The 53,108-nt window shown below is 46.6% G+C and overlaps 1 protein-coding gene across 1 annotated transcript; it reads right to left on the reverse strand.

The window, feature by feature from the left end:
• Nucleotides 1–324: 324 nt before the first annotated feature.
• PTGIR (prostaglandin I2 receptor) lies at nucleotides 325–29,191 on the reverse strand. Its single transcript, XM_061597576.1, has 2 exons — nucleotides 27,700–29,191; nucleotides 325–5,259 (listed from the first exon to the last, which is right to left on the reverse strand). Exons 1-2 carry the CDS (start codon nucleotides 28,561–28,563, stop codon nucleotides 5,008–5,010), a joined length of 1,116 nt encoding a protein of 371 aa, XP_061453560.1. The 5' UTR covers nucleotides 28,564–29,191; the 3' UTR covers nucleotides 325–5,007.
• Between the last annotated feature and the right edge of the window lie 23,917 nt (nucleotides 29,192–53,108).

Consider the following 53,108-nt stretch of genomic DNA (forward strand, 5'->3'; position numbering starts at 1 on the left):
AGATGTATCACTGAACACCAAAGTCAGGATCATTCAGACCATGGTATTCCCGATCTCTATGTATGGATGTGAAAGTTGGACAGTGAAAAAGGCGGATAAGAGAAAAATAAACTCATTTGAAATGTGGTGCTGGAGGAGAGCTTTGCACATACCATGGACAAAGAATTGGATGTTAGAACAAATTAAACCAGAACTGTCACTAGAAGCCAAAATGATGAAACTGAGGTTATCATACTTTGGACACATCATGAGAAGACATGAGTCACTAGAAAAGACAATAATGCTGGGAAAAACAGAAGGGAGTAGAAAAAGAGGAAGGCCAAACAAGAGATGGACTGATTCCATAAAGGAAGCCACAGACCTGAACTTACAAGCTCTGAACAGGGTGGTTCACGACAGATGCTCTTGGAGGTCACTGATTCATAGGGTCGCCATAAGTCGTAATCGACTTGAAGGCACATAACAATAACAACAACAAGTTACTGGCCATCACATTTGGGGATAGTGAATCCTGTATGTTAATTCCCCACCATTATCTGACAAAGGGTTTTCTTGCTGTTCAACATCATGAGGGGAACTCCAGTTCTGCTATTGTGAGGAAGGGGCCGGGTGGCTCATACGCGTCCCTCAAACCACTACAGTATATAGTGGGGATAGCTAACTTTTGGTCCTCCAGAGGTTGCTGAACTCCAGCTCCCCTTAGCTCCCTCAGCTGATAGCCAGGGATGATGGGAGTTGTACACCTGGAGGGCTACAGATCAGTCACCCCTGGTATACAGAGTTCCTGTCTGGGAAACAAATCACTTTCTGGGACAGCAGATCTCTGGTCACTGACCCATCTCATGTTTCAGGTGTCCATGTGAAGAAGCTATAAGCCAGGTGCAAAAGGAACCTTTGGCCCTCCAGATTATGCTGAACTACCACTATCCCTTATCATTGGCCGTGCTTGCTGGGGCTGATGGGAATTGTAGTTCACCAACATTTCGAGGGCCAAAGGTTCCTCACTCCAGTCATAAGCAAAGGCTGCCACAGAGCTGTGAAGAAACAACCAGCAAGTTGGACCACAGTCTCGCTGAATGAAAGGGAGCGAAGGCCTTTTCCCAGTTGACTGCCTGCCTGCCCGCTTCTACCTTCTCAGATACATATCATCAGCTGCTAGCCCCACTATGCCAGAGGCATAAAGCAAAACCCTTCTGTTGGTTTCCTTTTCTATGTTAACGTTTGTTTTGTTCATCATCAGAACCTTGTTGGAAAAGAAAGGCAGATAAAAAAAGTCAGTTTCTCTGTTGCCGTTAAAATATGTGTATAGTTTAGTACACATTAATAAAAGCACATGTTTTAAAACTGCACCATCACTTCCCTTTCCATAGTCTTCCGGTGGGCTTCTCTGGTACATAAAGAAATTAAACAATAACACTTTGCAGAAACCACAATAAAGCTTTAATGGCTGGCTGGCTGACTGGCTTTTGACAGTGTCATGTAATGATTAAGAGCTGGCTTTGTGCTTCCCTCCCCACTTTAAATGCTTCTACAGGAATTAAGTGCAAACTTATGTAGAATCATCTAGGATTTAATGTTTCCCCTCGCAAAAAGTTGCCACTGAGCATCCTTTGGAGTCTTGGGTTTTGGTCTTAGAGTTCTCTTTTTCTTTTCCAAGCTGTAGCTCATTGCAAGGAGTACAGACAGATGGAGGTCATGTGACAAATGAAGATGCCTCGTCTAGCCTTCTTGAAGGACATCTGGACTACCACCAGCACTGTCGCTACAATTGCCTAACAGCAGAAGAGCTGTGATGGATCAGATGAGGGTCCATCTAGCAGAGGACCCTGGGTAGCATTCAATTCTAGTCCTACTCACAGTAGACCCATAGAAGTGGAGACGACTAAGGCTGCAATCTGCTACATGTCTACTCAGAAGTAAGCTTCTTTGGGTTCCATGGGACTTACTCCCAGGTAAGCGTGTACTGGATTGCAGACTAACTTAGGTTCGTTCATTTCCGTGGGTCTGCTCTGAGTAGGACTTGGATATCTCTGACCCTGTTTCCAACAGTGATCAGTTGAATGCTTCCAGGAAGTCGCAAACAGCACGAAGACAGCAACCCTCCCCAATTATTTGTCCCAGCCTTTTATTTACAGAGATAGATTGTTGAGGGGGGGGGTCTTTGTGGTCCTCCAGAGATTGCTGGACTCCAACTCCCATCATCCCTGACTGCTGGCTGTGGTGGCTGGGGCTGATACAAGTTGGTGTCCACAGGTTCTCCATTCCTGCTCTAGAATGTCCACCTAAAGACCTTAAAAGTGAATCCTGGTTATTCAGCCCTTTCCTCCATGCAGCCATAGCCCCTTTTAAAAGCCATCTAAGCCACTGGCTGCCTCATCATTTTGTAGAAGCATCACCCTATGATTTCAGGGATTTCTGAAGCGTATGTTTTCTTCACCAACGAGAACTAGAACAAGAGGTGGCATGGACAGGCCACTTCCTGTGTTTTCTGGGGCAAAGCGCATGAAAAAATCCTGCTGCTGACATATACCTTTGGGTAACCCCTGCCTCTCCCCACCCACAGAGGCCATTTCTCCAGCCCACGTCTTATATCAGGCTGAAACAGGATGTGAACAAAACACAGCCATCCTTTGAAATGCACACTTCTCTGAATTTTCAGTGCAGTCTTCCAGCTGAGTAATGTGTACAGAAATGCATATATTAGGGTAAAGTGTGCATAAAATGTATATATTTGTGAAAGTGGCATACAAAAATGTATAATATTATGGGAAAATATGTTTTGCAAAAATGTGTGTATTAGGCAAAATTGCACACCATTATGTGTATAATAGGAGAGATCAACGCTAATGCTAATGAATTTTCAAGAGGACTTTAAAAAATGCAAACTGATGTGGAAATGTAGAAAACTAAATTTAAGGTTAGAAAAATAAGAAAGTGAAATTGACAGATTCACCCATCCAAACCCTTTGGGACCCCAGAAAACAAGGCTTATGGGGAAACTCCCTCGGTTGCGCTTTTGAACAAGGGGAGGGGCACTGATTTGCTGCCTTGATGGATGGACTTGCATTTTCCTCTCCTGCCAATATAGCTGCCCCCGAGGTGGTGGCAAAGAGCTCCCTTCTACCTGGCTATTTCAATGTGTGTGGGAAGAGAGATACAGAGGGGGGAATACTAATAGCCCATCCTGGGACTTTGGTTCCAAATATTTAGACAGGGAGGGATTATTCCTTGGCTGTGTGAGGGGTAAGAATGGACAGATCTAGAGGGATATGCAGGGGATTAGTGAGCAAAGGAAATATTTACTCTGGGCCTTGTCTTCCGGAGTTTCTGGTGAGTGTGTTGCAACTTGGAGCAGGGGCAGTGGAAGAGAGAAGCAACCTAGGCAGGACTTACCACTGTGACCTCATCTTGCCCTATATAGCAAGTCATATATTTTCAAGCTTATCCTTACTTACCTAAGGGCTAGAAACTTGATTTAAAAAAGAAAACAAAGTCAATGCCATAAACAGGACAGTAGTTCTCCAGTGAGTTGAGGTTGGTTTTGAAAAAAGGATTATGGCTTGTGGTGCACTTGTCCCACGTTCAGCCTTTGGTAAATCAATTTTGGCTGCAATCCTAACCCTGCTTAACCTGGGAATAACCCCACTGAATTCCATATAACTTACTTCTGAATAGGCACGGTTAGAATTGCACTGTTAATTGGCTTTTGTATTGTTTCAAGAGACAGCAGGACAAAATAAAGTTGTGTACACTGTTGAAACTTTACCCCAAACTGGTGCCTGCATATCTTTTGGACTACAGCTCACAACCACCCCATTCAGCATGGCCAATGGGGCTGGTTGGGGCTGATGGAAATTGTAGTCCAAAACATTTGCAGGGCACCAGGTTGGGGAAGGCTGAATGTACATCATGGGAAACAAAGCCTCCCTTGGACTACTTTGAACTTCATCCACACCAAACATATAAAGCACATGTCTTCCCCTAAAGAATCCTGGAAACTGTTTGTTAAGGGTGCTGGGGATTGTAGCTCTGTGAGGGGTAAACTACCGTTCCCAGGATTCTTTGAGGGAAGCCATGTGTTTTAAATGTATGGTGTGGATGTGGTCCTAGCACCTAACTACATCCTACAGCAAACACCAAATTCTACACATGTATGGAATGAGAGAAAAAGGCAGCAGAATGGGGGGAAAGTGTGAAAACACTTAGGAGTGGGAGTCTGTTTTAACATAGAGCCACACAGGCATGTTTGATAGAAACTCTCCATTCTTTAATTTCTGCGGCTTCAAAGATCCGCAGTAACACTTCACAGTGGAATCCTGTGTGCTAATTGACACCGAAAGCGTGAAAGTGCCTGAACGCCACTAATAGCCGTGACCTGCTGAAGTACCTTAGCAAATGAGGCCGTGCCAGGAGCGCAGGTAGCTCAACATGCAGGCAAACCCAATGTCATGCCTGTCTTCCCTCTCTCTTTCTCTGGCTTCTTACATCCTCTTTCTCTGTTTTAGCTCTTGGCGGTTAAATTACAGATCCCATTTATATTTGCTCTACTATCTCCTTTATCTGATGAGGAGACTCAAAGCAGAGCATCCCTGCAGAAAGGGGAAAGGCGGTAGCTCAGTGGTGGAGCACCTGTTTTGCATGCAGAAGGGCCCGGCTTCAAGGCTTGGCTTCTCAACATAAGGCTGGGACCCTCCCCTGCCTGACACGCTGGAGAGCTGCTGCCAGTCAGTGTAGACAATACTGAGCTAGAAGGACCAACAATCTGACTTGGTTTAAGGCGGCTTCCTAAGTTCTTAAAGGTTCCCTCTCCTCCCCTTCACGGGGCAGCTTGTGGTCAAGAAATGCTCATTGACCCCCTCCCAGCTCCTGGATCCTTGCTGAGATGCTTTGTGGCTGGGGTGGGAGTCGCATCTGCTTCTCCTCTTCTTCCTCAAAGTCTCCCTGGCCCTACTTGCCAAGTGCCGGGGAGCAGTCGCCGTGACCTTGTCTGTCGGGCAGCTTCTGCCCTCAACAGACTGAATAGTCTTGGAAAGGGATACCATCTTGCGTTCCAAGTGTGGTCGATTCCTTCTGTGTCCTCCACCAGCAGGGCCACCACAGCCGGAAGCAGAAGAAGTTCCTAAGGCTGCGGAAGACGGTATTGCGGAAAATGATAAACAGCCACGGATCCACAATGGGGTTGAGTGCACTGAGGCGAAAGGCGATCATGTCCTCGTTCTCTTTGTGGTCCGGGATGATGCCACCAACGTAGGCCCGGATCTGTGTGTGAGAGGGGCAGAGTATTAGCAACTTTCCACCCAGCGTCATGTGGGTGCTACAAAGAAACTCCTGGCTGTGTGCCGTTTTTTTCTGCCATCCCTGCAAATCGCTTAGTTGGATCACAGCTAACAAACGCACTAGCCGAGTTTGCCTTCTTCTGAAGCCACAGCTGAGTGGGTCGAGCAACTGCTTTGCATGCAGAAGGCCTCAGGTTCAGTCCCTGGCACCTGCAGTTGCACCTTGCGAAGCAGCCGGGAAGACCTTGGAAAGCCACGGTTGTTTTATTATTTATTACATTTGTCAGCCGATTTATACAAAAGGGAAAGCCTCAAAGTCGCTTAACAAAGTAAGATACAACAAATAAACACAATTGAAACTCAGAAAAATTTAAAACGATGAACAGTACATAAAATGTTCACCCAGCAGCATATTAATAAGGACGTCCTACCCACTTCACTAAAAGAGGAGCACCACTGTAGGAGGCAACTTATTTTTCCAAAGGCCTGAGTGAAATAAAAAGGTCTTAGTGTGGTGCCTGAAGACGGGCGATAATGGTACCCAGAGTTCCTGGGAAGAGGGATTGTCAAACCACTCTGGCAACTGTAGCTCTGTGAGGAGGGCATCTCCAAACAGCTCTCGGCACCCTGAACAAACTCACGTCCCCAGGATTCTTTGAGGGAAGCCATGACTGTTACAGTGATTAATATAATATAATGGTGCAGATGTGGCCTCAGCTTCTGCCAGACTAGGTTTAGGAGCTGCCAATTTGTACCTATGCGCTGTGGAGCTTCTACCCTGACTCCACCTCTTACTTTTCCAAGGGCCACCAGCTTCTCTTCTGACTTCTGCTCCCACCTGTGTGCAACAGGCTCAATCAGTGTTGACTGCAATTAAAAAATTGGCAACCCTCTTGGTGACCAAATGCTCAGGACTGCGCAATTGATCCGAGAGGGAAGTGTGACCGAAACGAAAGTTCCTCCATTCTCAGTGAAAGGAATGGAGCAATTTGTGTGTCTGAGTGATACTTCCTCATATGCTAAGAATCTTAGGCTGTGATTCACTGTAGCTTCAGAGCATGCAGGGTGTCCAAGGTATGTGTGTGTCCCCCCCAATGACTGCAGCACTTTTCCTTTCTCCCTGTGGAGGTTCATTGGAGAGAACAGATGGAGTTTCAGCCTAGTAGTAGGAATATAGGACTGCAGCCTTGAATTGCCTGAATCACTAGGTTCATCCACTCTAGCCATAGTTGCTTAATTGCTGAGGGAAGGTTTCAATCTATGGGTTAAGAGTACGATTTTTTAAAAAAACTTGTTTTGCTTCCTGAGCAGTTCTGGGGTCTTTTCCAGATGTTATTCAAGGGATAAATGTGTGTGTGTAGAGAGAGGGAAGCAACATCATTGTGGCAAGAGAGAGTGCTGGGAAAGATCACTTAACGGCTGAGAGAGGATTTGAATTTATATCCTTCATTATATATGAATGCACCTTGATCAAGATTTTTAAGAGATGCCATTTTATTTAAATGTGATTGACTGATTGTTCAGTAGGTTAAATATAGGTGATTAATGCACTAAGGGTAGAGAGACACTCCCTGTTCTGCCTGTTCCAGTGCGTCTCCACCTCTCTCTGCTCAAAACCCACCCCTTTTTACTGTAAAACCTGGTGAAATCAGCTTGAGTGCGTCTTTTTTAAAATTCAGCTTCAAAGAGATTTGGCAACTGGTTGGCAGATCAACCTGTTGCCCCTCCAGGTGTATGGAAATGCTTTGCTGTAGGTGACTAGTGTGCTCACAGCCCCCCCCCCTCTTTCACACACACACAATCAGTTGACAAGCAAATGGAAATGCATGGGGGTGCTTTAGTGTGGAGGTCTTGATAGGTTGCCAATTTTTCACCTTGCCACTGCAACTTTGCCTTTCCCTGCTGCTTGATGTGCAGACATTCTAAGTGATCCAGTTTATCTCCGCCCTATTAAAGGCTTCACCTGTTGATTTCTGCACATCAGGCTGTTGTTAGGCACAAGAGCAAGTCAGGTTATGTTATTTTCTGGTCGTTTGGCAACAACAGACCCAAAGAAGGATCTCATCTGGAAACAACTTTGTTGAACAACAGCTTGTTAAAGGTGCTAGGAATTGTAGCTCAATGAGAGCTGGGTAAACAACAGTTCCCAGGATTCCTTTGGGGAGGCCATGTATGCTGTATGCAACCAGGGAAGCTGTTCCGCATCCAGAAGACATGTAGATGTAGACAGATGTAGATGAAGACATGTAGATGAAGACAGAGAAACATAGGGTGCTTTCAGGCGGGTGTGTATCATGAGATGAGTGCTCCTAAATCATGCAAACTTTGCACAGCTCCCACATGAGGACTTTGGCATCAAAATGCTGGGCCCTATTTCTCCCCCATTTAATCTGGATTTACGAGAAAAATCCAGTAAGTTTTTCTTTTAAACCTGTTGCCAAAGACCTGCTGGCAATATCTGAATGACCCATTGACAGTATTAAACCCCTATCTAGAAGCACCCACCGTTGCTTTACTCCTTGGCTCTTTTCCTGCTGGGTGGGAGCCGGCGGAGGAGGACAGCTGAGGAGAACAGATCTCTTTGTGCTTCACTTCCAACCTTCCTGCGTATAATATAATAAGCTAAATCCAGATCCCACCGAGGTAGTTTAATGATTCTTCGCACCCTGGATGTTGTCACGCAGGAAACTCTGGGCCCTTCCGTTGGCATAATTGTAATCATACAAGAAATAATCCCACTGTGGTTTTATGACTAGAGGGCTAATGAGATTGCTCGGTAATGGCAAACAACGTAATCATTTGACAGCACGAATTAAGGTTGATGGCTCCCAGCGTCGGCAAAGCAGGGCTTGAATTGTCGCCTTTGAGGCAGATGCTCTAGAAATTGGCCTGGTATAGAGTCAAATGACGCTCAGATTCATTCAGTGATGTTTGAGTTGGGTCATGGATTTGTCAGGAGAGGAAGGGAAATAGATAGAAGTATTTGCAGCTGGAATCAGGGCTCCTTCCTCCTCTCCCTCCCCCCCCCTAAGTTTGCTGGCTCTCTAAGAAGAGCTCGTCAAAATTGTTTAACAAAACTTTCTCACATCAATCAAAACAGAAATTATTTTTGTTTATTCCAACCCACCCAATGTGTTTTCAATTTGGAAACACTGCCCTAAGGAGGATAGGCATGCATTGTTCTCCTTGGGTATGTCTACAGTCTACACTACACTACAAATTTAAACCAGTTTCAGACCCATTTAAACAGTGGCTGTGTACACACTCCCATTTACTCTGCATCCAGGGCATTCCCACCACTAGTTTAGGAAGCATTGTACACACATCAGGCACAATCCATATCTATCCTATCGTTTCTTATGGAATACTGCGCTTTGATGTGTTTCCCCCAAAACCAGCTTCAAACTGAATTTAGGAAAAAACACCTCCCAACTGTGTTAGGTACCCAGTAATATGTACACACAGCCAGCATGATTCTTCTCAGTTGAGGAACCTTTGAAACTGACGTCCTGTGAAGGAGCGACAGATCTCAAAGAGAATTTTCACAATACTTTAGCAAAATCATGGCTTTGTGTGTGTGTGTTGGGGGGGAGCCATGATAGTTTTCAACCTAATTTAAATTGGTTTGAAACTAATTTAAATTTACCAGGAGATGCACTCCCTTATTTGCTGGATAAGAAACACCCCACCCCCCCAAAAAAACACCATGCATTCAGACTGCATCTGGGCCTGATCCTAGGTATATGTTTCTAAAGGGGTTGTCAACAAAGATGCCTGGATATTTGCTAGCTGTATCTTCACGATCATGATATGGACTAGCCAGTTGAGCTGGGATTTTAATACATCCCAGTTCTCTATTAGATGTCAGTTTTCATGTGTTCTGTTGTCCATCTGAGAGAGAGATCACCAAAGTCAAACAATTCTCCTGATATATTCATTTTTTGACAAAAAGCGCATGGAGCCCACAAGCTGCCCACATTTTCAACCAAGTGTAACCACATACCTGGAACATGCTAGGCTCTGGTTTACATAACTTACTTGGATGTCCCATTAAATTTAATTCAACACTAGCCCCTCTTCTTCATTCTGTTATACCTTTGAAGGCAGATAGGATCTTTTAGCTAGCACAAGGAGCTTTTTAAAAGGGGCCTAAATGAGACCGGAACTGACAAGATCTGAACAGGGTGGTTCATGACAGATGCTCTTGGAGGTCGCTGATCATAGGGTCGCCATAAGTCATAATCGACTTGAAGGCACATAACAACAACAAACTGAGACACAGGTTGGGGATCTGCTGCTCAAGCAATTGAGCCTTGCAACGCAGGTGCTCTCAAAGGAAACTTTCAAAACGAGTAAGCATCTCTTCTTCCACATATGTTTTCAGAAGAAGAGACTGTTGCCCCAAGGTTTCCTGGCATTTTTGGGAAACAAATCTCTTCTTTTCCTCTGTGAAAGTTAATGGAGGGATTCCTCTCTCAACTTGCATTAACTATCTGCACAAGTGCACATGTACCTGAGTAAGGAAAAAAGTTACCTTTCAAGGACCATCCACTTCCCGCCTTGCATGAAAAAGAAAGATGATGTATAATACGTGACACGAGGCCCTCCCACTTTTGACTGTGCTTTGCAATGGCATCTAGCAAGGAATGGCATTATAAACTGGGGAGACGTGGTGTTCTGTTTCATACAGTGTGCCCTGTGAGCAGCAATTGCTTTTGCCAAAAAATGCCAGTACAGTGATGCCTTGCAGACAAAAGGGCTTTAGTTTGATGCACAGCACATAGTCAAGCTGTGGAATTCGCTCCCACAAGAGGTAGTGATGGCCACCAACTTGGATGGCTTTACAAGAAGATTAGACTGGATCAGGGGACTGGAAACCAAGCCCTATGAGGAGAGACTGAAAGAACTGGGCATGTTCAGCCTGGAGAAGAGAAGACTGAGGGAAGATATGATAGCAATCTGCAAGTACTTGAAAGGTTGCCACACAGAGGAGGGCCAGGATCTCTTCTCAATCATCCCAGAGTGCACGACACGGAATAATGGGCTCAAGTTGCAGGAAGCCAGATTTCGACAGGACATCAGGGAAAACCTCCTAACTGTTAGAGCCATACGACAATGGAAGCAATTACCTGGAGAGGTAGTGGGCTTTCCGACACTGGAGGCCTTCAAGAGGCAGCTGGACAGCCATCTGTCAACAATGCTTTGATTTGGATTCCTGCATTGAGCAGGGGGTTGGACTCGATGGCCTTAGAGGCCCCTTCCAACTCTACGATTCTATGAGACAAAGTTATGGAGGAAAAGGCTATTGATGGCTACTGGCTATGATGGCTATGTTCCGCCTCCACTCAGAGGCAGTATGGTTCTGAATACCAGTTGCTGGAAACTGCCGGAGGGGAGAGCGCTTGGGTGCTGCTTGCAGGCTTCCCATGGGCATCTGGTGGCAACTGTGATAACAGGTTGCTGGACTAGATGGGCCAATGGCCTGATCCAGCAGGTCTGCTCTTTTGTTATGCTCTGATGAGTGCACTAAAGTCTCTGAGAATGTTAAACCTGAGTGCCTCTTTCCTCACTACTGAGCAACCACATCACCAGTACAGTACACGTGAAACTGGGTAAAACTGTTTCCCAGTTCAAAAGAAAGTAAAAGAAAGAAAGGCAAACTCCCGGCTCTGGTATGTTTTGAGGATTTTATTTTTGAGAGGCAAAAGAGAGGCTGTTGTAGAAGATAAGCCCTAGCCTGTAGGAAAAGCTTGTATTGTGATTTCATGCTTTGTGACCTTTGCCCCATTTGGGGTCATTTTAAGGAAGGCAATGAATCACACAAGGTCAGGAGCTCAGGCTGGCATGCAACGCAAGAGATGGAGAAAGAGGAAAGACATTGCAAAAGGGATGTGAGAAACACAGACGGTGGCATCTAAACCACTGAGAGGGCACTTGCAGAGGGCTTAACTTCTCAAAAAAGGAAAAAAGAAAGAAAAGAAAGGTGCTGGGGCCAAGCTTATGCTCCAGCACGTTGTCCCTTAATTTATTTATTAGGGCACTTAGACAATTCTTCATGAAAGTAAGGCCTCAGCTGCACTATACATTTAAAATAGTAGTATACCACTTCAAACTGTCTTGGCTTCTCCCAAAGCATCCTGGGAGTTGTAGTTCATTAAGGGTACTGGGAATTGTTAGGAGACCCCTATTCCTCTCACAGCGTTACAATTCCCAGAGTGGTTTAGCAGTCAGTCCCTCTTCCCAGGGAACCTGGGAAACTATAGCTCTGTCTGTGAGAGGAACAGCCGCTCTCAGTACATGCCTTTGTGCTCAAACAATGTAAAGTAAATCTCTGATGTTACTCTTGCGTAAACACAGAGCCTAAAAGCAGCCTTAATCTGGTGCCCTCCAGATGTTTTGGATGATATCTCCTATCAGTCTTGGGAGTTGTCATCCAAAATATCTGAAGGACACCAGGTTGGTGAAGGCTGGCTGAAAGCATGGTTCTGTAGCTGATAGGCCCAGGGCAAGATCCACCCCCTTGCATCCACCCCCTTGCCAGTTATTCCATCCACACACCCCAAAAAAACCAAGACAGGTTGAAGAAGGGGGCAGCTAGAAAGTCCCATCCTCCTTTTGCCTCTCTGACCCATATCCTTTGGCTGGGAATGATAGATGGACAGAGGCAAGATACGCTTCCCTACCCCATCCTCCCTGAAACTTCTGGGGAAAGATGCTCCAATGATGCTGTCTGGGCCTTTTCCTGGTCTGTTAAATTCTACTTGCTGTCTAATTGGTTTTTTATTTTATCTTCCTTATTTTTCTTCTGTACAGTGCTTTGGGAATTTTTTTAATAGATTAACTGAATTTTAAAATTATGCACACATATATCTGTTTGAAACCCAAACACAGAGTCTGTCTGTCTGTCTGTCTGTCTGTCTGTCTGTCTCTCTCACACACACACACACACACCCACACACACACCCACACACACACACAGAGTGCTTTTTTTGTGCTGGTACTCAACAGTATGGAGGTAGCAGCACCTCATTTTCTGCTGCCCATAGTAACCATTTTGTGCTGGTACTCACAAGTACCCTAGACTCTAGGAAAGCCAATTTTAATTTAATAAACTCAGAACAATGGTAAGTACAGTGCCATGGCAAGCGACCCTAATAAGAAAAGGAGTCCAAGATGGCTGAGAATTTCTAAAAAAGGAAATTCTAAAGGCACAATGACAAACAATTCTGTCAAGGAAAAGGGGAAGACAGCAGAAGAAGCCAAAGTGACTTCACAAAAAGCTATTCAACATTTTTATTAATGACTTGGATGAAGAGGTGCAGGGAACGCTTATCACATTTGCAGATGATACAATATTGGAAGGGACAGCTAATACCCTGGAAGACAGAAACAAAATTCAGAGGGATCTTGATAGGCTGGAGCATTGGGCTGAAAACAACAGAATGAAATTTAACAGGGATAGGTACAAAGTTCTACACCTAGGAAAAAGAAATGAAATGCACAGTTATAAGATGGGGGATACTTGGCTCAGCAATACAACATGCAAGAAGGATCTTGGGATTGTTGTTGATCACAAGCTAAATATGAGCCAACAGTGCGATGTGGCTGCGAAAAAGGCAAATGCTGTTTTAGGCTGCATTAACAGATGTATCGTTTCCAAATCACATGAAGTTCTCCTCTATTTGGCACTACTTAGATCTCATCTTGAGTACTGCATCCAGTTCTGGACACCGCACTTTAAGAAGGATGCAGACAGCCTGGAACAGATTCAGAGGAGGGCAATGAGGATGATCAGGGGACTGGAAACCAAACCCTATGAGGAGAGTCTGAAATTGCTGGGCATGTTTAGCCTTGAGAAGAGAAGACTGAGAGGAGATATGATAGCACTCTTCAAGTACTTGAAAGGTTGCCAGACAGAGGAGGGCCAGGATCTCTTCTCCATCATCCCAGAGTGCAGGACATGGAATAATGAGCTCAAGTTGCAGGAAGTCAGATTTTGACTGAACAACAGGAAAAATTTCTTAACTATTAGAGTGGTACGACAGCGGTACCAATGACCTAGGGAGGTGGTGGGTTCTGCAACACTGGAGGCCTTCAAGAGGCAGCTGGACAGCCACCTGTCGGGGACGCTTTAATTTGAATTCCTGCATTCAGCAGGGAGTTGGACTCAATGGCCCCTTCCAACTCTTAATAATTCTATGATTCTAACACTTTTATCAAGGCATGAGTACTAGCACCTCATTTTCTACAAAAGAAAAAATTATATACACGCACACGCACATCACCCTCCCCAAGTGTTTGAGGGTGGTTTAAACAATCAAAAACATGAAAACAAATATATACCATCCGACATTTCAGATAGAGAAATAGGGACCATTTTCTTGTATATTTGGAAAAGACACAGCTTTTCACATTAAGACGCAGTCACCCCCACCACCCCAAAATACACTTAAGAACATAAGAAGAAGCTGGCTACTGGATCAGACCAAAAGGCCCATCTAGTCCAGCATCCTGTTCTCACAGTGGCCAACTAGATACCTATGGGAAGCCCACAAGGAGGTTACATGAGGGCCACAGCGCTCCCTCTTCCTGTGGATTCCAGCAACTGGTAATCAGAAGTGTACTGCCTCTGACAGTGGAGGTAGAACGTAGCCATCAGTGAACTCCCTCCCTCCCTCTCTCTGCTAAGAGCACATTGCCTACTGGATCCTCTACTAATGTGTTCTTCAATAGCTGGTCCTATGACAGCATTTCCAAATAAGACTCTCTGACTGCAGCATGTGCACAGCATGGAGCCTTAGTGATTACATCAGCATGCATGCGCACTAAGGTCAAAAAGCTCCCAGAGCCAGAGGGAGCCGCAACTCGACACTTTTCAACTCTAGTACACAAGAAAGCCTCTGAAAAGATTCTGTAAAAATGTCTCCCCCTCTCAACCAAGATAGGAACCAATTAGGGGCAAGTATCCAGAATGGGGACTGTTGGGATGTATTTTAGACATCCAGATATTTTTTTTAAAAAACCCACCAACATAGGAACATAGGAAGCTGCCTTATACCGAATCGGACCATCCACTTAGCTCAGTATTGTCTACACTGACTGGCAGCATCTCTCCAGGATTGCAGGCAGGGGTGTCTTCTAGCCCTACCTGGAGGTGCTGGGGGTTGAACTTGGGACCTTCTGCATGCAAGACATATGCTCTGCCACTGAACTACAGCCCTTCCCCAGTGAAAGCAGCCAAAACACCAATATAATTCAGAGCAGCAGCAAATTTAGCATTCAGATGCTGAACTGGGCTGGTTCTCCTTACCCTTATATGTTTTCCAAACTCCAGCTAGCAGGTACAGAGATCCTCTGGTAACTCTCTTTCCAATCCGCACCATATATTTAATGCACATTTAAAGCATATAACTTCCTTCAAAGAACCCTGGGACCTGTAGTTCACACCTCACAGAGCTATATACACTTCCCAGCAAAACAAACTACAGTTCCCAGGATTGTTTGGGGACGCCATGTACTTTTAACGTGTTTCTGAATGTGCTTTAAATGTATGGTGTGGATGTCACCCAACATGTGGAAAAACCCATACCTCTGATGACTAAATGTGTAAAAAGAAACGCCTTTTCCCAAGTTGTTACCTGAATCTAGAAAAGGAAAGTCCTTTGAACCCACACACCATCAACATCGCTTTCTCGCCTACTGAAACCACACTTATGTAGAATATGCAGAAATCAGCCGGTGCAAACCGAGCTCTGGCCTTGAGATGCAAGAGTTCACTTCTTGCTCCTGAGCTTGATGCTCTGCACCTTGGTCATCTCAGATTTGTGGCTGTGGCTGTTCAGTGGCAAGGGGGAATGCACTCTTTGTATATGCTTATACACCTTCTTGTCGTTGCCATCACTGGGCATGCTGAGTGTGGTGTCAAAACCAGGATGTGTGGTTCAGTTGCTGCTGAAACTAAGCATGCTGCACAAGATCCCCCTGCAAAGTGTCCTCAGGGAATAGGAGCCCCTGTAGGGACAGCCTGTGCTTTGCTAGGCTGATGCCCGAGAACAAGTTGGTCATCCCTACTGGCATCTGAAGCAGGCTCCTTATGCATGGCTCCTCCTCCTCCTCCAGTCTTTTCAGGCTGTGCTCTTTATCACCCACCCCTTTCAAAACCCTCTCGTATGCCCAGTTGGCATCATCAGCTGTTTCAATAAAGCCCTTCCCAGTTCACTTATCATTCCTTGCCCCGTTGTGTTGCCACAGCAGTGCAAAACAATCCTTCAGCCACCTGCTTTGGCCAGATACCCCACAATGGGAGGCTGGAACTGCCTGGCATTTGGGGGATGTGTGGGTGGGTACACAAGCTGGTGGAAAGCTGCAAATCTCCAGTGCATAAAGACAGGAGTCTGTTTGTGTGCGTGTGTGTATGAGAGAGAGAGATGTCAACCCTGCATGGTGATTACACTGCCCTGGATGGCTTTGGACAACACATTACGGGCTGCATTTAACTAAGTCCAGCTCAGAGCAGACCCATTAAAATTAATGAACCTAAGCTAGTCATGTCTGGTCAATGGGTCTCCTCTGAGTAGAGCTAGCACTGAATGCCGCCCCATATATTTAAAGTGCATGACTTCCCCCAAAGAATTCTGGTAACTGGTTTATACCTTAAATATGTAAATGGACTGCCTTCAAGGTTTTCCTGGTAAGTGGTATTCAGAGGGGATTTACCATTGCCTTCCTCTGCCGCTGAGAGGCAGTGACTGGCCCAAGGTCACCCAGGGAGCTTCATGGCTATGTGGGGATTCGAACCCTGGTCTCCCAGGTCGTAGTCCAGCACCTTAACCACTACACCATACTGGCTGTTGGTTTATACCTTACAGAGCCACAATTCCCAGCACCCTCTATAAACTACAGTTTTCCAGTATTCCTTGGGGAAGTCATGTGCTTTAAATGTGTGGTGTGTACACTGCAGTCTTTAATCCCAAAAATAGGGGCAGTGGCCCTGATTGCTCAGCTGTGTGTGTTGGGGAGGCACTCTGGATATTCATGCTCAAAAGGTGTTATCTTCTGTGTTGTTGCATCACCTGCTCCAAGATGGCCTTATCACTGCAAAAATGTTCTGGTCTGATTCTTTATTCAAATTAAGTCACAGAGACCTCAAAGGGGAGGGAATAGTTAAAATTCTTAGGAGCCAAAGAGATCCAGTTTTTAAGAGCTAACCCTGTATGGAGGAAAGACTATATTTAAAGTTCCAGGCAGCAGTGGAGAGGTTTTAAGCAACCAGATTTTTTCCAGGCTGGATAGTGTGCTGTGACTACTCCAGAAAATTCTGCATAAGAGGGTAAATCACAGACTAAAACCCGATCACAAAGTTCAGTGGATGATTCCTTCAGCCTGTCAATCTCTCCATAACAACAACAACATCTGTTACCTCACTTTCTAATTTCCTTCAGCACCCCTTCTGGCCCTTTCCCATCAGAAGAGGGAGACTTACAGTAGAATTCTACTGCCTTGTTCCATCAGTGCAAGGATTTCTGCTTGCACAAAGAACCATTCCCCTTCCCCCACACACACACCTTCAAAATCTGTTCTGGGGGTTCCCCCAACCATCTGGAGCAGATTTGGAGAGGGGATGGGGTGGCGCACAGAAAGGAGAAGGAGGGGAAATTCTGTTGGACATGTGGACATTTTTCCACTGACGGAACAATCACTTAGTGCTGCATTGGATGCAATCCATATCTTTCCACCCCAAAAAAACCTCTGTCTCTCAGCCACTTTTACTCAGCATGCAAAGAATTGCCAGTGCTGCCATTGGCCTAACCAAAAGGCTATGCCAGGGATGGTGAGCTGTTAGCCCTCAGCAAGCATGGCCAGTGGTGACGGATGAAGAGAGCTGTAGTTCAGCTACATCTGGAGGGCCGAAGTTTCCCTACGCCTGAGTTATGGCATGGATAGGAGGTGCCGGACAGGCTGTGGCACTGAGTCCCACCTAACAGTTGCCCAAGACACCATGGATGGCTCCTGGCCCATTGCCTGAGAAGCACTGCTTTAGATTCTGCAGAGATAGTCTAATAAGATTGCTCTTTACAAATCGACAATGGAGGCGCCGCAGCGAAACCTCAACCTAAGGTCACAGCTGCCCTGGCTTCAGTCTGCAACAGATTATCTTTAGCAATCCAACAGGCTGTGCAGTGTGAACCTCTCCGCCTTCTCCCACTTCTCAAGTTTGTGACTTCCCCACATCGGTCCTCACCACCGTGCTTGCGTGCTTGTGCGCAATATCCCAGTGTGTGCAGCATTTCCTGCAACAAGCATTCAACCACCATGCATTTAGAAAGTGATTCACTGCTTCCCCTCCCATTTTGCATTTTTGTCAAGATGTTTTGTAAATTAAAACCAATTTTGATTTAATTTCTGGCCCTTGTGTATCTCCAGGGAAATTTTACAAATAGAATAGAAGGGAAGAAAGGTCACGAAGGTTAAGAACTGTTTACTCAGGGGCAAGGAAATGGCACTCTGCGTATGGTCAGAGACATAGTTCTCTGTAAGCAGAAAATCTCTCAGATAATGCTACTGCAGTTAATGATCCTACCAAAGAGCCATTTCATCCAGACAAGTCTGTTCATCTTCAAAGGAGGCTCACCTCCACAAAATCCAGGTATGGGGAACCTTCGGACCTCCAGATGTTGCTGAACTACAACTCCCATCATCCCTGACCATTGGCCATGCTTGCTAGGGCTGATGGGAGTTGTAGTTCAGCAACATCTGGAGGTCCAAAGGTTCCCCACACCTGGATTAGGTTTGCTACCTCTGGTTTCATTTATTTATTTAGAAAATTTCTTAATCGCTTTATATTCAGAGAATCTCAAAGTGATGAACAAAAAATCAAATGCAATAGAGCATAATTTCAAAACATTGTATAAAGTAAAGGTTCAGTACCATAAGATAAAATAACAAAACCATGTACAAAAGTAGAAATCCATACCAAAAAGAAAGAAAAAGAAAAACATCAAATCAATGTATAATAGGCATGGGGGTGGGGTGGGGTGCCAAGCCAGACTGGAATTGTGACATGGAGGGGGAGAGAGAGGGAGAGGGAGTGCAGGTCTTTAACCCTTTGCTCCATGCTGTAGTGCCAATAAACTTCCCCAGTCACATATTACTTGAAATAGTAAGAAAGGTCACACTGGTGACTGAAGCCAGTGATGTATTCTAGCAGTGGAGAACAGGGCCCATAATGGAGTAACAGGTCAGTCATAATGGACTTATCTGCCTGAAACTCTGGAAAGCCACTGCCAGTCAGTGTCAGCAATGCTGAGCTAGATGGACCAAAAGCCTGACGGATGGGCCCCAAATCTTCTTGGATCCTGGGGGCACATTTGGAAATGCAAGAAAATGTCACAGGAACCACAAAATACACATTTCCCAGAAGAAAATCTGGCAATGCTCAGATTCCCGTCCAAAGTGGCACCCCCAAAACAAAGTCAGAGAGCTTCCAGACTGTCATTTTCAGGTAGGATTCAGTCACATTCCGGTAAATTCGGGTGTGTGCAATTGCAGTAGATTAGGAGGTGTTGTGCAATAAACTGGTTCCCCCAAAGACTGGACTGTTTGCAATAAGGGAAGCAACAGGAAAATGCACTGGAATGTGTGGAATAACACTTGCTTTGACACAACGCCATCTAACTTCCCCACAAACAAATCAAAATGAATGCTCATTAAATAGCCAGCCAGGTCTCATTTCCTTGCAAACAAATCAGGCTGAATGCTCAATAAACAGGTTATCTGGAAGCAACCACAGACCAAAACGAAACAAAAACCAACTAACCCCCCCAATCATACAACCCCCCCCCTAAAAAAAAACCCTCAAAAAAACACATTCTAAAAATATTGGGAGGGGCCTTGGTAGGTGCCAAGGGGAGGGGGTGTCTGGAAGCATCACAAGCGCAATGTGTGCTCCGCTGGGGACCCCAGAACTTGGGAGAAGGCTGCTTTCTCCTAAAAGCAGCCCGTGGTTCACCACTGTGGCTGGAGAGAGCCGCCCCTGCTTTGGCACAGCTGTTCACACCTCCTTGTAGGTGTCTCTGTTTACCTAACCTCTGCTAGGAGACCTGCAGGCACACCCGACGGGGAAAGATAAGAGGTTCCGCCTTGACAGCACGCTGCCGCCCCTGCTTTTGCCCAGCAGCCTACAGATCTGGATTCCTGGCCAGCTGGCTGAGGTGCCCCAGGTCATGAATTTCCCCCTTCTCTCGCCCATCCCAAGTCCCAACCCCCTCCTTGAGGAGCAAGAAAAGGCAAGCTGGGCTGCACAGGCCAGCAGCTGATGCACGAAAAGCCTGTCCCTACAGCGGCTGCCACACTGATCCTGCTGGCTCAATGGCTCAGGATGTGGTCCAGAGAAGAATAATTTATTTTTGCTCAAAGAGACATGCGCTGCTTCTCACAGAAGGTAGCGTCCTGTACCGACTGACATCCTTAGCCACTCTTTCAGCTGTTCCTCAACTTGGCGTCCCAGATATTTGAGACGGACTACTGTAGTCCAAATCTTCTGGAGGGCACCAGGTTGGGGGACGGCTGCTCTATTTGACATGGCTGTCTGCATTCACAGGAGCCCTCCCGTCAGTGACTTCCCTGCCACAGACCCCGCTGTGCCTTCTGTTAAGATTCCCAGGCCTGTTTGAAAATGCACAGCACGTAGGAAGATGCCGTATACTGAGTTGGACCATTGGGGTCCATATAGCTCCGTACGGTCGACCCTGACTGGCAGCAGCACTCCAAAGCTTTCAGGCAGGAGTCCTTCCCAGCCCAACTTGGAGACTCTGGGAGCTGAACCTGGGACCTGCTGCCTGCGACGCAGATGCTCTACAACTAAACCCCCGCCCTTTGGCAAAGGACGGCAGGAATGGCCTCACCAGCCCTGGTGCCATTTGCAGCAGGGTGATGGGCACAAATCAGCAGGTGAAGGTTTTGCACAGCGTGGAGGTTCAACAGGATGAGGTGGGCGAGGGGGAGGACAGGGCTGGCAGCACTTCTTGCTAGCCCAGTTCATTTGTCTGAAAGAGTAGCCTGGCACACAAAACTTTGGCAGGTTGTAGCACCTCCTAGCACAGAAACGCAAGGGCCCCTTAGGGGAAGGGCTGTGACTCAGTCTCACATCTGCCTCACATACAGAAGGTCCCAGGTACAATCCCCAACATCTCCTGGAACCCAGGAAATGTGCTGCCGGTCAGTTTAAACGATACTGAGCTAGGTGGATTGATAGTCTCATTTGGTATAAGGCAACTTCCTGTGAGATAAAGTTATGGAAAGGCTTCACCTGTCTCATTCCTGTAGGTCAAGATGACCAGAGAGTCAGTGTTGTGTAGCAGTCAGAATGTCGGATTAGGACCTAGGAGACTAGGGTTCAAATCCCCACTCAGCCATGAAGCTCACTGGGTGACCTTGGGCGAATCAGCGTCTCAGCCTAATCTACCTCACAGGGCTGTTGTGAGGATAAAATCAGAAGGGGGAGAACCATGTGTGCCACCTTGAGCTCCTTGGAGGAAGGGTGGGATCGAATAATAGTGATGATGATGATGATGATGTCTCAGGCAAAGGAATCAGTCCACGGAAAAGGCGGCAGCCCTAGCAAGGAGATGGCCTTCAAAGTTTACACCCGTTCTCCCTGGCTGCTATGACCCCTGTGCATGAAAGGCAGAAAACTCAACAGGCCAACCTTTCCCCCCTCCCCCGTGCTGGATGGGGCTGATGGGCACCAGGTTGGAGAAGGCTGCCACAGTCTAGTACTACTGGTCTGCCTATCACGGCCAGCAGCTCCTCTCTGGATTCTCAGATAAAAGCCTCTCCCGCTGAGTTACGATGGTCCCTCTCACAAGCAACTCTGAAGCTAACATGGGGAGATTGTAAAAATATTGGTAAATATTGGCGTGTGCTATATTGTGAGCTCTCTTAGTTCCTGGGCAAGGCATCCTGGAAAAGGTTGGCACCATCAGGCGGATATCATAGATAGACTTGCCTCGCTGTGGCTGCCTCGGGACTGAGAAGATTCAGGAAATGTGTGACCCCTCTGGGAGTCTGGCCACTTTCCACTCCAACTCTGGCTATGAAAATTTAATCACTTCTGCAGAGTGGGTGGGTTGTGGCAGGGAGGGGAGAGTTTAAAGCCTGTCAGTTTTGGCAAGGCTGGTTTGGGCCTGTATGTGGCTGACAAACCCAGGGCGCATGGACTTCTCCCATCACATGGGGAGCGGGGGGGGGGCTTGGACAACATTTGTCCTAGGAAAGCCCCTTAATAGTTTGGAAGTGAAAAAGCAGAGGCATTCCTGCTGCAGGGTGGAGACGAGCAGGAAGTGCAGACAGGGAGAATGCCTCAGAGTCCCACGTGTGGGTCTGCACTGTGCAGTCCTCACTGGGCACACAATCTGACCAGCCTAGGGTGTCCATGTGCCTATAATCTATCAGAAGGGAGAGCGGCATGAGCCTAAAGTATCCCATCGACAGTTAGCAGCACCCGGACAGCAAAATGAGCATGCAGAAAGGATACCTGGTCTCAGCCTTCCCTGCTATGGCAAGATGGATTATATTTCCATTTTAAATTCTTATTGTGACGTCTAAGTTTTCATCTATACATATACATTAGCATATGCACAATTTTTTTGCATAGTCCCTGTCCTCTTTTTTGCACAACTGGCCACCCCAGACTATGGTGGAGGCAGCCATAGTGAGCACCGCTTCCAACCTGCCTGCATCCCATTCCAAGTGACGGCCAACAGGGCGGCGCTGATGCCTGGGTCACATCCACACCAGACATTGAAAGCACTCGTATACCACTTTATCAGTTGTGGCTTCCCTGCACCACCATCAAATAATCCTGGGAATTGTAGTTTGTTAAGGGTGCTGGGAATTATAGCTCTGTGAAGGGATAAACTACAGTCCCCAGGACTCTTTGGGAGAAGCCATGACTGTTAAAGTGTCATATATGTGCATTAAATGTATGGTGTGGACTCAGCAAACCCTTTAATGAGCTTTGGCCGCTCTCCCATGAACCCTGCCCAGTCCCACCCAGTGTTGTCGTTGATGATGATTGGATTCCTTGCCCACCTTTCATTGCTTTTAACATCACATTTTAAATGGTTGCGATCCGCCCTAGGGCCTTAGGGTGAACGGCAAGTTGTTTTATTTATTTATTTGGTTATTTTTTTTATTTGTAGGGTGGAGTCCTGGGTGAGAGCCAGGAGGCTGAGATATGTTGAGTAGAGAAGGGCAAGGCAATTGTCTGGCACATGTTCACTCCCTGGCGTGCAGCTACATGGGTGGGAAGAGTTTCACCTGCTCGGCTTCAGTGTGACAGTTAAAAGCTTGAGAGCACGGCCAAAAATAAAATAAAATATTATGGTGACCCTCAGCAAGGCCAGGCAAAGACATTATTCTGCCTGAGGCATAGGACAAGATGGTGCCTATCCCCACCCCACTCCATATACAAAACCTGTGCAGACTGGCAGCTGGATCTTACTTTGATACTGGCAATAGGGAGATCCATCCATCCACACCATGCATTTAGAGCACACATATGGCACTTAACAGTCAGGGTGTTCCTCAAAGTATCCTGGGAACTGTAGTTTCCCCTTACAGAACTACAGTTCCCAGCACTGTTAACAAATGACAGTTCCCAGGATTCTTTGGGGGCAGCCACATGCTTTAAATGTATGGTGTGAATGTAACCACAGCATCCTCCATGGCCATCAAGTCCGAAAGCTAGCTTAGGGGGTGCAGGACAGGCCTGGTGGCCAACGTACATCTCTGTCCACGGCCCGCCTCTCAACATCTGCTGCCTGAGGCAGCTGCCTCTCTCTGCCCCAAGGCAGAGCCGGTCCCCTGACCCTCGACACTGGAACCCATTTGAAATGTACAGCATAGAAGTATGTTGGACGTTGATTATTCGTTCCCAGGCCCACTGCGAATGAAAAGTTGTGCCAAACAGTGGTTAAGCAGAGAGGGTGTTTTCTGCCAGCCAGGGTTAGTCGGATTTGGCTTCTCAAGCTGTCAGGCCCTCTGTGCTCTGTGGTTTATGCAGGGGGGGGAGATTGTGAATCTTGCTCAAGCCCACTAGTGTGGTTCACATGCTGGTAGGAAAGTAAGAAAAGCAGGGGACAGTGGCCCCCCTAGTCCAACATCCTCCCAGTGGCCAACCAGATGCCCATGGGAAGCCCACCTGAATGCAACAGCACACTCCCCCCTTGCAGCTCCCAGCAACTGGTAGTATTCAGAGGCATACTGCTTCCGTAGCAGGAGAACATAGCCATTGTGGCTCATAGCCATTAATAGCCTCATCTTCCCTGTATTTATCTTAACCCTTTTGCAAAGCCATCCGAGTATTCCTTGGGTTGCCACCTTTCTGGGTGCCTCCCACCCTTTTAAAATGTGCCTTCTTGACAAGTGGCCTGATACGTAGAGATTTAGCATGCAACTATGTTCCCACCCAACATCTCCGGTGGGGGTGGGAGAGGGCACAGGCAGGCTGCTGGTGGAGACGAGATGCAGGGCCCTTAAAAAGGTGACAATGACCCCAGATATCGTGGGATAGCTTCAGCTCCATGGAGAACCAGTGTGGCTAGTGGTTAGTTTAGCCCTTGGCTACCAGATATTTTGGAGTACAATTCACATCAGCCCCAACCAGCACCAGCATGTGGTGCTGGGAGCACAGTTGTGCTGCCTGAGGTTGATGGGTGTTGTAGTCCAAAACATCTGGAGGGCACAGGGTTGGCAAAGGTTGGGTTAGAGACAGAGTGGGGAGAGAGCTCAATTTGAATCTGTGCTTTGGCCATGAATCTCATTGGGTAAGCTTAGGCTGAAGTCTCTCTGTCTCTGTCTGGCTAACCTACAACACAGGGTTGTTGTGAGGATAAATGGGGATATTCCCATTAGGTGCAAGAGATGATAGGGCTCCTGCACCCTCCATAGTTGTGTGGAAGGAGGAATTTCAGCTGCTGTGGCTTGCCATGCAAATTTCTTCTATAGAACTGTGAAAAGAGCATCTGGCAACCCCAAACCCCATCTGTGCATGTTACTCTCCAAGCTTCTTGGGGAAAAAGTGGGATGTAACTGTAATAAATAAAACAACACCACATCTTCCTATGCCTTAGTTGCCAACTTCTTTTTACCAGTCTGCAGGCATTAACAGCGGATGATCTCCATGCTGTGAAAAGCTTTGCTTGCAGATTTCTACCGATCAGGATGCTGCTGAAGGCCTAAGAGTATGCCTTTGTCTGTACATTGGTAGCCTTACAGTTGCCTAATCTGTAAAGAACAGAACTGACAAAAGCTTCCCTTCTTGTTTGGGTTAGAATCTGGCCTCCTTGGCTGCCTGGCCTGCAGAGATTTTGAACAGTCACCCCCATTCTCTCTAGCCCCTGCATGTACCAGGTCTTTCAGGGAAGAGGGCAGGGCCCTTCCGAGGACCGATTCACATGTCTGGGGCTGGATTCCCCTGTGCCAGGAGAGAGCGTAGCAGGAAACTGGGGCAAGGCCCCTCAGTAGCAGTACTGGAATTTGTGGGGCAGATCTGGACATTGCAGCACTAAGAGGACTGTGGATCTGGTTGGGAGGGGGAGAGGAGATGGGAATTAAATTAGGAAAGGGGAAAGATATGGGGTAGGATAAACATTCCTGGAGGAAAGGGACGTATGTTTATTTTCTGCTCTGTGAATGGGGAAATCATAGATGCACTGTGTGTTAAGGTCCAGTTTTTTGTATTAATACAGGTGGGTCATGTCTGTGTGAATGTTTGGCTATGTTTAAGGTTGCCAACTTGTTTACTGATTCTCAGTCCTCTGCTTTTATCAACAGCTTGATTGGCAAAACACTAGTGGGCGATAATGGTTCTCTCTGTGTCAGCATGAAAACCTTCACTTTCTGATTATGCGCTGCCATTAAAGGCACAGGAATGGGCCAAGCCAGTTTTGTTCTGACCATTTGGCAACCTACTGGTGTTTTATAAAAAAAAATCTCTCCATTTCTCTTTAATGTTGTGTTTCATGAATTGCATAAACAGCTGGAAATGGCAAAAGAAAAGGAACAGGAAGCAGAGAAACAAAGAGAAGGAATATTAAACAGGGAAATTGTGTGATCAGACTAGTCTTGTCCCTCGGCTCAAGACACACACAATAATCCTCTGGTCTAACATTTTCCTTGCTGAATTTACACTGGTGTCCTCTTTCCCCGTGCAGAAGGGAGATCTCCCATCGTGGTGATGATACAAGTCAGCCTTCGCCAACCTGGTGCTCCCCAGATGTTTTGGATTACAGGTCCGATCAGTTCCAGCCAGCATAGGGCTGAGGCTGCTGAAAACTGTAGTCCAACTAAAACTACCAATTAAACATTCTCCTAGCAAGGGGCAGAACAAATCAGAAATTTACCCAAGCAGGCTGAATCCAATCACTGGTCCAAGAGTGTGTACAAGTCAGATCTGAATAACAACAGGGGACCCTAAAATGTGGTGTCCTGCTGACCATGAAGCCCAAATTCAACAGGAAAGCTGCTGTTTTCAAAGAGCCCCAGAGAACTGAAGGAGAAATGCTGGAATTTCCTTGCTGGATCCAGCCCAAAATTATTATGCAGCACTAGCCAGGCAGGTGTCCCCATAAGCTTACAAGGAGGGTGCAAGGATGATGGCCTTCCTCTGCAGTATGTCTCCAAGCTGTGGTATTCAGAGATAGACTGCCCCTGAACCTGGAGATCTATCATGCATAAATAACCAGTAACATACCCTTTCCCTCTAGTTGTCTAATTAAGAACATAAGAAGAGCCTGCTGGATCAGGTTAGTGGCCCATCTAGTCAAGCATCCTCTTCTCACAGTGGCCAACCAGATGCCCCAATGGGAAGCCCGCAAGCAGGACCTGAGCACAAGAGCACTCTCCCCTCCTGCGGTTTCCAGCAACTGCCATTCGGAAGCAGGCTGCCTCTGACCGTGGAGGCAGAGCACAGCTGTCACAGTTAGCAGCCATTAATAGCCTTCTCTTCCATGTATTTGTCTAACCCTCTTTTAAAGCCCTCCAAGATGGTGGCCATCACTGCCTCCTGTGAGAGGGAACGGCAGCGTTTCACTTCGTGCTTGTGGGCGTGTGGGGAAGAAGTCTGTGGCTTGCCAACTGACTCACATCAACCACACCACTGATCAGGTTTTGAACAGCTTTCACGCAATGCCCCATGTCGCTTGGGGGCCTCTATGAAGTCCATGCATGCATGGGAACGAACCGAGGAGGTTGCCTTATACTGAGCCAGGCCGTTGATCCATCTCGCTCAGTCTTGTCTACACTGACTGGCAGCAGAGGCTCTTCAGGCAGGGAGTCTCTCTCAGCCCTACCTGGAAGGATGCCAGAGATCAGACCTGGGACCAGTGGCGGCTCCGTGTCAATAGGGCAGCAGAATCCACTCCAGGTTTTAGTCCAAGCTTTCGAGAAGCTGTCTAAGACCTGAAAGTTTGAAAGTTCAGACTAAAACCCGGAGCGGATTCCACTGCTCCACTGACATGGAGTCAGCAGTAGCCAGTGCCTGGGACCCTCCGCATGCAAAGCAGATGCTCCACCCTCAGCTGTGGCCCTTCCCCAATACAAACAGCTCCCCGCCTGTGCTCATCCAGTCTTGTGCAGCCTCCTCCTGCACAGAGGGGGGATTAAGCTGCGGCACCGTGCTTGCAATGATGGCCTTGGGCCAACGCCCAGCGCAGGACAGCAGCTGTGCCCAGCCAGCCAGGGTGTTGCCTCGTGCAGCCATTCCCAGCAGCCGCTGCAAGCCCACCGCCAGCCCTGCGGTGGCAGGTCAGGAGCCACTTGACTCGCCATTTCAATCCCACATCCCACCTTGTAGGGCATCTGCCTGGCATGCAAAAGGTCCCAGGTCAAATCCCCGGCAGCATCTCTAGGGAGGGCTAGGAAAGATTCTCCTGAGAGCCTCTGCTGCCAGTCAGTGTAGACAAGACTGAGCTGGATGGAACAATGCATCTGGCTCAGTCGAAAACAGCTCTGTAAGTTCCCGTTTAAATCAGCCCTTTTATTCAGAGCCATGAGGACTAGAATAGTTGCTCAAAGGTAGAGCACCTCCTGAGCATGCAGAAAGACCAGGTTCCATACCAGCATCTCCAGGTAGGGCTGAGAGTGTCCCCAGTCTGAAAACCTGGAGAACAGCTGCCAGTCAGTGTAGACAACACTGAGCTACATGGACCAATAGGCTCCTGTTCCCTCCACGATTCCTGCCACCTCACCTCAAGTCCATGTCACATCAGTTAACCTGTTGACCAGCCAACCCATATCATCTCTCTCAGTGCCTGCCACCAAGACATCCGCCACCACGGTGCTGAGAAACATCTGCCACCACTGCCTCCTTAGCCACTCTACGTAGGACTCGTCGCATCCCGATGTACATTTCGGCACCTACCGTGAGGGGCAAAGAGCAGATCACAAAGATGACAGTCATAAGGGCCAGCAAGACCAGGTGGTCCACCTCCTCCTCGCCTTGGCTGAACCAGCTCTTGCGCCGCCGCTGGGCTGCGTTGACCGAGCCACGCCGCCGGGCCCGCTGCTTGCGGTACATCTGGCAGAGGCTGATGATGACCAAAGCGTTGCACAGGAAGACAGCGAGGATGAGGAGAGCCATGAGGGTGGCGTAGGACAATGAGAAGGCTGTGTCCTGGTGCTGACCCTTCTCATCCCTGTCCATCTGGACAAAACACCAAGTCCCCGGGCAGTACTGCTTATATTTCCCAATCCCCAGGAAGGGCAGACTGCAGAACAAGGCACTGAAGGTGTAGATGGCGGGCAGCGAGAGCTTGGCCCACCAGCGGATGTTGTGCTGGGAGTAGAAGTAGGGGTAGCTGATGGCCATGCAGCGCTCCACCGCCATGGCGCAGAGGATCAGCATGGCTGCTTGGCTGAAGAACATCATGGAGAAGGCAAAGAGGTTGCACAGCCAGTTCTGGCCATCCACCATCCCCACCACGGTGGCGTTGCGTGAGTAGGCCACGAAGACCATGGGGCTGACGGCGCAGGTGCCCAGCAGGTCCGTGACGGCCAGGCCGGTCACCAGGATGCAGAACGAGGAGGTCTTGGTCCGCAGCTCCTTCCGGTGGACCCCCAAGATGGCCAAGGCCGCCATGTTGCCCACCACGCCGGCGGCAAACATGAGGGAGCTCACAGCCGGGTTGCCGTCCTTCCGCAGTTGGGTGATGTTACTGCAGTCATGCGGGAGGGACCCCAGGGTGGGCGTCAGGCTGGTGGTCAGGCTTGCTTGCAGGGGGTGCATCAGCACAAGCAGAGGGTCTTGCAGAGGGTTAGAAGGCCAGCAGCCAGGGGGTGCGGGGGTGTCTGGGATCTCTTGTTCTTCGATGGGAGAAGAGTTTCAAGCAGGAAGAGAAGGGAGGCTGGAGTCCAAATCCTCCTGCTCTTGATTCCCAGTTGATGCTGGAGGGCGGCCTCTAGGAGCTAGAGAAGCGGGTGGGCTGTTCACCAGGATTCCTGAGTCCTGAAGTTGGGAAAAAAGACATTGAAGTCTAGTGGCTAAAGGCGTGAGTATTCAAAGTCAGGTCCCTGGGTTAAGACTGGGAGGGAGTCATGAGCCCACCAATTAAAGTAGGTGGGGTTGAGGGCAAAATCGGTTTGGACTCCTGGGTTGTGTTCTTCCCAGCTCTGAGAAAGCAGCAAAGACAGAGAGCAGAAGGTGGGCAACGAAAGGAACAGCAGTTTGGGGTTCTGATTCCTCCGTGGAGCTGCAAGTCAGGATTTCCCAGATGTGGCAATGCTTGGCAGGGGCATCCGGGGGGCCTGTCCTGCCTTGTCCCTTCTGGCTCCTTGCTAAGACGTCTGGCTGCCTCTGAGTGAGTCGTCCAGCGTGGAAAGTGCGCGTGCTGCTTGGCTTTCTGTTCTGCGTGGGAGAGCATCTGAGCTGTCAGAAGCTTGCAAGGGAGCAGCTTGCTATTCAAGTAGGCAGGCAGGGACAGGGGAGGGACGGAGGTGGGGCTTGGCCAACCCGCCCAGGCCCAGGCCAATGGATGTCAAAGCAGTTTCCTTTTCTCCATCCAGACTCCCACGCTTTCTTTTTTCCTTTCTTTCTTTCTTCAGTGATTTTAAACGAGCTCATCAGCTGAATCAAAACACAAAAGCTTGCCCAGCCGGTGAGACTCATTCCTGATTGCATAGGCAGAGCCCCCCAAATTCTAGCTGCCCAAATGCAACCCAGCGGAAAGTATGCTGCGGAAGCAAGGGGCATTGCACAGTTCCTCGTAGTGCAAAGTTAAGTCACCCGGATTTAACCACAGCCAGGCCTTCAGCATCTGGAAGTGGAGGGAGGAGAAGCGCCTACCCGACCAAAACAGGCCTACCGTTAGCCAAAGTGAGGCAGCTGCCTCAGCTGACAGAAGCTGCGAACTGGGGAGAAGCAGAAGCCGCTGAAGGGCAAAAATCTGTGCGGTGGAGGGCGCAGGGTTGAAGTATGTTTCAACAACCGCCCGTGTGGCCAGCTTTTTCGCATGGGATGCGGAGGGGTGCCAACTTTTCCTAAGCCTCAAGCTGCAAAGGGTCTCGAGGCAGCCCTTGCAGCATTGCATGAGTAAGGTGGCTGCCTTTTTGGACTGGCCTCGTTTTAAGCCACTTGTCAAGGAATATTGTAGCCCTGGAATCCCTGCACTGGCAGGCAGTTGGACTCAGTCAGCCTTCCCTCACTTAGTGTCTTCCAGATGTTTTGGTCTGCTGCCGGGAGTGTGTGCTGACTGGGGCTGCTGGGAGCTGCAGTCCAAAACTTGTGGAGGGCACGAGGTTGGTGGAGGCTGGACTAGATGACCCATGAGGTCACTTCCACCTCTATGATTCTAGGAATGAAGACCCCCTAATTGTATGGTTCTCAAAGGCCTCCCTAGAGTTAGGAAGTACTTGTGCTGTATCAGGCAAAATCCAACATCCCTGTATAAACCGCCCAACCATCCCGCTCCATCGCTCCACCCATATTTCCTTCTTCAGGTTCTCACCTGGATTGGCCTCTGTTTCCTGGGAGGGTCCTTGCAGAGGGGCTTGCAGAGGGGCTTGCACAACTCAGATCTGTGTATGACCGCAAAGAGCAGAAGGCACAGCTGGAGCTTTAGTTAATCATTTGGTTGGAAGGGAAAGATCTCGGGTCCACCTGCTGGGCAACTCGGGTAGTAGCACCGAATGTCTGCAAGAGAACGCTAGTCTGGGTACATCAAAAGGGCAATGATAGCAGCTACCTGGAAAACACCCAACCCACATATGTTACATAAATGGTATCAGGAAGTATGGAAATGAGCTCTGATGGAGAAACTCACACATCAATCATTGGCGATCACTTGTGGCTGAGTAAGATTATCTTCCAAGATAAGGTCTCTGCTTGGAAGACGCCTGTGCATGAATTTGTTTTATGTGGGGAGATCGGAGCACGACGATCGACACACAATTTTGACAGAAAAGGGCTTTGATCCAATGGCATGGATACCAGGACGATTGGAAGTCTTTTGTCTGCTGCAGCCTTCATCCGCCTTCACAGCCTTTGTAACATACACATTGTTATCCTCCACCTGTTCTGCCGTTGAGGACTTTCTTGGATCGTTCTTTGTCTGGTTCCTCTCCCTTGACCTTACTACCATGGGTGACCCTGCTGGGAGTGCATGACTCCCGACGGCATCACTCACAGGGTTCACTGGAACACGCAAGCCCACTCACCACTACCAGCTAGGGGACTCACACCCAATTTAAAAGCAATGAAACAGGACCAGAAGCAGATAAGTCTTATGAACAATGGTACCGCTTTATTGTTGTATTAATTAAGTTCTACTTGTTTTATATATTCAAAACCAATGAAAACATTGTTTAAAAAAACCCTAGTTTTAATATTCATTGCTTCCTCTTGGAAACCTTGGGCCAAGGTTAGGAACTGCAGTTTCAAATGATCCCTGTTAGAGAGTTACAGGCTGCATATATACCATACATTTCAAGCACATTTAAAGCACATGACTTTTTAAAAAAACAGTATAATATAAATAATATGCCATTGTTTACTAAATATCATATAAACAGTGAAGAATAGATTTGATAATTTATTTGAACTACTATACTTATAATTATATGAAGAAATATATTGCACATGTATATCATGGTTCATCTCCCCCTCCTTCCTCAACTGGATCTCTTGGGAGATCATACCCAAGGATTTTTCTCATTTCCAAGAGAACAGCTTCCCCAAGGGTCTTTATTATGGGACATTCCCGTGACAAATTTGCATTGGATGCCTTATATCTCCAGCACAGTTCTCTAATAGTTAGATAAATTTTATTCAGTCTGGTTGGTGTTAAATACCGTGAGTAATAGGTTTATTTTAAAAATTCCCAAATGTTCATGCGGCTGGGAAATTGCATCATATTCTTCTATACCCATGTCCATTTTTCTGTCAGTATTATCGATAACATATTTGACTTGGTAAGTATTAGTAATTGGTTCTAATTCAGCAATGATTTTATATATCCATCCTGGCAATTCCAGGCAATTGAATATTTGTGATGAACAATTCAAAGGTTGCACAATCTCTGAATGATCAGTTTCTTTGTACTAACATGTGCCTTACTTGTAAGTACTGAAGGAAGGATCACTATCCTTCCTCCTGTGCCTTTAACAACAGGAAAGCATGCAAAAGATGCAGGTCTTCCTGGCAGGGAGATGTTGACAATCAACGTATGTAGTAGGAAAGGAAACCATTGCCTCTATTCAGACCCAAATGAAGAGAGTTGAACTTCTTGATTAACTGCAATTCATTTGTTTCACACTTGGAGCGTCCCTGTTACATTCATAAGAACATAAGAAGAGCCTGCTGGATGAGGCCAGTGGCCCATCTAGTCCAGCACCCTGTTCTCACAGTGGCCAACCAGGTGCCCATGGGAAGCCTGCAAAGGGGACCAGAGCACAAGAGTACTCTCTGCTCCTGCCGTTTCCAATAATTGGTATTCAGAAGCATGCTACCTCTGACTATGGTGGCAGAGCACAGCCATCATGGCTAGTAGCCACTGATAGCCTTAACCTCCATGAGTTTGGCTAATGCTCTTTTAAAGCCATCCAAGATGGTGGCCATCCCTGCCTCTTGTGGGAGCAAATTCCGTAGCTTAACTCTGCCCTGCGTGAAGAAGTCCTTTCTTTTGTCTGTCTTGAATCTTCCGACATTCAACGTCATTGGATGTCCACGAGTTCTAGTGTTATGAGAGAGGAAGAAAAGCTTTTCTCTAGCCACTTTTTCCACGCCGTGCATGATTTTATACACTTCTATCATGTCACCTTTTACAAAGTCCCCAAAACTACAATATTCAAGTGGTTGGACTTGCCGCAATATAGAGACTCCATGTTCAGAGGCAGTGTACCTCTGAATACCAGGTGCTGGGGACAACAATGGGGGCAGGCTCTTGCCTTCCTGCCTTGCCTGTGGGCTTCCCGGAGGCATCTGGTCATTTGGACGCTAGCCTAGCTGGACCTGCTTGGTCTGATCCAGCCAGGCTCTCCAGACATCCTGGATCCTCGCTCAGGCCTTTCCAGTCCAAAGTCACCGCTCCTTCGCAATGCAACAGGTGGGAGATGCTTCTCATCCTTTGTGCTGGAGATAAACTAGGCTTTAATTGGCTTGCCCTTTCAAGGCATTTAGCTTCCAGCTGATAATTTTGTCTTAATGCAGCTGGGAAGGGAACATTCATTATTCAGCAGTAGCTTGGCTCTCTCTCTGTTCCAGGCCTTTTCCGGATGGAATAATTCATTTATTATCAAGGCAGGGTGATGTCATGCCTTTCTCAACAGTCATTTGCAACATCCTGTCAGCATCCAATGAACCCTGCAAGGTAGGTCAGCTGCACATGGCCTAACTTCAGCCAAGGCTCTCTTGTGCTTTGTCTCCTAGAATCTGCCCAGGGCTCAGTGCTATAAAGAATAATGGAGTCCAAGAATGCCTCTGAGCATGTGAAGATCTGAAAGCTACATTTTGCTGGTGGGAGTGAGAGATTGAGGCACAGGAGCAGGGCCTATTCAGAAAAAAAAGGGCAACCCCGGATAGGATTTCAGTGCCACTGGACAGATCTGGGACCTCTCTAGCGACCCCTCCTGCCTGGATGGAGTATTACACCTTACATCTGCACTGCCCTTTCTTTGGAAGTGTAACTTGGCCCATGCCTGTCTTCCTTTTGATTGTATCCTCTAGCTAGCAACTTCTTCTGGCAGAATTATTCATGCAAAATACATGCAGGTTTACTTAATCTGCATGACATGCTCTAGCCTCAAAATCTCTTGGTTGGTCTGTTTTGAGCACAGAAATGTGACGGTGATTGTGACCAGGAAGAATAAGGAAGGGTTGTGAAGAAAAAGCAGCCTCCGGGGTTCTCAGAGTCCTGCTAGGCCATGCTCCAGCCCATCTCCGTCTCCTCTTTCTCCTTGCAGAGGGCAGCGGCCGGGCATAGCTGTTCTATGATGGATTGCCCACATCTTGCCAAAAGGATGCTTGGCTTGGCAAAGCCTGCCAGCTACCTAGTCCGAGAAGTTTGTCTAATCTTCGTTTCATCGGGGCTGGCTCGACATTCTCTCTTAACATATTAGGAAACCTGAAGTAGGTTTATGGGAAGTCAGGCCTTTCCTTGTGGAGTAGCTGCGGGGCCTGCACTGCTTCTCCCTTACAGTGCTTGGACAGTTCTCCATGGCTCCTGGTCCAAACACACATCACAATCTCCCTTCATGGCCCTGGCACATTCTCCTAATCCTCGAGAACTGGGGTGAAATACAGTCCAGAAACCTGACTCCAGCAGTCTGGAGTTCATGTGCTCTCTAGTGACCCCTACTGCCTGGATGGAGTATTATGCCTTACATCTGCACTGCCCTTCCTTGGAAGTGTAACTTGGGCCATGCCTGTCATCCTTTTGATTGTATCATCTAGCGACTTCTTCTGGCAGAATGAAGGACTACACTCCTGAACTTACACTGTCCTTTTCTTGGGAGACTTTGATCCCTGGTGGTCATGCCTTTTACTGCATCAACTGAAGTTTCCAAGTGTGTGTGTGTGTGTGTAGTTTGTTTGGGGAGGTGTGAACTCCTCTCTGATCCACTCTATTATAAAAGTTGAGTATGCACTACCTAGAGAGCCAGTGTGGTGTAGTGGTTAGTGTGTTGGACCAGAGAGCTTGGGAGACCAGGGTTCAAATCCTCACTCAGCCATGCGGTTCACTTAAGTGACCTTGGGTCAGTCTCTGTGTTTCAGCCTAACCTACCTCACAGGGTTGTTGTGAAGATAAAATGGGGAGCAAAAGAACCATGGACACCACCTTGAGCTCCATGGAGGAAAGGTGGGAAATAAATATGATAACAAATGCTAAATAAAAAGAATGGTACGGTACACTTTGATTGCAAGATCTGGGTTCAAATCTCTGCTCAGCCATGAAGTTCACTGAGTGACCTTGGGCCAGCCTCTGTGTTTCACCCTAGCTTGCCTCACAGGTTATGGGGATAAAAATGGGAGCCAAGTTTCTCTCCTGTGACAGCTGAGGTGGGAATGTTTCAACTGTTCAGTTTCCTTTGGTTAGATGGCTAGTAAAAGCATAGAAGCAGGGCAAATATTTTTTTTAAAGGTTGCCAAGGTTAATTCTGATTTAGAGGGAAAGTGCTAATTTTTTTTCTAGGTCATAGGCCTATTAGTTTCCCATCTTTGTCTGAAACATTACAATAGGAAGTCATTGGGGCTTAATTCTATTTTCTGTTCTGTAATGTTTTTTGGGTTGCATTGCAATCTAGTTACATTTCAGCTGGGGCCTGCCACGCCTCAGCCCCACTATGTCACAGAATCATAGAACAGTAGAGTTGGAAGGGGCCTATAAGGCCATCTAGTCCAATCCCCTGCTCAATGCAGGAATCCAACTTAAAGCATCCCCAACAGGTGGCTGTCCAGCTGCCTCTTGAATGCCTCCAGTGTTGGAGAGCCCACCACCTTCCTAGGTCATTGGTTCTACTGGCATACCACTGTAACAGTTAGGATGTTTTTTTTCCTGAAGTTCAGCCAAAATCTGGCTTCCTGTAACTTGAGCCTATTCCATGTCCTGCCCTCTGGGATGATTGAGAAGAGATCCTGGCCCTCCTCTATGTGACAATTTTTCAAGTACTTGAAAGGTGCTATCATATCTCCCGTCCAAAGTGCTTAGCTCTGGAAAAATGTAAAGCAACAACAGAGAACCTCTGAGTATGTGCAGAGCGCCTTTTCCACAACAGCACTAAAATAGTGCTATTTTGCCATTAAAAAGAAAGAAAGAAATGGAAAAATGGAAAGGGAATCAGTAATTAAAGGAACTCCACCCTCTGTGGGAAGAAAAACGGACTTCTGAGCAATGTAAAAAGGTAGCTATTCAATGGGGGAAAGGCCATAGCTCAGTGGTAGAGCATCTGCCATAGATGCAGGAGGTCCCAGGTTCAATCCCAGGAGAGACCCTAGACAACTGCTGCCAGTCAGTGTGGACAGTACTGAGCTAGATGGACCAATATAAGGCAGCTCCCTGTGTTCCTAAGTGGTACATCAGGGTCTATTAATCAGTCATCCCTCATCTAAGATCCACAAGAGCCATAAAACAGGCAAAACTTGCAAACAGGAAGGTGTTTAAATGTAAAGACACATGAGCCTTGGAAAGCTTTCAGTGGGTTTTGCTTGTTCACACTGGACAGGCTGGTGCTGCAATTATGTTCACACGCACACACATCACAAATGAGGCCTGGGAAAAAAGGAGGGGAAGAAGACTTGGCAATACTGGAAAGCAGTGGGCTGCCAACAACATCATGTGGGTGCTCCAAACAAAGGGATGGAGCAAGAGATGCCAGTTCCATAGAGGAAGGCTGGAGTGAGAGCGGAGGATCCACCCCCAGCAAGAAGGGAAGGCCATAGCACAGTGGCAGAACATCTGCTTGGCATGCAGAAGGTCCCAGGCTTGATCCCTGCCTGGCATCTCCAGGTATTGTTATTGTTGTTGTTATTATTATTATTAAATTGCCCGCCCTTCACCCAGAGGTCCCAGGGCAGGTTACAACAGCCTTAAAATACAGGGTTAAAAGCAATTCAAGACAACCAGAATCACAACAAAGGGTAGGTCCTAAAAATACATGTCACAGGTATCAAGGTAGGGTTGGGAGAGACTCAATTAAAGGGAAGACTGGGAAGAGACCATATTTACAAGTGACGAAACCGTTTGAATTATGGGCAATCAAGCCAAGCAAGGATTAAATTGTGCAAAGGTCCCGAACAGCCATGGAACTTTATGTATCACAGCTTAGCTGAAGCTGCAAGTGTGCGACACTCTGAGGCTATTTCAGATCTCAGACGAATGTCCCAAGGGTGCAGTTACGGCATCGGGAAAGATCCAAAGGCAGCAGACACCAAAAAAGCAGCTTGCTCCCTCTTTCCCTGGAAATGCACATTTTCCATTTGCTGGATCGAGAGAAATGTGATTGCTGAACCTCTGGCTTGTTCCAAGGGCACCCTAAGCACTGAGACAGCATGGGGCAGCTCTTTACAGTGGCTGGGCTTCTGCCTGCTCCGTACACGCAGCCAGTGACAGCTGGTGCCTCCATGTCAGTGGGGCAGTGGAACCCACTCCGGGTTTTAGTCTGAACTTTCAAGGAGCTGATTCCACTGCCCCACTGACAGGAAAGTACCAGCTGCCAGTGTGTGCAACAGAATGAGGTTGTAGAACAGACTGAACCATTTCAGACTCCTGGCAAGTGTTTGTGTATTTTGCAGAGCTTGGAAAAGTTACTTTTTTGAACTACAGTTCCCATCAGCCCAATCCAGTGGCCATGCTGGCTGGGGGTGATGGCAGTTGTAGTTTTAAAAAAGTAACTTTTCCAAGCTCTGTTACTTGCATCAAAAACTCTTTGCAAATGACAGCCACAAGAGCTAGCCAGAACCCATCCCTCTGATGCGCTGCTTTTCTGTTTTAAGAACCTAAGAGCCTTGTGGCTGGATCAGGCCAAAGGCCCATCTAGTCCAGCAGCCTGTTCTCACAGTGACCAATCAGATGCTCCAGCTGGAAGCCTGCAAGCGGGGCCTGAGGGCAACAGCCCTGTCCCCACGCGTGACTCCCAGCAACTGCCTCTGACACGGGAGGGAGAATTTAGCGATTTTGGCTAGAAGCCATTGACAGTCATGTTCTGTCTCCACTGTCGGAGGCAATATATCTCTGAACACCATGGAGATTTTTTTGTGGGGTTGCATTCAGAAGTAGTCAGTTTCTTTGCCTGAAGCAGTACAAGCTAATCTTTGACCTCAGTCTTCTACCATCTCATTCTGCTGTGTGTAGGCCCAGCCAGATTGATTAAATCAAAGTTGAAATCTGAAATGTTCTTCATTACTATTTTAAGTAGAGACACTATCCGCCTGCCTGCCCCGCATTGGACTAATTTTCAGTTAGTGTAGAACTAGAAACATGCAGGCGTTCAGGCTTTGTAGATCTCTTCACCATTTTGAAGCCACCTTGGGAATTAAGTGCCATATAGATAAATAAAAAAAAATCTCTTCAACATCCGCTGAACTCAAAAGCTGAAAGCAAAATTGCTCCCTCAGTTGCTCCTGAGTAAAATATCAGACAGAACATTGCACAGTTCCTGAACAGCCTCCCTTGTCTGGATTTTGTTGGGTGCTTCCCTGACAAAGGGGGTAGCCCTTTTGCAGCACAACGACAGCTGGTTAGCCTGGTAAAATCCATCCTATCTTTTCTTTCTTCCTATATCTTGGATCCTGTACACTGAAGGACTCAGAATAACTATTTCCTAAATATTCTTGTGGACTGGCTGCTTGTTTCTATTCCGTTTCTAACCATCAAAAGCAGTCAAGCAAACTCTTTTTGTGTGTGTTGTAATTGACACAGATTTGGGCAGAGATATTAATTGTAATACCAAGACAGCATTTGAGCGTTCCCGGGTGGCGTGCAGATGAATCTAGACATTCAGACCCACCAAATAGATTACCCAACAGCAGTGGTGTAGTCATCCAGGGTCTCAGGGAGTCTCAGACACTTCCTTTTTGGGGGACAGGGTCTCAGCAGGGTCCCTATGTCTCCAGCATCCTATGAGCCAATCAGCATGAAAGGGGAGTGTGTTAGCCACTGAGAAGAGTCTTCTAACATGCTTCCTTGTCCTTTCCAGCTGCTTGGAGCCAATCAGAGTGAAAGGGGGTGAGTCAGCCACAGAGAAGACTCTTTTCAGTAGCTAACACTGTCCTCTTCTGTGCTTATTGGCTCCTAAGGATGATTGTTGTTGTGGGAATGTGGATCTGATTCTCAGCCTAGCAGCAAAAAAAGAAGGAGGTGCACGGCTCTCATGAAGGGACCCTGCCCTTCTGAATTTGCCACTCCACTACTGCCCAACAGACTTCCACATGTGGTTCTGGTCCCATGTCTCTAGACCATCAAGCAAGTACTTATCCATTTTGAGCCAGATGACAAGCTCCTGTTGGTTTGTTCTCCAAACTTTATGCAGATAAGCGATCTTCTTGTGTCAAGATGATTTACCAGCAAATGTCTAATGGGTCCAGAAAAAAACATTACAACATTTTACTCTGCTGGGCTTTGGGCCAACCATAACAAAGGATGTGAAATAGTGAAATTGTGCTGCCACTTCAGTTAGATGATAAGTGTTAAGTAACTGCACTGCAGTGCTTAAGTGCTCTGAGTATCATTGCAAGGCAGGACTCCATTTTTCATTGGTGGCCTTGGACTGGTTCTTCATAGTCTTCCCAAGACTTCTCTGGCAATACCAGAAGCTTTGACTTGAAGAGATTCAGCTACTGCAGGTGAGGGGAACCTTTGGCCCTCCAGATGTTGCTGAACTGAAACTCCCATCAGCTCCTGCAAATATGGCCAATGGCCAGGGATGATGGGAGTTGTAGTTCAGCAACATATAGTGGGCCAAAGGTTCCCCACACCTGAGCTAAAGGGTTAAGACATGCATGCCTTATAACATAAGCTTGGAGCAACATCCCAGATCACCCGCCTGATGCCTCCTCTTTCTCTTCCTTCAACCCCACTTTTCTGTGAAGTCTTTGATGAAACATCCCCACCCTCCTGATTTACATGCACTATGTAATCACACCTAAGGAAGCGTAGCTGAAACAATCACATAACACTTCCTTGTTTACCTTCCTTATAATCATCATCATAATCTGTTGTTGTTGCTTTCTTTGATACAGTGCAGGAGGCTGGCTTGCTATATGTTAAGGTACCCCATCAAGTATCATTTCCTGTTCTAGCTGACCATTGCATCAACTGCATGGGAAGCTACACTGGCTGACTCTCTCTCTCTGCACAACAGGAGCCATGGCTTCTTTTTCATCTGGTCACTAGGATAAAGGCATTGCATTTGCGTCGTTAGCTGCTATTCGGTGGTATGCTGCATCTGAACATGGATGTTCCATTCAGCCATCATAATTAGTAGCCTCCTCCTCCTTCCCCCCCCCATCAATTTGCCTAATACCTTTTTAAAGCCCTCTGTGTTAGCAGTTGTTGACTTTTCCTGTCGTGGCACCTTTCACAAATTAATTTTGTGCTGTGTGAAGAAGGTATCAGGATCCCATGAAAAAGGAAAAGAAAATCTCTCACTCAAAAACCGCCCTACCTGGGATTCTTAGACGAGTTTCTGTGTACTGGTGTGACAAGCAAAAATTCAACAGGTGAAGTTTTCCTGGAATGCAAATGCATTCAAAGCTGGGTGGGAGGGGAGAAGGAAGAACAAAATAGAATGGGCGTGACCAAACAAATGCTATTGTTCTTTATTAATGTATTAATAATATTAATAATCGTACCTAAAATTGCTAGACTCTGGAAGAAAGTTCAACACAATGAAGATCTTTTCTGAAGGCTTTATAAAGATAAAGGGCTAGTGGGGGTATTTTTGCAGGTGTATTCTGCAAGATGCCATTGGTGCAATAATGGTGTATAAGCACTGTTGAAAGTATTCTCTCCCCACAGAGGTGCGCCTGGCACCTTTTCTGTACAGTTGTCGGCAAACGCTAAAGGTGCACCTCTTTACCCTGGCCTTTGGCACTTGAGCAGTATGTTTTCAGGGCCCACTCTAGTCCTGTGATTATCATTTGTTTTAACGATTTTTTATACTGAATTTTAAGCTGCTGGGACCTGCCCTTGGACCTGCTGATGAAGAGCGGGTGGTGACAATGCTGCTGCAGGTGCACGTATAACTGCCCTGATACCATCAGAAGCACAAGTCATGATGAATGCACAATATAAAGGATGGATGGAGGGCACCAGGACATCATAGGGTTAGGTTGCTTTTAAGTGTTTTTAATTATGTGTTTAAAATGGTTGCAACCCGCCCTGGGACCTTTGGATGAAGGGTGGGTAGTAGTAGTAGTAGCAGTAATAGAAAGAAAAGGCAAAGGAGATCCAGCAGGATGAACAGGTGTGTTTTAAGGAGGTGTTCAAATATATACAGAGCAGAGCTTGGAAGTAACTCGTTATTTTTAACGAGTTACTTGTAATTAGTTACAATTTTAAATGACGAGTGGGTAATTCCATTACATTTGGCAAGTAACGGAACGACTAGTAATTTCCCTACTTTTCAGCTGCAACTTTAACGTTTCCACGTTAGGTTGGACGTTACTTGGGGGCGGGAACAAGGGGAAGTCAGCTCCTGGCTGTGATTGGTTAACACAAGACATGTGCCTCACACTGATTGGACCTCTGCGCAGACTGTCTCTTCCCTCGTGATCTGTGTTAGGAGGCACGAGGGAAGAGGTGAATAGGCAGGGCCTGCTAGCGTCTGAGAGGAAAAAATGGACGCCGGAGGAAAAAGCCAGGGCAAGGACAACGGAGGAGAAGGCAGCAGCAGAATGACGAAGAGCTGTGGAGGTGAGTGCCGATGATTTGTGTGTGTGTGTGTGTCCCGCGGCCCCTTCCACCCCCCTGTGGAATTTTTGCCCCCCCCGTGGCCCCTTCTGCCCCTCCCACTGCCTCTCCTTGCCCTGCTGCCGCCCCCCCATCAATCACAAGGCACTTCTGAAACTTCGGCCTTCCCCCCCTTTTTGAACTCTCCCCCTTGTTCCTATGCATACCTGTGTGCTGTATTTATCCAGACAGAGCACTCCTGCCTTTTAAAATGCCGGCTAGCTTTTTATTGTATATTTATTTGAACTGCATCTTTCTTTTTATTTGTATTTTTGTCCTGTTTAATCACAAGACTGAATTGTATGTGGGACAAAAACTGTCTCAGTAATAATAATAATAATAATAATAAAAATAAAAAATCATTAGGCGTATAATAAATGGCTTAAGGCTGATTTTTTTGTTCTTGGCAGAGATGAGGTGAGAAGTAGGGTCCTTGCAGCTCCTCCTCTCAGTCCCCCAGCTCTCAAACTCATGTTCTGTGAGAAAGAGAGAGATTCCCAGTCCCAGAGAGAGATAGACTGTTGACAATCTCTGCTAATATCTATACAGATGTACATAACATGCATCACCTGAACTCACATGATCTAGAGTTACCTTAGATCTTGCAAGATTTGCAAATGAGAAGCAATAGGGTTTTATATTAGTTCTGATTGTCTATTGGGCTATCATAGGTTATATGTTTTTTTCATTTTCTATGACAAAAACTCCAACTTCAGTGGAATTTATGTGATGTGTTCTAATCATTTGAATTTGGCTAATGAATGCTTTATTCTTTCATCAGAACTTTAGCAGTAGTACTAAAATATTAATAAAAAAGAAAAGGGAAAGAAAAAATACTTTACATACATCATTCAGCTGTATTGCTAATTATAGATATAGATATAAAAGATAAACGGCATTTTGTCAAAAGTATTTTTGAGAGCAGCAGTCAGTTAGTGCAGCCACTTGAGTCACAGATTGTTGATCCTGAGGAGGCAAAACTAGAAAGTGAGGTTCAGAAAGGAGGCCCTGTGCATGAGGAGGAAGAGGGCATGAAGCAGTGCCAGTTGCCCACAGCCACATCTGCAGAACAGCAAGTACCATGGTTTGGCTTTGAGAAAGCTTGTACATTTGTGAGCCAGAGTGGGAAAAATGTTGTTGTACGATGCAATTACTGCCTTCCAAGGATCAAAAATCTGAGATCAGCTGTTTCCTCCTCATCCAATGTGAAGAAACATTTTGAGGTAAGCCTTTGTCATGCTGGTCCTCAAAGAGTGTCCATTGTCTATTTATGTTTAAATTGTGAAGTTCCTCTTCCATTTTTTCTTGGATTCATGCTTTGTTCTTCTTCCTCAGAGGGCACACCCTGAGAAGCTGAGAGCAATTGAAGAAGCAATAAAGGCAAGGAGACGTGGCCTTCCTGAACCAATGCATGACACCCCTCCTCCCAAAATGCTGAAGCAGCAGCAGACAACCCTTGAGAGGTGGGGATCTGGCAGGGAGCCTGTCACCCAGAGCAATCTCGACAGGAGAATCATTGATTTCATTGTAGAGGAGACATTACCACTTCAGACTGTGGACAAACCATCATTCATTAATCTGGTTCGCATTGGACTCCCCAAAGATCTCACCATCATATGTGCCAAGACTCTGAGAGACAGAATTGAGAAGAGAGCATGCCACATGAGAGAAACTCTTGCAAACCGAATGGGTGCTGTGGCATATATAGCAACCACTGCAGATTGTTGGGCCAATGGCAAGAAGAGTTACTTTGGGGTAACAGTCCACTGGATCAACCCAACTACCCTGAAACGTGAGGTCGGGGCCTTGGCTTGTAAGCGTCTGAAGGGGCGCCATACATACGATGTCCTTTCAAAAGCACTGCATGATGTACATGTGCAGTACAGGATCCACAACAAAGTTATGTGCACTACTACAGACAATGGCTCCAACTTTGTGAAAGCGTTCAGAGTTTTCATGGCCAAAGAACCAGTGGAAGCTGCAGGCACCAGTGACGATGATGGTGATAACCAGGAGGCGGCGGCGGCTGAGGTGGAGTTTGTGCCTATCTGTGAGATCCTGGACACAGGACCTGAGGCAGAGGAAGAAGCTGCAGACTCAGGAGAGGATTTTGTTTTACCACCACACCAGAGATGTGCTAGCCACACCCTCAACCCTGTGGCAACACAAGACATAGAGGCCATGCTTTCTGACTCCTCCAAAAGTAGTCTTCTTGGTCCTTTCAAGAAACAGTTTTGTTCCTTGATGGGAAAGTGCAGCAAGTTGTGGTCCAAGCAGAACCAGTCAGCACAGATTGCTGAGTATATCCGTGCGCAATATGGTGTGTATCTGAAGGTACTGAATAAGACCAGGTGGAATTCCACCTTTGATGCGTTGAAGCAACTACATGAGCTCCTGTCAACTGTGCCACTAAAAATGCACGCCATAATGGACCGCTGCTCCTTGTCCAGGATCACAGCTGCTGAGATTGAAGTGGTACAGGAATACACAGAGATTATGGAGCCACTAGCCCAGTCCCTAGATATCGTGCAACGGGAGAATGGCATGTTCATGGGGTATTTGCTACCAACGCTCTGCAATCTGGACCACAAGTTAGAAGGACTGGAAAACAAACCTGAGAGGTACACATACTGTTTTCAGCTGCTGAGAGGTGTGCGCGAAGCCCTAAGAAAGCGGTTTGCAGCTATCTGGGAGGACAAGAGGCTTCTTCTGGCAGCCTGCCTACACCCTTGCTTCAAACTAGATTGGCTGGAATCGTGTCAGGCCACCACCCATACCAACAAGTAAGAACATTAGGGAAGCCCTTTGGGTGGATTACTCCAAGGGAAATGTTGTCTCAAGGGAGGCATCAGAGGGCTTAAGGTGGTAGGCAGGGGCTGGGCCTTTTCTTCCTGGGGCTCCTCATCACAACCTTGGGTTGCTGCAGGTAATCCTTAAGGGTCTGCTGTGCTGCCCCATGAGTGTGGTGACTTGGTCACCTTCCTCCCTTCCATGTCATCATCCACAGGCTCAGGCTGGACCCTGAACCAGGGGACATGACAAGCATCAGGAAATGAAGAGCAGATGATGGTTTCCTAACATATATGTGTTAACATATCCTCTCTCTTTCTTAGATACACAATGGAAGCCTTGCTGAAAGCTGAAATAAAGATGGGTGTACTTAATGAGGACAGTGATCAGTCTTCAGATAAAGACCAGGAAGGAGATGACTTAGAAGATGACTTCTTTAACTTTCTGCCCCAGGGCAAGAAGTCAGCAGTGGACACTGCTGAGGAGGAACTGGTGAGGTACCTGAGGTCTCCCAGCAGGGAAGTGTCATCACTCCATGGCTTTCCACGTGTGCTGCGGTGTTTTTTGCAGCACAACACAGGCATGCCTTCAAGCGCCGCAGTAGAATGCCTGTTCAGTACTGGTGGCAACGTAATGACTGTAAAAAGACATTCCTTGGCTGACATGCTCTTTGAGCATCTTGTTCTTTTGAGACATAACAGAAACATATTATAAAAGCATTTCAAGTGTAAAATTTGATTTCAAGAGTTGGGGTATCTTCATTGCTTGGGGGGATGTGAGATTCTGTTATGCCATTATGTTAATCTTATGGATAATTTTTTTTATTCTTCTACCCCCTGTGTGTGTGTGTTTATTTTTAATATTGTTTTAGGCTTCTTAGATGTGCAGCAGCCAAGGCCAGCACCTTGTAGGAGTTTTTTTAAAAAAGTAACTGAAATGTAATTGTAGTGATTACTTTTGAGAAAAAGTAAAGTAATCAGTTACTTTCAGAGCAATTGCAATTGTAACGGTAATTACTACTTTTTTGGGCCAAGTAATTGTAACTGTAATTTATTACTTTTTTAAAGTAATCTTCCAAGCTCTGATATTACAGAGGAAGGGAGGGCCAATGTCAGGTGGAAGAGTGTTCCCAGAACATTTTGCAGCCTGCAGCAAAGGACAAGATGGTGTTCCTCCCATTCCATGCCCAAAAAGTGTCCAGGCTGAGAAGTGAATCTTAGCTCAACACTGGTGGCAATGAGACAGTGTGCAGCTGGGTGCAGCAGGCTGACGTTGGGGGTGCCCTGGGCAAGAGCTCCTCCACCGTCTTGCTCCGTCCCCCACCCTCATTATCATCTGCTGGCTGAGCTGACCGCCTCACTCTGCAGGGTTGGCCCTGAGTGTTCCAACGACACATACTTAGCTTTCACTTTGGTTGAGAAAGCATTTGAGCATGTACAGAGCACATCTCCCTCTGTATCTAAGAATTACATGCTGCTGCCCAGCCTACCACAGTGCCCTGATTCTCTGGTTTGTGAGTAAATGTGGTGTATAAGAAAGCCCTTTTGTTATTAATAGCTTCCATCTGTCATGGTGATTCATGCAAATTCTTTCCCAGCTTCCTCACAGACTTTTTACAAATGCTTTCTTGACCCTGGCTTCTGAGAGCTCCCTTTCTCTTTATCCGTCAGCAGGGTCACAGTGAATTTGCTGCCTCTGTAGCTTGGAGTTCCACAAGCCGAGTGGGTTTTGAAATACATTTTTTTTAAAAGAAAAGAAAATACAACAATTCCCAAGACGCCTTCCAATTCGTCCTGGGACAGTCCCCATTCTATCCAAAGAACTGTGCACTGCCATTTTCCCCAGAATTTGGGCCGCTTGGGGATTTCGAGAGATCTTCTGGGGTCGTCTTTGCTAAGAAATGATACTCACTTGAGCGGGAGAAGTGAATCAGCCAAAGGAGCGTGGGAGATCTGCTCCGTGCCATGGGAGGGCAGGGGATGGTGAGGAGGCCTGGCTTGCCTTCTTAGATTAGGGAGGGCATGATGCATGGCTAGTAGACGGCCCTTGGCCTGCTGCATTACGTATTGTGCAGGCCTCCTCTCTCTTTTGACCAGGGGCCATTCTTCAGGATCTTGCAGGGGTGGGGGATAAAAATCTGTGCCAGATTTCATTGTAGCTCAGCTACAATACCTGATTCCAGTGCTGATGTCAAAGCTGAGCCACTGAATGTGGGAGGTAAAATAAAAAAGAGATGGCCCTGATGCATGTGCAGAGTGTCTTTCCATCATTGTTGACTGACCGGAGAAAGAACCATATATGTGTGGAATGAGACTGTGGGTGCCTCCAGAAGATTCAAGCGCCTACAGAAAACACAGGCCGGCACAATTAAAGTGGATTAAAATGCTCTGTGGTCTTAGAACAAATATACTTTCTTTTCTGAAGGACTTTTTGCAGTTAAGAAAATGATGGGAAAATGCACTGATAAGTGTCGGATGAGCGAATGACTAATGGGAAGCCTTAGAAACTATAGGCAAGCAAACCAGGATGAATGCTCAATAAGCAGATCATCCAGAGGGGCTCTGCCTGGTTCAGCACCTGAGTCATAAGAACATGGGAACAGGCTTGCTGGATCAGACCAACGTGGGCCTCTCTAGTCCAGCACCCTGTTTCACACAGGGGCCAATCAGGCCGCATCCAGAAGCCCACAAGCAGGCCACAAGGCAACAGCACCCTCCCACAACAATAGTCATTTGATACCTTTGAAAACCTTTAGTAAAATCTAACTTGGCTGTTGGTTTTAATCCTGGCCTGATGCCTTGATTTCTACACTGTGTGTAAAAGCCAGAACACCCTACAGGGAATTGGCTGGGACAGCAAGAAGATTACAGAGGGTAAAGGGCTGTTTTAACTAAAGCAGCTAGGAAAACTGAAGACAGACCCACCTTATACTGAACCAGACAATTGGTCTATGTAACTCAGTTTGTCAGCCCTGCCTGGAGATGCCAGAGACTGAACCTGGGGCCATTTGCAGGTAAGGCTAATGCTCTTCAGCTACGGCCCTTCCCCATTCATTTGGCAATGGTAAGACCCACAGGAGGGGCTGCTTCACTGCATTGCTCACACACCCCCAGTCTCTCATGGTGCAGGCTACACACCACCGTTACACTCTCCAGTGACTGATATCCAGTGGCAGACTGCCTTGGATGACTGAATAGAGATTCCATCTACCCATCATGAGCAATACACAGCCATAGACAGATCCATCCTCCATGAATGTGGCTTATCCTCTTTTAAAACCATCTGAGCTCATGCTCATCACTGCGTCTTGTGGCCGCGAGTTCCATAAGTTAACTCTGTGCTGCACGAAAGGGCCTTTTGTTTGTCCTGACTTTCCTTCCAAAACATTTCATTGGGTGATGCTTGCGTTCTAGTGTTAGGCGAGTGGGAGGAAAACTCCTCTCACTCCACTTTCTCCCCTCAGGGCATCATTTTATATATGTCTGTCACATCCATCATCCATCCTCATTAGTCATCCTCTTTCTAAAGCCCAGATGTTATACCCTTTCCTCATGATCATTTTGGCTGCCCCTGTCCCCACCTTTTCCAGCTCCACCTGGTCCTTTGTGAGATGAGTAACCATAAATGGCACTGAGTGCACCCACTCTGATTTTTAGGACTGTGCCGAAAAATTTTCAGAAGACTTTTCCGGCAAATTGTTGAATAGTTTTATTTTTTCAAGCACTTCCTGATCAGCTGAAGAGTTTCCCCTCCCATGAATTCTGGGCACAGCTGTGGATCCAGTTTAAATATTGTTCAATAATTATTTATGCTGTTGAAGCAACTGTTGGGCTTGGATCCTGGTCCTTCCAGCCCTCTGTTCTTTGGCCGTTGCCTCCTTCATCCACCAATATGAACCCAACATTAGAGTTTCATTCAACATTAAGTGAGCTGAACTTAGAGATTTCTCTGAGAAAAACTGTTTGAAAATTCCATACACCCCAAGAATATTTGGCTAAATCCAATTTTGCCCCCTACAAATAGCACTGAGACTTTTTGAGAGAACATTTTAGCTCAGTTTTACTAATTTTGTCTCTCTAGAATGGATTATAAGTTGCTGGTCCACTTGAGCGAGCCAAGAGTACATTAAGTGGTAAGGAGGAGCAAATATGTCCATTTTGATTTCTCATTTTTTGAATGTCAGTTTCAGTTCTCCTCACTTCTACATCAGTTTGCTTTGGGGGAAAATACCTAATGAAAATTCATCTGAATTTTGCAAATTTCTCCTAAGGTATACATTTTTATATATGGTTTTGCTTAGTTTACACATTTTTGCAAAGCAGTTTTTCTTTTTTGTAAGTCATTTTTGCAAATATATGCATTTTTATGCACACTTTACCCTAGTATATGCATTTTTGTAGAAATAACTTGGCTGGGGAACTGCATTGAAAAAGTCAGAGAAGGGCGAGGTTTGACAAGTGGCCATGTTATGTTTTGATGCGTTATTGTTTCAGAAAGGATGAATGGGGTAATTCGCCATTAAATGTGAACTGAACTAAATTTATATCTCCTCCCTAGTAGCTGGTGACAGCAATCAAACTGACATATGTGGTACACCCAGACCCGAAAGGAGATGGCATTTCATGTAGGATATCCTGACATGTTCCATTTTCTGATTCTTAGTCATCTCTAGCAGAAACAGACCCTTATATAGTTTCTCTCTCCCTAGAAGGGAGGAGACTTCACTTAAGACCCCCACTCTGTTGCAAACAGAATTAAGATTACTACATGACTATGAAGTCAGGATGCCAACGGACCAGAAAAACATTGCTTGGTCTGCTCCTGTACCTTTCATTGCAGCTTGATCCGCAGAAATCGTCAGGCAAAGCTCCTCCTGGCATTGGCACTTGCTAATGTCTGCAGATTAAGCTGTTGCTAAAGACACAGGAGCAAGTCTGGTTAAAATGTTGGCATCAAGGGTGGATTTACACATTCAGTTTTGACTTTTTTAAGAACAACAACTATCACACCCATTTACAGAATTACCACATCTGCTGATTGGGGTAACTTTTCACTAGTATGGAGTGCTGGCATGTGATGGTGGAACAGGAAGTGACATCACATTTTACACATGCAAATAGAGGAACAAAAAACAAAGTCATTGCATAGCATGTGCTCCTTTTGTCAGAAGACCTCAAGACCTCAAGGAGAAGTTCAAGAGCTAGATGGAGCCAGCAGTGCAGTTACTGGCCTGATCATCAAGAAAAATGGCAAATTAGCAGAAGTTAATCAAGCCTTGTGGAACCAATTCTAGACTAATGGAGAGCAGAGGTAGTTGCTCATCATGGGGGACAAAAATTAAAAATGGTGGTTATACTAACCCAACTACTTGGGGTCAGGAAGAGGTGACTGTAGAGCAATGGTCTGTGGTCAAAGCCAAAGTGTCATCCCTGTTTCCTGACCCCTCTTGCTGATAAACCCTTTATTTGTCTTTACGGGAGACCTTGGGGGTGCCTTAAGAAAAAAATGTTCACATGTGCAATAGAGCGCCAGTATGGTGGTTGAGTGGTTGGCGTAGCCTAACCCAACCTGGTGCCTTCCAGATGTTTTGGAGTCGAGCTCCCATCACCCAATTCAGCACAGCCAAAGGTCAGGGATGGTGAGAATGGAAGTGCAAAGCATCTGGAGCGCACCAGGTTGGGGAAAGCGGGGTTAAAGTCTTTGACAAGGACCAGGAAAACCCAGTTCCAAATCCCCACTCAGCTGTTTCCTAGTGGCGGTTGGAGGCTCCATGTCAGTGGGGCAGTGGAATCCACTCCGGGTTGTAGCCTGAACTCTCAAGGTGCTGAAGCCCCTTGGGCAGCTCCTTGAAAGTTCAGACTAAAACCCGGAGTGGATTCCAGTGCCTCACTGACATGGAGCCACCATCCTCTATGGCTGCTTCCAGATGGGGGTGGCCCCTAGTGCTACCCTATCACTGTTCTCCCATTCTAAGCTACAAGCAGAATTGCAATGGACTTGCCACACAGTTGGGAGTACTGTGATTCCCCCCTCCTCTGTGGGCATCCACACCGGCAGACCAGAACAACTTTTTTTCTAAATCTGAGAAATGTCTGTGGATATGCAATAGCGGGGTGTGTGTATGTGTGTTTCTGCTTCCCTGAATTTCTAGCAAGGAAAGTGTAAGGGCAGGAGTCATTCTCACCCCAACCCTTTGACACCAATGCCGGGCTAATGTTTTACACTTCCTTAGTAGCCTCTCACAGTGTCCTCATGAGGACAGGAAATTTAGGACATTCTAGTACAGTTTGTTCATTTAGCCCAAACAGACAGTGGGAGTCTTAAAAGCAGCCTCAACACACACACACACAGAGCAAGCTTGTAGATCTGCCCTCATCAGGTGTCCGCATTCATATTAGCTAATTGTTTCTTTTCAGTTCTCATCCACATAGGTGCAATGTGCATTCAGTTGCTAGTAGCCATCAGCCATCAAAATGATTAATCCTTATTTAGGCAAGCAGGCACTTTCTGTCCTTCAGTGGCCATAGAAGGAAGGAAGAACCTATCAGTATTAGAAAAGCCTACAGAACAAAGAAACCTCCCATCTTCAAAGCAATGGTGCAGTTTAAGGAATTTGACATTCCTTACTTAATGGTCCTACTGGCAGGCCCTCTTTAGACAGTAATGTGCACATTATTCCACTTCAAAATGTGGTGAGCCAGCCCTGATGTGTGTTTTTTTTCTAAGGGGGGAGAGTTCCAGCTCATGCTGCTGAGTGGAGCCCTGGTTGTCTGCCCTGAGAGCCCTCTGAAAAAGAGACCTTCACACACCCTGCCTGCCCCCATTACCTCCAAAAACATTGTCTTTTCAGCATGCAGGGTGACCAATAGGTATGGGATAGCACAAATCTTCTTCTTTGGAAGTATACCACTGAGCGCCCCTCCAGACTGGTGTTTTTTGTGGGTGTGTCCTGCTGCAATATATCACTGATGCAATAATCGTGCATTAGGGATGATTTATACTGGGCTGTCCACTAGGGTGGGGTCCACTGCCTAGTCCCAATCTGCTGGCATTCCAAGATTCCGGCTTTCTTATCCGCCCTTTTTTTGTTTCTGTTTGATTTCGCAATTGCAGATCTGCTGATATTTTAAGAAATAATATTTTTAAAACAAATATGCTTATGAAAATGTGAGAAACTGCTGCAATTGACAATTTGCTGTAATAAAATGATATTTTGCATTAATGCTCCTTTGCTTGTGAACCTTAATGCGATGCCTGTCCATCCACCAGTGCAATCCGAGCACTCTGCAACAAAGCCTTATTTAAAGTCCTCCACAGAACATCCCCGCAGAGTGTCTGCTGTGTGCAGTATCTGTGATGTCATTGCCACTTTGAAGAGAAATTTACTTAGTCTTTCATAGATGAAAGTGAAAAAAAATTGCATTGCATTGAAACGTCACTTGGTAGATTGAAGAAAACTACATTTTCTTCTGCGATTTAATAATGACTGAAATGATTACTTAACCTAAACATTATTTAAAGAGCAGAAGAATTAGCAAACAGACTAAGAAGAAAATTTAACATGAATGAGAATTAACAAAACAAAGAAAAATTGGAGGGAGGTTCATGGATGTAAATGGTGATCGCTATCGCCTAGACAGCAGTTAAGAATGCATCAGCTTAGAGGAAAGCCAGTTACGAATAACGTAAAATTCAGAGTGGATTTTTTTTTAAAATCACGCTGATGACAGCTGTAACCCACTGCATGAAATCAATGTCGGTCCAAAAAGACAGCAGATTGTTAGATTATGTTGAAATCTGGTACTGATTTAGTGGATATTCTCCCCCAAGCCCACTGTCCACCCAACATTCTGCTTTATTCATTATTTGGGTCTGCTTTCCCCAATTTTACCTCATTATTGCTGCCTCAAGGGGAACTCTTGCACTATATGTCAATAAAAGGAAAACAATGAAAGGAAAAAATAACATTTGTGGTATAATAGGTTACAAGATTTCAGCAGGAAGTTACAGGACATTCACTTGGAAATGAAGTAGTATGTGTGCTCTGAAACTTTTGCAGGTGCAAACGCTATTGAAAGTGGAGTCACGTATAACTGCCCTGATACCACGATGAATACACACAAGAAAGGGACTTCTGGAGAGCCCCTGAGCTTCAGACTCCCTTCCATTGCTGCATCTAACGGTGTCAATGACGGAGGTTCCCATCAGCACTGTTGCTGGCAAACTGGCTTCTCCCCAGCCCCAATGGCTTCCTGAAAGTACAGCACTAGGTTTCCCCCCAAGAAGGCCAGGAGTAGGGGTGGAAATCCCTCCCCTGACACCAAACGAAGACAGACACAAAACCATTACAGGGAGAAAACCGGATGAGAGGAAGAGGGCCTGCCCATTCTAACAAAAGAGCAGCAGCCAAAAACATGTGCAGTTCATAAGCTCTGTTGTTCCAGTCACATTTGTTTTCGGTCCTGGTGTTCTTGGTAATGCTACAAAGAAAGCTCTACTAGCCTGCTGCGGTTCCATGAAAAAGCAAGCAAGGGGTGACATGATTGCACTCTTTAAGTACCTGAAGGGCTGTCACATAGAGGAGGGTACAGATTTGTTCTCTGCTGCCCCAGAGGGTAGGACTAGGTCTGAAACAATGCTTGGCAGCAATGCAGAATTGGATGAACAGAAATAAATTAAAACTCAACCCAGATAAAACAGAGGTCCTTCTAATTGGACGAGACTCTCTTCAGGAAAATAAAAATCTCCCCACATTAGACGGGATCTTACTTCCCCTGAAGACGCAAGTCCGTAGCCTAGGCATTATTTTAGACTCAGCCCTAACCCTGGAACCTCAGGTCGCAGCAGTCTCACGAAGCGCTTTTGCACAATTAAAATTAGTTAGCCAACTTCATCATTTCTTGGGATTACCTGATTTACGGAAAGTAACGCAGGCCCTTGTAACATCACGATTGGATTATTGTAATTCCCTCTATGTTGGTCTTCCTGTCAGAACCCTCCAGCCGCTTAAGCTAGTGCAAAGAGCAGCAGCGCGGATGCTAACAGGAGCTGGCCCTCGAGTGCACACCACACCACTCTTATATCATCTGCATTGGCTTCCTAT

This window comes from Rhineura floridana, chromosome 15 (genome assembly GCF_030035675.1).
Source record: "Rhineura floridana isolate rRhiFlo1 chromosome 15, rRhiFlo1.hap2, whole genome shotgun sequence".
Taxonomy (NCBI): Eukaryota; Metazoa; Chordata; class Lepidosauria; order Squamata; family Rhineuridae; genus Rhineura; species Rhineura floridana.

What these genes read in the sequence shown, in the direction of transcription:
- PTGIR (XM_061597576.1), bottom strand. Translation starts at nt 28,563, where the DNA reads ATGCACCCCCTGCAAGCAAGCCTGACCACCAGCCTGACGCCCACCCTG. An exon ending in TCTGCTCTTTGCCCCTCACG is followed by an intron (nt 5,260 to 27,699) that starts GTAGGTGCCGAA and finishes TCTCACACACAG; the next exon opens with ATCCGGGCCTACGTTGGTGG.